Below are 72,089 nucleotides of genomic sequence, written 5' to 3'. Positions count from 1 at the left end.
AAGTTTGTGCTTGCATACATGTTACAGAAGTTTGAGCATTGTCTTCCATCGAATTCAGTTCTAACATACGATACATGCAGTAACGTATGATAGAAAGCAATAGAATACCTTTTCTTTGAGTTCATGCCTCTACATATACTCATGGGACGAGGCCTCCTCGAAGGCGTAGTGCTAACGTCGCCGCTTCGTAATCAAGGAATCCCGGGTTCGATACCCGTTGGAGGCACATGGTGATTCGGATTCCAGTTTAAATTGTCGGTTCAGTGCCGATTACCCTTACTATGCATAAAATGGACTTCACCCCTCCCGCTCTCAGACCCTTTCCAAAGAAGGAAAACTGGGTAAATATGCTCTTTTAGCCCAAATATCCAACTCTTGTGAAATATTTAGTTGTATACTAAATGAGATTGCCAACCGCTTAGAAAATATTCCCATATCCCACTCTGCCTCGCCACATTTTTTTCTGGCAGCGTCATTGATAAAAAGCCTGAAACATTTCCCCGGATGGCCTCATCCTATGATCACACCTCTGCCGTATCCCACAATATTCAGTGAGGCATCAACTTCACAAACCTCATTAACGACGGTACCAGGTGGTCCGCGTAGTAGGGGAGGGCACTCCTGTGTTTACATGTCTTCCCCTCAACATGCAAGGAAAATTCGATAAATAAAGGTTCTTTTAGCCCAACATGTATTTTTGAGTGACCCATAGTATATTAAATTTGATTGCTCTGAAATTATTTTTTTTGCCTATCCATTATTCTTTCTGGCGCCGCCACTGCTATACAGAGGGGACAAATTTTTCATGAGAGTACACTCTCACGCAAGGAAGAAAATTTGTTATTACAACAATAAAAATATTCAATTCACAACTATCAAATATTATTAGCAAAGGCTGTAAGACTAGAAAATAAACATAACAACAAACTCATCAGATATCGTTGACAACTGCCATCCACCATGGAGTGGTTAGTAAATGTGTTGTTTGGTTAGAAAAGATTTATTTCTTGGCAAGGGATGGATGTTACTTTTCCATTGCAAATTACATAAGTTAGTGTTTACGTATCACAGGACAATGTGCAGTATTATATATTGAAGATATATTGAAGTACAACTCGCATATTAAGACAGTTCAGTGAGCCATTTATAAACAAGAAGATTCTGGCCAAGAAACCTGCACAAGAGGAAACGATTTCTAGAGAGGAATGAAAAACCAAAGTGAAACAATGATTTCTTTGTAGCGTTTAGTTTCCTGGCAGGTTCATATAAAACAAGCTCCATTTCGTTTTCTCGTCACTAATTCTTTCAACGTCTAGGCAAGAAATCGAAAATGGCTTTCAAGAACGTGGTAAGTGTGAATTTTATTTATATGAATTAAAAACATTAGTTTAGATATTTTCGGTTTGCTTCAGGTACGAAAAAATCTGCTTGGGATTGTATTAGCAGATTTGTTATTTCATACTTTTAACGCCAGACTGAATCATCCAAAGACTGTAACATAGAGATGGGTTCTACATCATATTTAATGCCATATCTGAGTTCATCTAACAATACGACCAAAGATTATGAATTTTAATTATATATTGAGATTCTCATGCCAAATATGTTTCTTTTTTTGTTTCTTGTCGTTGTATTAAAATAATTCTGACGTCTCAGAAATATCACAGCTACAATTCATATACAATAGTTGAAATTTTTCGTGTAGTATAATTATTGTATGAAAATATACTGCTGGACAAAAAAAAACGGACACCTTAATATTTGACATCTGAATTGCAATTACTTATGAATTACGCTCTCAGTTAAGTATTGAACAATTGAACATTCATTATTGAACATTTTGCATAGTTTTCCATTTACTATTTATTTATTTATTTACTCGTATTTACTTATTTGGGACACCTAGTAGGCTCAAAATTAATTTCATGCAATTTTGTTTTAATTTATTGATTTTCAATTCCTGTTGATGTTATTTTGTTTAATGTCTAGAGAGGCATGAATTTTGGTTCATAGTAACCATAGTAACAGATATTATTGATATTGTCATTTCTGGTGTTTATCTTGCAAGTGTATTGTAAGTTTGCTAGCTTGAAAATGAGACGTGAAGAGGTAGTAAAAAGCAGTAGCTCTTCGTGATGATGGTCGTATATTGCTAGGGTGCTAAATATAGCACAAAGTACTATCAATGAAGCTCTCAGACGGTATGATGCAACTTGTTCCTATGGTAGAAGACCGGGTTCTGGTCGGAAACGATGCACAACAGCACGGGAAGATCGTTTCATGTGTATCATAGTCTTAACGGAACCATCGTACGTCTTCAAATATTGTGGCACAGCGTTTGAGAAATGTTCATAGAGCTGTGGTTTCTTCACGAACAGTTCGTAGAAGACTAAATGAAAGTGGTTTATCATCTCGGAGGCCGGCTACACGTTCCAGGTTGTTAGCACGTCACCGGAAGCGAAGACTGGAATTTGCTACACAACACTTACATTGGAATGTGGAGCAGTGAGAAAAGGTTTTATTCTCCGATGAGTCAAAATTCAACCTACGTTCATCAGACGGGTGTGAACAAGTGTACAGAAGACCTAGTGAGCGTTATGCACAATGTTGTTTCGTTGAAATAACACCCTTTCGAGGCGGTGGTGTAATGGTCTGGGGAGGTATTTTTTTACAAGGACGTACAGAGTTGGTTCTTGTAGAGAATGGGGCAATGACAGCTCGCAGGTATATTACAGAATGTTTTGCAGATCATGTAGTACCATATGCACCATTCATAGGCCCAGATTTTGTTTTTATGCATGACAATGCGCGTCCTCACATTGCAAATATTGTCACGGAGTACCTGGACAAAGTTGGGATTACGCGATGAGAATGGCCACCACAAAGTCTGGACCTAAATCTGATAGAGCATGTCTGGGATCAACTGAAACGACATATCAGAAACCGTGCAATAGTTCCAGGAACAATTGAAGAGCTAAGACTTGCTATTCAAGAAGAATGGGAGCAATTGGACCAAGAAGTGATTGCCAACCTTATTCGAAGTATGCCACGGAGGTTACAAGTTGTAATTGATGGCAGGGGAGGTAACACCCGCTACTAGACAGCTTATATACCCCACCAGTAGCACTTAACAATATTAAAACAAAATATTGCTAAGATTTTTTTTTCTAATTTTTTTGGTAGTTTTCTGTAACTTTCGTTTATGTTCTAATTTAACTTATTAACAATAAATTTTAATTTGCTTTCTGTTGAATATATTCAGGTTTTTTTATTTCCAATAATTTCTGCAACATTTAGTTAGCCTTCGAATCAGAATTTATGCGTTATCACAAAAAATGCGTGTCCGGTTTTTTTTGTCCAGCAGTGTATAACAAATGAGATCTTCACGACTACTTGAAAATTATTTGTGATTGTAATTCAACTAATTTCCTTCCTTTAAATCACAGTGAAAAGTAACAATATTACAAAAAAACTACTTTGAGGATTCATAGATGAAGAGAAGATGGAGAATGTCAGAATTAGTTGTAGCAACATAGTGTACAGAAATTTATATTCAACCACAGTTTGTTTGCTACATGGAAATTTGTATCAAGTATCAAGAAAACATTTATATCGATATTTTCATTCGAATTGGTAAATTAAATTTATTTCTTAGACGAAAAGAAAATATTTTCTTTCAATGAAAACATTTTAAAATCAGTTTTCCTTAACTTTGCGTGCAGTATATGCTGAAGAGAATGAAAATAGCACACTATATTTTAGTTGAATTCTAAGAAGGGGTTATTTGAATTTCAAGGAGCATAAAAGTTTTTAAAACAGAAAATAGAATTTAAGTGAATACAGTAATTGATTCTTCTTCATTAAATTATATTTAATTTAATCTATACGTACTACTGTCATTGTGCTAGTAGATTTAAATAATTGAGAATTCTGTTACCAAATCTTCTTCTATAATTTCAGATCTCCATCATCGCTGTTGCTTTGATGATGATCGTTAGATCAAGCTATGGTAAGTATCAGATTACAGTATCATCTGTATATAGAAATTTAAAATGTATGTCTTTGTAATTGGATATTGTCTTGTTAGAAAGATTTTCCTTTTAAGTTTAACATCAAGTTTGAAACTCGTAGAAGAATCGAGATTTGAAATTAGTTTTCATTGATAACGTTTTTGAAACATAAGTACCTCATTTATTTTACAGAAATAATATACGAAATTGGATTTTAACATAAACAGTGAAGACAATACATTAAATAACAACATGCTTTACAAATATATATTAAATTTATAACTAGTGGTATAAAAAATGTAAAAATTGATACAAATTAATTTTCATTTCAACCATATGTTGAGATGACCAGTCTTTGTCTATGAACTATTAAATTAAATTCTTCGTCGGTATATATTATGTCAACACGTACACAATTTATTTAATATCATTTCACTACTTCTAAAAATTGCAAATACAGCACAATATCCCTGGTTAAAATTTGACGTTTCCCTACAATTCTAGCTGTAGGAATCTCCGGAGTGAGCAGCCAGAACAACAACAAAATCGCCATCGCCACCCACCCTGTTGTTGACTACGGTCTTGGAGGCTACGGAGGACACGGTCTTGGAGGCTACGGAGGATACGGTCTTGGAGGTTACGGAGGATACGGTCTTGGAGGCTTGGGAGGATACGGTCTTGGAGGCTACGGAGGATATGGTCTTGGAGGCTACGGAGGATATGGTCTTGGAGGCTACGGAGGATATGGTCTTGGAGGTTACGGAGGCTTAGGTGGATACGGTCTTGGAGGACGGGGAGGTTACGGTGCTGGTCTTGGCTACGGTCTTGGCGGCATTGGATACGGATATTACGGTTAAATATACTTTGTGTATGTATGAACAGCTTATTCACGATCTTTAAACTAGTGAAAATTAAATGATATTACGTGTGAAATTAACTTTTGTGTATTTCTTCAATGATACATCATATTGATCATTTTACCTTGAACCTTTCTACTTCATCTGCATAAGAGCAGAAGCACATTTAATAGATTGGGGAGCCTCAACTACGTTTAACTCAAAGTGGCATCTACATCCTACTAAAATTCAAGAATTTATCATCATACTTACGTCTACTACTAGGTACGTTAAAAGTAGTTATTTGTAGAGAAGGTCAACTCACTCATTGAATGTTTGAGAAGAAAACATTGATCTCGAACTTTAGTGACGTACTGTCTTTTAATTTTTATTTAGTTTGGTTCTTGTAATCTAGCGCCACTTTTATGCCACTTTTGGCTATTCGCGACGATGATGATGAGTGATGATATGATGAAATTGATGAAGGGACATTCACAATGAACATTCATGCCGGAATTCAAACGCGGTACCACTGGCTTCGTAGACGTTATCTTGTGGTGAAGCGTTTTTATGGATATGAATTGTTACGAAAGCATAATTAAAAATATTCAAACAAAGAATTTGATTCATGGATATTTGTGAGGAGTATAGTAACACAATTACACGTAATTTATTTGTAAATGTACAGGGATGAATTGGATCCAAAAAGGGATAGTCTTGGGAGGGAGACAGGACGAGGGGACAGAATTGTCGACCGGGAGGAAAGAAGAACCGTAGAACTTAAAATACGTGAGCATTAACTAAATAGAATATAAAATTATCACTTACGTCGCCTGTAGCCCTAGGTTCTTCATTATTTTAATTTTAATTTTCCTTAATTCGCCCTGCGTTTCCTGCAGCTTAGCTTCACACTTCCCTTCGGTCTGCAAGAAGCACCAAACAACTTGTGCATCAATATCCGAAGGAGAAGAAAAGCTTCTTGGAGAAATTATTGAAGAGTGCGAAAACAGAGAGACAGGAATGAACAAGGATTCCAAGCTACAGGATCTACATTGTCTTCCAATACTCTCAGCAAATATTCAAGACAATTCCTTTAAAACAGCTTTACATATATCGGATGTGATGGTGAATGAAATTTTAGGAGAGTGTTTCACGGACAAAGCCATCATTTTGTACCGACTGCGTGAAGACACCTGAGAATTATAATACAAAAGAGAATGGATTGGAATAAAAGCAAGAATGCGAGGAATTCGCTTGGAAAATCATTGGCTGCCTTAAAAGAATTAACAGTGAATTAACTAATGACTAATGAGGTATATGAGAGAGAAGAGCTTGATGGTAAATAAGGCAACCTTTGGCAACACCAATCCGAGAAATGACAACAAAAGATGAAGGAATAGAAGACATGAGGAAGCAGACCCTCCATACCTATATAAATCGAAAGATACATGAATCAGATTAAAACAGAAGCTATTTGAATCCAGAAAGTAGATAAGATATTCGACCAAGAAGAGGAGGGAGAACGTTCAGGCCGTAACTGCCCATATACAATCATTGGCATAGTATTCCTGAAATTTAATATTAAAATTAGCACATAATTAAACTTTATACAGTGTTATCATGGAAATGGGATGTTGGGTGGGTGGGTTATGACTTGTTCTGTGTCGGCGGATGGTCTTGTTCATGGTTCCTGGAGCTGCTTCTTCTTTCGATTTCGGCCCTGTACAGTGTTGCCAATTCTTTCTCATCAACCGGGTCTTACAGATCGCCGCCCCCTACGCCTCCACGAGTGGAAGTAGGGAGGCCTTACCTGGCTGCCAAGTGGCGTCTAAGCCCCGCGACAGGTTAAGTTTGCAGCAATTTTTCACATATATAGACCCCAAATGTGCACGCAGAATATAGTTCCGCTGCAATACTGCGGATTTTCTCACTGTATGTGATTGAATTGTTAGGCGGTCGAGGTAAGACTGGCACGGAAGGTGCTGAGCGCCGTTCTCGCGTGGATCAACACATACAACTTGCTGCAAACTTAACCTGTCGCGGGGCTTAGTAAACTGAAATTTTTCATCACTCCTACTTTTTTTTCAAATCGCTGATATGTTTGCAACATCTAACACCTCGTAGATCAATGTTTTGAAGACATTTGCTTATTACATTACGTAGAGTAAAAAGCCATACCAGATAACTAGTGAGCAAAGGAATGTAAAGCCACGCAACTGGTTTGCAATACAGGCCTCATGTGCGGCCATTTGGACAGTTTTATTGTCGCCAATTTGAAGGAGCGCATCATAGACCTCTCCCACTTTATATCTCATCGAATCTGCTTCTTGTTGCACTCAGAAGTTTTAAAGTGAGACAACTGATATGTTCCTTCAAAATGGTTTGCTGGCATATATTAACTTCCAAGTTATATAATATACATATATATAATATTCAATAATTTACCTCAGTGAGTTCTGTGAATCAATACACACGATTTGCAATTTTTTTTTCCGCCTTTGGCAAGACTTTGTTCATTTGTTATTAAAACATGTATGTTCTTACATATGTTTGTCTCTCTAAATTTTCCCAATATACAGGGCATTCTCTTGGCAGAAAGCGTTTCTTCTAATTCCGTTTCGCTATTCCGTTATACGGTCGTAAACACCGGGTTGCGGGACTTGTCGGACACTCTGTAATATAATATTATAACTTTCAAATTTTCAATAGGCTTATATTTTTCTTCTCTTCAAATTTTACCGCCCTGGCGGTGGCACGGTTCGACCCCCCCCCCCCTTTTTCCGCCGGCCCTGACCTTTAGGCAATTCAAGGTTACGAACAAGATCATTTGTCTCTTATGCTGTGATTTTGTGTGGCACAGATGAAGCTTCTTCATCAACGTAAGGAATGTCATTAGATTGCAAAATCATTAGCTCATCTTCATCTTCTGATTCGCTGGAAAGTTCTGTTGGTGGTACGGGAACGGGCAGTCCTTCACCATGGGTAACTGGTCTAATAGCAGATGGTATACTAGGGTACTGAATTGTCCTTTTCATTTTCTTTGTTATTCCTCCACAAAGACGTGGAACCATTTAAAAGTAACAATCATTTACATGGTTACTTGGCTCTCTCCACACCATTGGAACAGCAAATGGCATAGAAACTTGACCCCTTTTCATCCACTTAGGAAGATTTCTAGCACACGTACTGCAGCAAACGTGGGGAGCCCAGGTCTTGTCCTGGTCTCCAATCTTGCACCCAAAATAAAGTTGGTACGCTTTCTTCACTATCGGGGTGATAGACCTTCGCTGTGTTGAAAACGTGACCTCTCCACAAATTTAACAAAAGAGATTTGATATTATTAACACATTAACACAGTTACGTGGCATCACTAGTGTATCTGCTAACTACACGGATCATAAATAAATTAATCTCTTTAACACACACACACACACACAACACACACATTAGTAGTTCAAAGTGCAGCACAAGAAATCACACCTTCACATAAAGAAATTCCGCTAAGAACTAATTCACTGACAGCAGCAGAAGATATTGAGTCTTACAGTTGAATGTTGTGCAATATCTCCTGCCGATTGTGAAATTTGATGCTTTTATTATTTAAGATTGGGAACAACAATGAACAATTGAAAGTAAGGGAATAGTGATTGTTGTTCTAATCTGTGTTTCCACCTTCACAAAATACAACAGTGTTGCCAGCTTGTGATGCCTGTGTTTACGATAGGAACGGGCTGCAAGAAACCAAATAAAGTACGCGTACCTCCTACACAAGAGCCAATCGACAATTATAATTGTCATTTTCGTGTTTTTCACCTCAAAAATAGTAAGAAATGGCTATTTTATTTTCAAAGGCAAATTGTGTGTTGGCCAGGAAACCAAGACAGCTACCAACGACAGAAGCAAATATAAATAATTGCAGGTAATTGAAACGACCGACACAGAATGCAACCCATATGTAACATCATGTCCAAAGCAGTGTGGTGAGTGATAAAAGTGAAAAAACAAATCAATCTCAATAAGCCAGGAAATGAAGATGTCTCGTTACACTTATTCACAGGACGTATATCTTGCCGAATAAAAGGAAGACTAAAAGATTTAATGGAAATTACAGAACTTTACTTCAAGTCGAAAATTGAGGTATTTCGTAATGTAAACATTTTCAACAGCGAACAGAGATTCATAATAGAATAATGATATATTCCTTTGTATAATAGGGGTGTAAATTTGCTCTGTTAAGATTAGGTCTTCGCGAATTATAGATCCATCTTTATTCAAGTACACCCACGATTCTTAGTGTGCAACGTTGTATGCAATGTTATGGTCTAGAACTACTAACAACTTTTTGTCTGTAAAATATAATCTGGAGAAGGCATAGATTAAATATAAGTGGACACTGAATCACTGAAATATGCCTCACCGAGATTCAAACTCAGAGACCCTTCATTATAAGGAAGAACAACATTAAGCACTATTCTATGATGGACACGCTCCATCAATTGAAATAAACCACTAAATTTGAGAATGATGATTAGACCTCGGATTTTAGGTTTTTAACCTATTTTCTCCTTTACAGGTATGTAAGAAATAATAACTTATGTCAGTGATTCGGTTAAAAAACGCAACAACTGATGAAGTTTTATAGTGCCTAAAAAAAAATATTTTGCTTGTTAGAACCTATTTTAGGTTTTTGATTTTGGTGTTTTAGGTTTATAGGATTTTAATGTCACACAGAGGCATTTGCTTTGTTTTGTCACGAACGAACGAACGAACGTGCATTCCATCGCCCTCAACCCCCGCTGCAGTGGCAAACGGGGGGACAGACCTTTCCTTTCTTCCAAGAAAATCGCCCCCGGCCAACGCGACCACTGCTGCCTCCCCCCGCCCTCCCTCCTCTTTCACTATCGCACATGTAAATATTCGCTCCCATTCGCTCCCTGATGAGCAAACTGGACGAAGTAAGTCACACCGTAAAGGAAATGAACGTGGACGCCCTTTTAGTCACCGAAACGTGGCTCAAAGGACACATTGATGACAACACCATAAATATCCCTGGGCTTTCAGTTTTGCGGAAAGACAGAAAACACAAAAATGCCGGCGGGCTTTTATTATATGAACGCTTTGAACTGCAAGCTGAAGAGATTTCATATATTTCGGAAGAAGAAACAAATATTGAACATATTATAGTAAAAATTCGTTTAAAGAAAGAAACCGTTGGGATCTGTGGGATTTATAGACCCGGAGATATACCCTATTCTAAGCTATCAATCCTAGAAGATATTTTATCAGATATTAACCATCAAGTCCATCATCTAGTGGTATTATAGGCGACTTTAATGTAGATTTTTTGAAACCAAACGAACCCGACACTTCCTATCTTCAATCACTTGTTAATAAGTTTAACCTCGAATAACCACCACTACTAGAACGATCATTGATCCAATATTTGTAAATAATGTAAGTGATATTATCAATTCTGGTGTTACGGTACCAGTCAGTAATTCTGATCACTCTTTAGCGTATCTCTCTTTACGTTACGGGAAACCACAAAGTAAGGGCAAAACGATCACATTCAGAGACTACAGTGCGATAGTGAAGGATGCTCTGAAGGAAGATCTAGAGAGCATCGACTGGAATCCTTTGATGCACTACGAAAACATTGACGACAAGGTGCGTTTCTTTACGGAGAAATTGATTAAAGTGTTTGGTAAACACGCTCCTCTGAAAACAGTTCGTGCAACAAAACGAAAAGTACCCTGGATTACAGATAATGTTAAATTAATTATGAGGTTACGCGACAACATACTGTTAAAATTTAAACGAACAAATAATCCTGACCATTGGAACGAATATAAGAGATTGCGTAACTTCGCTACTTCAGTCGTAAGACAAGAAAAAAAAGGCGTATTTTGAATACATCATTAATTCATCCAACGATTCGAAACACTTGGCAACACCTACGAAGCTTGGGATATGGCAGGAAAATCAAAATGGAGAGCCTTCCACCCGCACTAAATGACTCAAACGCACTGAACAACCATTTCGTTAACGTATCCTCCAAAATGGAAATTAATGAAGAGATAGTCTCGCAGCAACGTGAGAAATGTTACGCCAGCAGTTTCGACCACGGTGCAGAGCAGCGGCGTGCATTCAGGATACGCAAGGTACGCACTGCGTACCCACAACACAGTAAGAAAAAATAAACATTTTTTCGTCTTCCCCGAACATGAAAATTCAACAATTATCGCTCCGAAAGCAGTTCCACTGCAAGAAATTCCGATTTCCGCACGAACACGCTGCTGCCTTCCTGAAGGCAGTCCCGAATAATCCCGATTGAGACTTCGGCAACCACCCGATCCGCGTCCCTGCCGATTTCCGCAGAAAGACGCTGTTTCTTCTGCTTGGTACCCTACAAATTCGGAAGGTAACCCCATTGGCTCATATCAGCCCCGGCCACGTGTTTGGGTCTGCCCGCGCTTCCCTCTCTCCCACTTCTTTCCCGGTTCTAAGCTTCGAGGGTACCCAAGATTTTTACAGCGTATGCAGTGTTGACAGTAGTCAACATATTTTTTTCTGAAATACTTAGCTTACCAGCATTTAGCAGCCACGCGTAGATAGATCACTGTTGGGTTGCAATAAAAATACATTATAAAAAGTGACGCAGGAATCAGACAGGAGGGCAAGAATATGTAGTGGTGGAAGATCATATTTAATATAAGCGTAAACTATCACATATAAAATATTTATGTGAGGTTAAAGTTACGCTAGCAAGTTTTTTTTTTCGTATAGGGAGGTGAAGACCAGAATGGACTGCCACTGTGTCGAGGGGAAAATATGTGAACAATTTGCAAGTTTCGCACAATTCTCAGAGTATGAAAGTATCTGTTTATCTCCTTTCGGGATCAACATTTCCTTTGAGTTCCATAGCATGGGTGTTGATTGTTGACCCGACGATATGAATGAATGATAAAAGAAAAACATAATAAAACACAATGCTTACAATGGGATTCGAATGAGCCCCCCCTCCCTCCCGCCAGACATTGCAAAGTGATGTACGGTAGCTTAGCTTTTGAAGTGTTCTGGGATGTATGCTGACGTGTTTTCTACTTGTCCTTAATTATCTCCCTTCTACAATATACTTTGTCGACTGGCAACTCCGATTCATTCGTCCACAAGAACGCGTGGTTTTCGGGCATAGCGGGACCGGACACAACGTACCGTGCGAGGTTGACTTTTGCTTTCTTCTGTTGTGTGAAATTTGTAGCGAGTGTTTCGTTCATATTATTTACATTACAGGATCTCTATTGTTTGTCGGTGCCGTGAAGTGATAAAATAGGGGGACCGGGAGTTATTGATGACATACTGGAGAAGGGATTTTCCGAATTTACGAAAAAAGTGTAAACAATCCGAAATGGAAGGTCTGTTCCTGATTTGGAAAAATTGTTTCAGGCAGGAGTTGTGAAGGATGGTAAGCAGTATATTAGGCATTTTGATTTTTGACAAGAAGAAAAAAATATCTCTACAGAGTGATTGACAGAGTAGAGAAACAGTGAAACTTTATTATTGTGACAAAACCCGACCTGTTCCAGACTCCCTTCTCAGGATTAAACAAGGACAACAATATAATTTGCCACTGGTAGAATATCCAGTTAATCATTTTACAGAGTTGTAGTAACTCGTTTGAAAATGCCTTGTGTATGATTTCGTTTTAGTTTTTAATTCAGTTAGGATGTGTATGTTGTATTTTCTGCAAAGTTCAATGAACTACAGGCTTTCGTACTCAGCCGGTCGATCATACAACACTCGCAAAATTCGCTTTCTTGTCCTGCCGCTGCGTGCCTTGGAACTTTGGTCTTGGGGTTGGTGGAACAGGTGGATGTGAGCTGTTCCCTCGGAAGCTATTTCGCAGCGTTTAGCCAAGGCATTTAGCAGACGCTTAGACTGTAGAATTTTTTTTCAGTTCGTTATGAATGTCAGACGCAAGTTCTCAACGAGATTAGGAAGTTATGGACTTTCTACACTCAAAAGTATCACTTATGACGCGATTAAACTTCAGCACATAGCAAAAACTGGAAGAAAAGCTAATCCGCAATATCTCTCTGAGGGAACAGCTAGAGTTTTCAGCTTCCGTGGTGCCGTGGGTATCGTTTATCTTCGCGCGTGGTCGGAAATATTCGGCTTCAGAAAGTAGAGGCCATGATACTGAGAGACCATGGTAGAGCATGAGGTGAGAACCATGATGCGTTGGGGGTAGATGACGTCAACGAACGTCCAGCCACGGTGAAAGATTTTCTTCAGTGTTACTTTTGGAAACGTTGATTTCGGGAGAAAGAAGTGTTCTTATTATGTTAATATAAATAATTTAAATAGCCCAAAAGCGCAGTAAGTAGGAGGGAACAGTCTGTTCCCTCTGTTCCATGGAGGGATCGCCACTGTTTTGGAGCCACTTTACAGACGAGTCATTCCATGCGAAATCAACACAGCCTTTGACCTGACCATCTCCGATTTTCATGAATTTTGGGGAGTTCAAACTATACATGGAACTTAGTAACTATGAAAATTTTTAGTCACGTGCGTCTTGTAATTGTTAAATTATTCAAGGTCAAAGTTCGCAAAAATTGCCCTTTTTGAGCCCGCTTAGCTATACTAAATGTGCTGTAACTCCGCCACTATTTCGCCTAGAAAGCTCAAATAAAGCTTATTGTACAGGGAATTGAACAAGCTTTCCAATGATATATAACAAGCCCACCTTTGGATTAAAATATAATTTTGTCACGTGACCTTGACTTTTGACCTTGAATATCTCAAAACATGTCATCACCAAAAATCGTGAAAAAAATATATTTGGTCCCTCAAGCCATTCTCTAAAACATATATTAAAATTATTCTGGGACTGCAATGGGATCAGAAGACACAAAATAATATGTTTAACTATGTGACTGATAAAAGCTTCATTACATGAACTACGACGAGTCAAATGTCCCTTAACACCCCCTACAAAATGTAAAACAGATATCCTGGTCATGAAAGAAATATGTTAGGCACAGGGAGATCTCTAGCTGTGTGTTTCAAGCGCAGGTCCGGCATATTGTTGACCGCCATATTGAATTCAACGCAAAAATTTCAAAGGAAAGTGGGTGATGTGAAATATCAAATCAGGCTAGAATTTCACGAGAAATGAAGCAGCGAAGGTTTTTCCAACTTATTTTTAGGCAGCAAAACGTTATAGGCATATCTTTCACTTACGATATATACACATTATAGTGTTTTCAATATTCCTATGAGCACACTTGTTGACGTCTCTCACACTCACATAGAACATTTGGCAATGTAGCAGGTGCAACATCATCGCAAGCAGCAACTATGCCTTCTCTCAGATGGTCAATATCAGGGACTTTTAGTGCATGCACCATTCTCTTAAATTTTTCTGAAGGTAAAAGTCCTCCTAAGATGTTAGATCTGGGGAATGTGCAGGCCTTTTAATAGATCCCCATCTGCCCATCAATCTACCTAGAAATTTACCATGAAGACATTTCCAAAATGTTCACATAGTGTGGTCACACACACACTATCCTGTTTCAAAACTCTGGAAAAGTGCCATACCCCGTAAGCAAGGATGAAAAACCTGTTCACTTAACATAACAGATGCAAGAAGCCCTCACCATTTCAGGTTCCGTTGTTGAATATGACCAACCATTCCCGTTCTCTATACACTATAGCACATCATTAGCTTACCAGCAACAACCATTCGGCTGGGATCTGTCTACTGTAGATTATCAAATCACAGGTATTGCGTATAATTTTTATTAACTTTACCGGGAACATAAAAATTAGCATCGTCACTGAAGAATTTTTTATTCCAAAGGAAGTGTCACGTAATTGTTTGAGATACTTTTCTCAATATTCTCCACTATTCAAGTATTTGGTGAATGTTGCTGATTAAAATCATATGCAATGGTGCGTATACTTATTTCTGTCCCAAGATGTCAGTGTGATCTCGACGAGTTCCTAACCGTTAGGAGCATTCATAATACTTTGTTTTTAACACCTCGAAAAGGGGAAAATGATTACAATTATGCAGTATTTTTTTTCTGGTTAAATATACTTTGGAAAAACCTTCGCCGCTTCATTTTTCGTGAAATTCTAGCCTGATTTGATATTTCACATCACCCACTTTCCTTTGAAATGTTTGCGTTGAATTCAAAATGGCGGTCAACAATATGCCGGACCTGCGCTTGACACACACAGCTAGAGATCTCCCTGTGCCTAACATATTTCTTTCATGACCAGGATATCTGTTTTACATTTTGTAGGGGGTGTTAAGAGACTTTTGACTCGTCATAGTTCATGTAATGAGGCTTTTATCAGTCACGTAGTTAAACATATTATTTTGTATCTTCTGATCCCATTGCAGTCCCAGAATAATTTTTTGATATGTTTTAGAGTATGGCATGAGGGACCAAATATATTTTTTTCACGATTTTTGGTGATGACATGTTTTGAGATATTCAAGGTCAAAAGTCAAGGTCACGTGACAAAATTATATTTTAATCGAAAGGTGAGCTTTTTATATATCACTGGAAAGCTTGTTCAATTCCCTGTACAATAAGCTTTATTTGAGCTTTCTAGGCGAAATAGTGGCGGAGTTACAGCATATTTAGTATAGCTAAGCGGGCCCAAAAAGGGCAATTTCTGCTAACTTTGACCTTGAATAATTTAACAATTACAAGACGCACGAGACTAAAAATTTTCATAGTTACTAAGTTTCATGCATAGTTTCAACTCCCCAAATTTCATGAAAATCGGAGATGGTCAGGTTAAAAATTGCACATATCTGTGTTGATTTGGCATGGAATGACTCAGACATGAAATTACTTCTCTCTATGACAGCGACACATCTCGTGTTGTCATCCACCAGGACAAGGCCTCCAGTCATATGGCAAATTCCACGCATGCATACATGGATCGGATGGCACGTGAAACGGGCATTCATGCAATCCCCTTTACGGACATCCCTGTGAAATCCCCCGATGCCTCTTCCATGGATTTTTGTGGGTTTCCGTTGTTGAAACGAGCCTTGGGATGCAGACGGCTCCGTACAATTGAGGGTCTTTGGAAAGCTTGTCAGGAGGACTATGATCTTTTGGACCAATGTGTTCTTCGACGCAGTCTCCTCCAATGGAAACTCCGCTGCAGGGCCATTGCTGCAAGACAGGCGTATCACGTGGAGCACCACCGCTCGTGGCGTCATGGATTTTCTTAAGGTCATGTGGGTTCTAACTTTGTTACCATGGACATGAAACGACCTTCTGTAGAACAAAAAAGTGTGAACATATTCTCCCTGTGCTTAATGAGCACGGAATCCTTTCCATGGCACGACGGAGAAAACTGCACTTGTTTTGTACACTGCACAACATAATTAACAGCAAGAGCCCAAACTACCTCTTTTCGAAATTAAACTTCAAAAGCAAAATTCATTCGAACTCAACCAGAAACGCTACCAGTTTCAGCTTACCTAGTTGCAGAACTTCAGCTTATCAGGCGTCTTTCAGTTACGCAGCACCCAAAGCCTGGAATGCACTACCAAATCTAACCAAAAATCAAAACTTCAGACGTTTTCGCGATATGCTCCGTGAATCACTGATCAACGATCAGAAGCAGGGTAATGAATAATGATAAATACTGTGAGTTGCCAGAATTTATTTTTTTCTTACTATCAACTTTCGCGACTTCAGTTACTTTATTATCTAATTCACTGCCAATATTGTTCCAATGTATATGATTTTATTCCTATTGTATTTTATTGTACTTTCTTGATCAATTTCTTTGTAATCTGAATTTCATTTTAATTTTTAGTTTTTATCTGTTCTATTGTATGAGATTTTATTCCATTTGTATTTTATTGTACTTTCTTGTTCATTTTCTTTGTAATCTTGAATTTTCTTTTATTTTAATTTTAATCTGTACTTTTTGGGGTTAGGTGGTAGACCAGCAACAGCTGAACCTCGCCCAGCAATAAAGTCAATTCAATTCAATTCAATTCAATTCAATTAAAAAAATCAATTACGAACGTGTTTTAAATGTACTCTCCGGCGAGTTCACTTCCTCCAAGTCCATGGTGATTTTTCAAAGCTCTAGACAAAGAAAAACGACTGGTGCCACTGTTACCTGTACAGTCCAACGTGCAAACTTCTGATCTGTGTGGTCTTGTTTACTTTCACGTCACTTAGGTGCCTTGTGGCATTCACTCCTTGCAAACTAACATTGCAGCATTGAAGTTTGCACCACTGACTATGTTTTTGTTGAAAGATTATTTTCAGCATATAAGATGATCCTCACAGACAAAATTGCGGAGTTTGACTGTGGATAACATGAAAAAAAGATTTTTGCCTAACTATACGGCGAAGAGTGAATTCTAATAGCAAATTTGTAATGCCGTAGAGTTAGGAAATACACATAACGTTATGCAAGATAGTGCGTATTTCAGGATATAGGTGTACCATTTTCAATGCCGGTGACTATACATAATCAATATTATTCAGGAATTTTGAACCTATATCAGGATTTTTCGAGCCTAACTTAAGATTTTTAGGACCTATTTTAGGATTTCTAGAACCTATTTTAGGTTTTTTAACCTATTTTAGGATTTTTAGAACCTATTTTAGTTTTTTTACCTATTTTTAGGATTTTTAGAGCCTATTTTAGTTTTTTACCTATTTTAGGATTTTTAGAGCCTATTTTAGTTTTTTACCTATTTTAGGATTTTTAGAGCCTATTTTAGGATTTTTAGAGCCTATTTTAGTTTTTTTTATCTATTTTAGGATTTTTAGAGCCTATTTTAGGAACCTAAAAGCACACTCCTTAGAACCTAAAAGTCCGATGTCTAATGATGATAGTCTTTTGATGTATTTGAACTTTGAAATTAACACAAACAGTTAGAAGAGCAACTGAAATATCTGCAATATAAATTTAAACGCATTATTTGCAAACAAAAATACATCAAACCATTATCATCATTCTCCAACGTCATGATTTACAAGCCAAGGAATGTGATGTAACTCATTTATGTGTATTTCACTTCATGGAGAGCTTCTTTCACAGAATTATGCGTAATGTTTTTATTTTGTACTATTTTTTATTATTTGTCACATTTATTGATCTTGATGACAACAGCTCCAATGGCATATCTTAGTATTTTGCAAAGAAATATATAGCCTAGTTTTCTTCAAATGTAGACTAACTGATTGCCATTGAGGAGAAGGAGTACACACATCTCGATCATAGAACCTAGTGGAGAGGGTGCAATTAGAACCTCGCTCTGGTTGTATTTATCATTACCCTAAACTCTTTCCCTCACGCACCCATGGATTGGGCATATTGTGAAGTTGAGTGGGATCCAGATCAGGTTTATGTACTGACATTATAGAAAGAAAATCACCTGAGATCACACACCGTCAGGGGTCGAACCTGAGTCCCCAGATTGGCATTGGGAGGTAATGCAAACTCCACGTACGTAGTTCTTACTAAAAAAATGTATTGTTTAAGGTTAGTAACAAGCGCTTTCCATTCAAAGGAAATGAAATGAAATTATCTTGGTAAAAATGAGGCTAGTCTTATCAAATGCACAAGGATTTATTCCAATTATTTACTGTACCGCATTGAAGAAGTGTGATGGTTCGTTTATTCCAGGTATTCAAGGCCAAAGAGACCAGCGTGTGCATTGAGACCAATCCTCTTGACAATGGCATTGAAGCCGTTGACGTCATTAGCTCCATAGGTGACGACTCTCACGCTGCCGTCTGGTTCCACCAGGCTGCATTGTCCCTTCACAAGAGGACCATACCGGTATTCAACGTGGTTCTTGTTGTCTCCGGTGATGTGGTCGCCAACAGCATAGCCGAATTGGTATCTGGGATAGGCCATCCATGTCAACATCCATCACGGAGTGGTTAGCAAACGTATTGGGTAGAAAAGATTTGTCCCTTGGCAAGGGATGGTTGTTACTTTTTACATTGCAAATTACTGAAGTTGGTGTTTAAGTATCACACACCACAATGTGCAGTACGATATATTTGGCGAGGCGTCCGGTCATTGGGAGATGCGGCCACGACAAAGCAAAATATTAAAAATATTGCATTTTAAAACATTTAGAGAAGAACTAAAGAAAATTAAGTCAGGATATTCGCATTTTGTACGAAATAAGCCATGCATGAAACAGCTCGAAATACGCAAGACATTCGCTAAAGTTTAGCGCATCGAAATGAGGGGCCGGCACTACCCCCGCCAAGTTTCTTATTGAAGGCAATGGTTTGATTTGATTTGATTTATTTTACTTCGCCTCTTGTGCCAATTTTGGCTAATTTGCGAAGATGGGGATGAGTGATGATATGATGAAATTGATGAATGGACACTCACAAACATCCAAGCCCAGGCCAGGATTTGAACCCGAGACCACTGACGTCGTAGCGCGATGTGCTAACCACTCCGCCACGGGGAAAATGTAACGAGGGCGGAGATATATAGTATACCTACAGGCAGGAGATCCAATACGTAATCTGAGACCAGGACCCCTGGTAGCGCGATGTGCTAACCAATCCGCCATTGCTGAAGGCAATGGTGTTGGACGGCTCAGCTCATCGCAGAATGGTGCGAATCTCTCTGGTCTCTGCCGGTGCTGAGAACAGTACAGGGTGGCTCAATAAGTCACTTAACACCCTCAGTACAAGGCCACTGCGGCATGGAATTTGAAATTGGCGGTGACCAACCGTTAATTTTTCATCAACGGAACCTTAAATGCTTAGGTCTACTTGGATTTGTTAAATAAACAGTTTTTTTCATCCTTGCTTATGGAAGAAGGTACTTTTTACAGAGTTTTTTCAATAGGGAGGAACACCAGAACACTTATGGGAACGTTATGAACCAGTTTCTGTCCAAAGTTATTTTATCAGATGACAAGGGTCGCATATCCTGTTTATGAACGTCCTTATGAACATAAACATTAGCCTTGTCACTGTGAAGGATTTTTAATTCAATGGAAGTGTCACACTGTAAAATGTTCGCGACAACCATTCATAATGCACAGCTCTTCATGGATGTATCCGATTAAAATAATGTGCAATGGCATGCGAACGTCTCTCCATAGACGTCAGATTGATCTCGATGCATTACCGAAGCGCTAAACAAATTTTAAGGCATTTTTCTAACACCTCGAAAAGGAGCAAATTGGTACAAGAATTCAGTCATACCTTTTTACTGGTTAAAGATACGTCGAAAAAACCTTCACCATTGCATTTCTCGTGAAATTCTAGCCCATTTTGATATGTCGCACGACCCCCTTCCCATTTAAAATTCTGAAGTTGAATTCAAGATGGCGGACATCAAGATGGCTGCCGACCGTGTGGGTGGCGTCAATGTGGTTCCCCCTTGGCCTGATAACGATTGGTCATCACCATTTCCATGTTGCGTGCTGCAGTGGCCTTGTACTGGGGGTGTTAAGTGACTTATTGAGCCACCCTGTATAACACTTCCGAACAGGCAGATTCGTCAATATGATCTAACAATCTTTACTTCCCCCTACTCTTGAATGTCTGGGTCATAACAGGTCTTTTTCAGCCCCCATCCATATGTTTACAGCCAAATCGCAGATTTTCTCTTGAGTCATCAAGATTCTTTCGAGTGCCCAGTGGCGTGCTCCAGGTGGGGTTGGTGAGAATCATAATCCCTGCTTAGGCTCAATATAAAAACAAGATCGTTAAAGGTAGAGAAAGATGGCAAGATTACTAAGTACACGTAATCCTCCCTTTCGAAAATCCTGGGTACGTCACTGCGAATATCTGCTATTTCCACATATATTGAACGAGATAATCCTATTTAATAATTGTCATCGTATGGGATAGAATTATGCATTTTGTAGTCGTAAGATCTGTGGTATGAGCTTTTACATTGAATTGGAATGACCTTGGCGGTTATCGAAGAAAAATATTGTCCCCCCAATCCCTCCACGTTGAAAGATCGACTCTGACGTCGTTTGGCAAATCTTGCGATGACTACGTGAAGATGTCACGCTTCGCCACTCTAACACATATTGAAGTACAATTTACATATTTTAACAGTTCAGGGAGTCGTTCGTTCATATGAAGATTCGGGCCAAGAAACCTACTTGAGAGGAAACGATTTCTAGAGAGGAATGGAATGCCAAGGTGAAACAATGATTTCATTTTAGCGTTTAGTTTCCTGGCTAATTCATATAAAACAAGCTCCATTTCGTTTTCTCATCACTAATTCATTCAACGTCTACGCAAGAAATAGAAAATGGCTTTCAAGAAAGTGGTAAGTGTTCGTTTCAGTTATTTCGAATTAAGAACATTAGTTTAGATATTTTTCGTTAATTTCTGTAACGAAATAAATCTGCTTATGCACATAATAGTAGATTTCATATTTTCTACATTTAATTCCTGACTGAATTATCAATAGACTATAACACAGAGATGAATTTTATGTCATATTTAATGCGATATCTGAGTTCATCAAACAATACCACCAAAGCTCATGAATTTTAATGATGTATTCAGAGAGTCTCATACCAAGTACTCTTTTATGTATAGAAAATTAGTTCTAAAGTTTAAGAAATATTTCACACACAAAAGTTCATGTTTTTCATACATTATAACTATTCCATACTCTAAGGGAAGGTGTATTGATTTGAATCGCGATTTAAGTCAAGATTTAAATCAGCTGATTTAAAAAAAAATCACAGATTTAAATCACTTCATAGAAATTCTTTACAGAATAATGTACAAAAGGATTTTGTAGATATCAGAATCACTTTTGGTGAAAGTACAATTAATCTCGTAATTATTGAATGGTATTTATTAGGCTCTGAGAATGAAAAAGAAGGGAAACGTGTACTGGTGGGGTGAACTTCACATAAAGGAAATGTAATAGTTAAACTGTAAACACACTTAAATTTCTCTTAGTTTAAAATTCAATAATTTTTGTAGACAAAAATAGCAACCATTTTGTTTAGAAAAATATACAAAATACTACTCATGTTAAACTATAAATAATGTAATTAACATTAAACTGTAAAGAAACATGGCAGCTGATATTTTGCTAACTGTCATTAAAGAAATTGCAAAAATTCATTTACGTACAAAGCCTATAAGACATATTTAAGTTACAATTATAGAGTGCATCCAGAATGTTTTATTTCCTCTGGAAGAAAAGTTACTGAAATTATTATAGTTTCAAATTATAATAGCTTCATTAACACACTCTACAAGCATTTTCATAGTAGGTTCACATACAGAATCAGAAACAGAAATGTGTATATTTTAATCAAATTCTTTAAATATTTCAGATTGCCGTTTACTATAAAAAGCCTCTCTATGCATAATAAAACCTGTATCTATATGCTTGGTGCCAAAAACTACACAAGAAATTTTAAGTGTGTTTTTTAAATTTTAAAACTTAATATAAGTAAAAAAATAAGTTAAAAAATTATGTTTTTTAAAAATAAAAATTATGATTGTTATCCACCCTGCTCCAAGTATAACACAAGCGAATTTCGCAACAACTTCAAAATTATTTGTGAATGTACTTAAAGTCGCCCTATTTCCATTAAATCATAGCAAAAACTAAAAACATTACCGTAGATATATATAAAAAAAACTACCTTTGGAAATTTAGAGGTGAAGAGAAGGTGGAGATAAAATTTCATAATTTGGTTTTGCAGCGTAGTGTAAAGAAACTTATATTAAACCATAGTTTGCTACATGGAAATTTATATCAAGTATCAGGACGGTATTTATATATATCTTACCACATTTAATTCGAATTGATAAATTTATTTCGTTTGCTGATGAAAAGGGAAAATAAATATTTTCAAGAAGGGAAACATTTTAAAATCAGTTTTCTTTAGATCTGGAGGCAGAATATGCTTAAGAGAATGAAATTAAAATACTGAATTTTAACACTGAAAATTCTAATATGGTATTTGAAGGGATTATTTTAATTTCAGCTAGCAGAAAAGTTTTTGAGAACAGAAAAAATATTTTAAGTGAGTATGCATCAATAGATTATTTTTTTATTAAATAATTTTTAATTGAACTGTATATACTACTGACATTCTGCGAGAAGATTTAAATTATACAGTATTATGTAACCGAATTTCAGATGTCCATCCTCGCTGCTGCTTTGATGATGATCGTTGGATCAACCTATGGTAAGTATAATTTCAGATTATCATAATCTGGCAAAAAAAAATTGATTGACAGCCAAACATGAGTTAATACTTCAAAGTTATTTGCACATGTAGAAATTTATATTTTTTATTAGATATATTCTTGGTTAGATAGAATTTGTTTAAAAGTTTAACATTATTTTTGAAACACATTGAATATTCGAGATTTATAGATTAGTTCTCATTGATAACTTTTCGAAACTTAATCACTTGGTTATTTATGGATTAAGGATATACAAAATTCTTTCTTTGTATCTAAAATGAAGACAATATATTGAATAACTAAATTTAGTACAGATATACCTAATGCATAACTAGTGTTATCATAAGTGTAAAATTTGATATAAGTTCATTTTCATTTCCAATACACATTAAAATGACAATTTTTTTGTAAATGGGCTATTAAATTAAATTCATCAACTGTAGCTATATGTACACAATTATCTTCATATCATCTTACTAATTCTAAAAATTGCAAATAAATAAATACGATAGTACAATACTCCAGGTCAAAATTTGACGTTTCCCTTGAATTCTAGCTGTAGGAATCACCGGAGTGAGCAGTCAGAACAATAACAAAATCGCCATCGCCACCCACCCTGTTGTTGGTTACGGTCTTGGAGCTTACGGAGGATTTGGCCTTGGAGGTTACGGAGGATACGGTCTTGGAGGTTATGGAGGATACGGTCTTAGAGGCTGGGGCGGATACGGTCTTGGAGGATGGGGAGGTTACGGTGCTGGTCTTGGTTACGGTCTCGGCGGCATTGGATACGGATATTATGGTTAAGTATACCTTCCTCTGCTGTATGAACAACCTGTTCACGATCTTGAAACTAGTGAAAAATAAATGATATTATGTGTGAAGTTATTTTTTGTCAATTTCTTCAATGATACATGAGATTGATCATTTGCCTTTTAATAGACTCTTTCGTACTTCCTCCGCATGAAAGCAGAATAAGCATTTAATTAATCTGTAGCGGTGTAATTATAGCCTGACGAGATCATGTGGGTCATTTCACAGAAAGTGAGCCTAGATGTCGCGACCATAACAGTGGGAAAGAATACAATACAATAGCATGACAAAATGTAATGAAGCATATCATTTAGTAAGTAATAACGGTCAACAGTCTGGAACGTGTTTTTAGCAATTTCACTTTGAAGTTGTAGCCTAGAAAGCATTGTTATGGTTGGGACATCTAGGTTCACTTTTTGTGGAATGTCTGATCTACTTTCTACTAAAATTCACAAAGTTATGATACTTAATTCTGCTACTAGGTTAGCAAAAACTAGTTACTTATGGAGAATTGATTGATTGATTGATTTTTAGTTTATGCAAAAACTAGTTACTTATGGAGAATTGATTGATTGATTGATTTTTAGTTTATTTTACTTCGCGTTATGTACATCTTGGCTAATTTGCGAAGATGGGGATGAGTGATGAAATGATGAAATTAATGAATGAAAATTCACAAACAACCAAGCCCGAGCGGGATTACTTATGGAGAATGTTGTAGCATTGAATGTACGTAATAACATGAATATGAGAAATGAACACTATTCTTTAAGTTTAGTTACTATGTTGAAGTGTGTTTATTGATTTGAATTGTTGCAATAGAATAAAGAAATATATTTGAACGTAGAAATTGATTCAGGGGTGTCTGTGACGAGAACAGTGACAAAAATACACATATTTATTTGTAAATATACAGAGTCAAATTGGACAAGAAACAGGGTAGTGTGGGAGATAAATTATGTAAAAGTTGGATAGGAAGAGAGAGCAAGCTTGACTGTGAGGAAGAAAGGATCGTAGAACTTTCAATACGTGTACAGAAACTAGAAAAGAAACATATCAATGCAGCACTTACGTCGCATTTAGCCTCAGGGTCTTCATTATCATAATTTTCATCCCTCTTAATGCACCTTGCATTTCCTGCTGCCTAGCTTCACACTTCTCTTCGGTGCGCAAGAAGCACCAAACAACTTGAGCGACAGAAGCAGTTAAACGTGAGAACACTGCCGAGAGAAAAGAAAATCTGAATGGAAGAAATATAGAAGAGTGCGAAAACAGAGAGACAGGAATGAACAAGGATTCCAAGCTACAGGATCTACATTGTCTTCCAATATTCTCAACAAATACTCAAGACAATTCCTTGAAAATGTATGCATCTATGGGATGTAATGGTGAGAGAAATTTAAGGAGAGCACACGAGAGAGGATGGATTGAAATAATACCAAGACACTTGAGAAATTCATTTGGAAGATCATCGTCAGCCTTAGAAAAATTAACAGCAAATTAACTAACGAGGTATGTGAGAAAGAATGGCTTGATGCTAAATAAGACAGTGTTTGTCATAACTTCTTGCAAAATCCGGGAACTTTTCTAACGGTGAAAGCGGCCCCGGCGCCCACCCAGCGTCGAATAACATGGGTACCTGGGGGAAACCCTGGGGGGTAAAGGCGGTCAGGGGCGTGATGCTGATCACATCACCCCCACTCACGACCGGATCAAGAAAGTGTGGGGCGTTACCCCCACACCCCCTATACGCCTTCATGGCGTGGTGCTATGCACAGGGGAACACTTTACCTTTACCTTCTTGCAAACCTATCCGAGAAATAACTGCGGAAGGGGAAGAAATACAGGACAAAGGAAGCAGACATCCACACCGAAACAAATACTAGAGAAACGGAAGATTCGTAAATTAGATTAAAAATGAAAGAAAATGCCATTCGTTCATGAAAATAGAGAAGATAAGGATGGATATTCAAAACAAGAAAATACAAGTGATAAAGTAGAAAATCATCGTAGAGAATTCCGAAGATGATGCAAAATCGAAGAACATAAAGCTGGAGAGCATATCAAACAGCGAATCCGAGGACTCCTTACCTCAGAAAGAGTGGCAGAGGGAAAATCAAGAAAGGGCTACACGAAAAAATCGACGATACTTTCGAACAAAAACCGAAGAGACGAATGAAGAAATGCTTCCGAACCCGTTAAACGCTGAAAATTGCTTATTCACCCAGAGGAATTCCAATTTTCTTCTATTATTTTACTTCGCTTATGTGTCACTTTTGGCTAAATTGCGAAGATGGGGATGAGTGATGATATGATGAAGGGACACTCACAAACGTCCATGCCCATGCCGGGATTCGAACCCGAGACCACTGACGAGGGCGGAGATTTTTAGTATACCTACAGGCAGGAGATCCAATACGTAATCTGAGACCAGGACATCTTCCAAAGACATAGGCAAATAAATGTTAATTATTGCAGGTAATTGAAACGATCGGCACAGAATACGATTCACATGTAACCTCATATCCAAAGCAGTGTAGTGAGTGATAAAAGAGAGATACCACAAGTCAATCTCAACAAGCCATGGGATGAAGAGATCTGGTTACACCTCATCACAAGAAGTGTATCCTGCCTAATTATAAATGTTGTAATGTAAATTGGAGAGCTTTACTTCAAGTCACAAATTGTATGTTGCAATGTCTGGTTCCAGGTTTTACTAGGACAATCTTTCATAAAAAATACCAAACCAGGATCAATATCGCTTGAAGAAGGATGAATTTCAAAGTAAATGAGGGCGAGGGCAATTTAGTTGAGTTGTAGGAAAGAGAGAAGAAAGAAGAAACCATGGCGATAAGCGTAATGGATAGAACGCGAAGAAATGGTACATATCCTAACCGTTGGAAAAGAGCAATTACTCCAGAACGAACCTCTTGTATAGATCCTTAAGGAATTTCTGACTAATCACTTATATATTTTTGTTGTTCTTTCCTCATCACATTTATTAATTTATTGTTCATACTGAACAATGCAATTAACGCAAGCAGTTAGAAAAGCAAATTAAATATCTGCAATATAAATTAAAATGCACTATTTGCAAACAAAAATACATCGAACGATTAGCATAATTCTCAAAACTTCGTGGTTCACAAGCCAAGAAAAACATGAAAATCAGATACATTTATCTCACTTGATGGAGCGCTCCCTTCAATGTTTTTTCCTTATAATGAAGAGTCTCTGAGCTTGATTCTCAGGGAGGCATATTGCAGTGATTCAGTGGGCATTTATATTAAAACTGCACCTATTCCCGATCATATCTTACAGAAACAAAGCTATTAGTAGTTCCAGACAATAACATTGCACAATTAAAAAAACATGGTTGATTTTGAATAATTCACGAAACATAGAAAATTAAAAACGTCTATTATATTTTTAAAGGAATATAATTATCATAAGATATGACTGACATTTGCTTATGATTGTGTCCACTTTATGCACATTGTTGGCTAATTGAGACTGTCCTACAGTTCAAAGTAAGATCGAACAACTATGTGCCTTCACTGGAAATTGGAGCCGGGGCGACAGCATTTGCACGACACCGGGGAGTCCTTGATTGACATTTGTGCTACTCAATTTCCTATATGCTATTTTTCATTCGTCACATGTTTTCATCTTGATTAAAACATATTCAGTGGCTATAATTAAGTATCTAGGTACTTTCCAAATAAATATATAGCGCCGTGTACTCGTACACCTGTATGGGCACATTATTATCAATATACAGAGCATTCCCTGACATCTGCTACGAGACTCGGTGGCAAGCTGCCTGGTGTCAGGGCTTGTCTTTTCCGGTGAACGGGGTCTGCGACAGTCGCACGCTACAGTCTGTTTTCTCGCTCTCCCTGCCTTCGCTCTTTTTCCCTTTCTGTTGATGTTGCAGACTGACGCCAGTATAACCCTCCCTCGGAAGTTGTGTTGTGTCGTGTCCGTGTGTTGAAGATTGTGGCTTAATATGCACCACAAAAGTTTAAATTACAACAAAGGATTTATCTTCTCGAGTGTTACTTCGGAAAGAGAAATTGTGGAGAAGTGCGACGACGTTTTGCAACAAAATTTCCTGGTATTCCCGTTCCACATAGGACCACACTATTAAACCTTGTGAAAAGTTTAGAATAACAGGGTCAGTTCTGAATAAAAGTGGAAAGAAAAACCCACGTGTACTTACTGAGAAAAAACTCGATGAGATAGGACAAAGGTTAGAACAGTCTCCTCGGAAATCTATCCTCCACCTCTCACAAGAAACGGGTGTTTCAAAAACCACACCATTTAGAGCCGCTAAAATTCTTAAACCTAAAAATAAATAATAATAAAAAAAAATCTAAAAAATAAAGTATACAAAGACAATCCGCACACCATCCGTGAGTTAAAAGAGAGTATTGTACGAGAAATCTGGAGAAGAACTTGCACGTGTAAATGCCAATTTCCTTCGGAGATGCCAGGAAAGTGTTGCAGCAGAGTGACATCATTTTCAACACCTTCTGTAGTTAAGGTTAGTACACAATTTGAAAACTGTAATTTTAATAGCAGACTCAAGCGACTATCGCGGACCCCGTTCACCAGGAAATACAAGCGCTGACGCCGGGCCGCTTGCCGCCGAGTCTCGTAGCGAATGTCAGGGAATGCTTTGTATATACATACATACATAATTTTAATGGCGCCCACGAACCACAGATTCGTATAGAGGACATCAAAACAAACAATTTTTCTCAGTAACACTTTTCTCGTTGCTGCGTCGATTCGACGCTACAGCCGTTCAAAAAAGACCGTTTTACCGCCTGGATGCTGGCAACCACACACAACATTTGTTCGTATATGTGACGTCATTTCCTGCCGCAATACAGCGCACGGCAGTGTTGCAAGGAACACACAATTTGTGGAAAAAATGACAGACTATCAATCACATTATGATCTGTAAAACGAAGATATGATCGCGTCCAGTAGACCGATCATCTAGGGAAACAGCCTACTAGCCAGAAGACCAGCAGTCATCCCAGGGTAAGGGAGAAACCATACGAAAAAAAAAGTATTCAAAATGAAGTGGCAATATCTGATTTTGTCAGCCTACATGTCAAATATCAACAACAAATTTTATTGGACTTACAGCTTACATGTGGCTGTTAACGCCCAGCTACATGTCAAATATTTGCATATCTCGTTGCAAGTTTGATATCTACAGGTTTGTGTCCAGATCCCTTTTGGTACTTTTGTGCTTATAACGGAAGTATCCGAGGTTCACGTTGTTACATTACGGCTAAAACACGTACAACCACAGTAACAATTTAATTATGAATCAGTAGCGAATATAATACCCTGTTGACAGTTGCAAACTATTACATGTGTATCCGGTGCATAGATAAATACATGTCGGAGAGCTTATATTACTACTACTTATATCCCTGTATTTTCAACCATTTTTGTCACTTGCCTCATAATGCCCTGAATATACATTATATTATGTGTTGCTTACCTTTGCAATTTTGAGTTATTTCATTTCTATTTTGTCATCTGTTCAGTGTGTCACAATCAACAAGTATCAGAAGGACGAACTTGATAGACTAAATTGTAGATACCAACTTGGTAACTAGATTTGCAAATATTTGACATGCAAGCTGAGAAAAAAAATCGATATGACCACTTCCACTTGAATTCCATTTTCTTTCTACCATTTTTCGTATCGTTTGTTTACTTCCTGTTAGGTTACAGAACGTGTTTTCTCGTTTTGCTTTACGGTACATAATGTGGCTGATTGTAGCTATGTCCATTCTTCACAGAATATGTGTGTTCCTGCCAACCCTGGAACGCATAGCTTCACGACGGGATATGACGTCACAAATGCAATCAAATGTTGTGTGTGGTTGCCAACATTCAGGCGGCAAACGGGCTTTTTTGAACGAGTGTAGCGACGAAATGATGCACCAACGAGAAAAATGATACTGGGAAAAGTTGTTTGTTTTGATGTCCTCTATACGTTTCCGTGGTCCGTGGGCGCCATTAAACGGACCACAGAAACGTATAGAGAATAGTTTTTTTTAAATACATTTTTCGTATGATTTCTCCCTTACCCTGGGATGACTGCTGGTCTTCTGGCTAGTAGGCTGTTTCCCTAGATGATCGGTCTACTGGACGCGATTATATCCTCGTTTTACAGATCATAATGTAGTTGGTAGTCTGTCATTTTTTTCCAAAAAAAATTGTGTTCCTTGCAACACTGCCGTGCACTGTTTCGCCGCAGGAATTGACGTCACAAATGCGATCAAATGATGTGTGAGGTTGCCAGCATTCAGGCGGCAAAACGGACTTTTAAAATGACACCCTGTATATATAATGTTCTTATACATTTTTTAGTATGGAACATTCAGCACGTCTCAAAGTCCCCATCAGTTCCAGAGAAGCCAAGCCAAGGTCATTTGCCTTGCCCCCTATTGAGAGCCCACAAAAGAGGATGGCTATATTTGTTCACTTTCTCTCCCAGAAACGTAGGGGCCTCCCACATGGCGCAGTGGTAGCGTCATTGCCTTGTAATCAAGGAGTCCTGGGTTCGATACCCGGTGGAGGCACAAGTGGTTCGGATCCCACTTTAAACAGTAGGTCCAGTCCCGATTAGCCTTACTGTGCATAAAGTGGACATAAAAACATCAACTCAAACCAACTTTCTCCCAGAAACGCCTTTGTCTTCCCATCGTCCAAGATTTTCCATTCTTCCCTGCAACCAACCCCTCCTCCACGTTAGCCAATAGAAACTGGACATGTACAAAACCCAAACCGAAATCTGAATTTTGGCGGGTTAGTGAATTCAGTGTGTGTCTAGAAGTTGTACCGGAAAGTTTGTTGTTTAGAAGTTGCGTTGGAAGTCTGTGTTAAAAGGTGGCACTGAAGAGTCTGTGTTGAGAATTTGCGGTGACAAGTTTATGTCAAGGAGTTACGCTGGAAGGCTGTGTCAGGAAGTTGTGGCGAACAGTCGGTGTTGAGAAGTTGTAAAAAAATGGGTCAATGTCTGTCAATGCTCAGAGTATAGCATTTAACATTTGAGTTATGATGAACTGGATGGTTTTCGTTACGAAACAGACAGAGAACTTATACATATAAAAGTATGCATGTAAGTGGTCAGTGTCCAGGACTTTGGTGAGAAGGAAGTGTGTCTCCACGTCGTCCAAGGGCAGTGCTTTGACACCCCAATTTGCAGTAGACTGTGTCACGGGTCAGTGGAAGAAGATGTTCGTCGGTCCGAGTTCCATACCGCAGTGACCGACACCACGGACATTCAGATTCAATAACGGCCATATTTCATCAGTGGACAGTACCAGCACATTGGAGTAAGTGACCGAAACCAAAATTAAGTGGTGGACTTAACACACTCACAATAGGAAGACATATGTAGTAAATCTTAATGTAGATACATAATCACATAATTACAGCAGCTAAAGATTCAGAATCCCTATAATTTCACATACAACCCCCTCCTTTTCCATCATTTCAATAATATTTTCTATTTGTTTATGTGCACCGTGCAGGTATGGCCGGGCATCGAACCCTGGACGTCTTGGTCCCCAACAGCCTATTGTTTCGGCTTCAATCAAGTGACCCAGGAGGGAAAGAGCTAGCCTGTACGGCCACAGCCGTTTTCTTGAAAAGTACAGTAATTTATATATCATCTCACGTGTGTGAGTAGTCTCCACATCTCGATATCGGTCATAGTAGAGAAGTTGCAATCAGAACCTCGGTCTGGTGGTCTTTGACATCAACTCTTGCCATCAATCACTCATGGAATGGAAATATTATGAAGCACAGTGTACCCTAGAACACTTTTATATACTAATATTATAGAAATATTTTCACCTAAGATCACCCACCCGAGGAGTAGACCCCCCCCCCTCCCGACAGGCGGCAGTGAGACGTTATGCCAACTGTGCATAGTTATTACTACGAAATGTATAGTTGAAAGTTAGTAACAAGCGCTTTCCACTTCCCACTGATAAAGGACATATGTAATTAAAAGAGCTTGGTAAGAATTAGACTAATCTTCTCAAATGCACAATCATTTATTCAAGGTATTCATTCTACCATAGATAGGAAGAGTAAAGATTCGTTTATCCCAGGTATCCGTAACCACCGAGACCAGCGTGAGCATTGGGGCCAATCCTCTTGACGATGGCATTGAAACCGTTGACGTCATCAGCTCCGTAGGTGACGATTCTCACGCTGCCGTCTGGTTCCACCAGGCTGTATTGTCCCTTCACAAGAGGACCATCCCGGTATTCAACGTGGTTCTTGTTGTCTCCGGTGATTTTGTCGCCAACAGCATAGCCGAACTGGTATCTAGGGTAAGCCTGCAATTATAAAAAGTGTTAAACAGACTATCCAGACTGATATTACCCTTGATACACGTAATCTGTTCGGATTCCAAACCTATAATTACATTTGTCTTCCTTTGAATAAATAAGTTAGCTTTATAATATTATATTCAAATCTTTAAAAGTTGAAATTTGAACTACTTTCAACTATTCTAAAGTGACCTACATTTGTTGAAAATATTTTTAAATTAGAAAACAAATCACCAATTATTCCTTAACTGTCAATTACAGCTTTATATCAATTTTACTACTTGTAGGGCAGCTAATTTTTAAGCACTCAAATGCACTTCAAAAGTATACTGTTTCTACTTACATAGAAATCCACAATTGCCGAAGTCAATGCTACGACTGAAGCAAGAGCGAAAAGGATCTGGAATACAAAAATGTACGTGAAAATTAGTTAGTATTATGTATGCTTTTGATGTAATTTTTATTAATGATGAAATATGCACTCAATATTATATGTGCACATGTGCATATTTCGATGTGCTTGAACCGGCGGATTGGTTAGCACATCGCGCAACGACGCCAGGGGTCCCGGGTTCGTATCCCGGCTTGAGCATGGATGTTTGTTTGTGTCCATTCATCAATTTCATAATATCATCACTCATCTTCGCAAATTAGCCAAAAGTGGCACAAGAAGCGAAGCAAAATAAAGCAAATCAATCAATCAATCGATGTGCTTGATTTCGTTAAATTCAATTTTCTGCTACAATGTTTATATATACCAAAACAAAGTGATAAAACTGGATCTTTAACATATTGGTATTGCTGCTAAGAACAAGAAATCAGATGTGTCTGTAGGCAATTAATTTAAAGAGTATATTGAAAGAGTAATTACCTAATTGAATCCTAGCAGTTATATTTGTGTATGGAATAAATCTATTGGGTAAACTGAGTGGAAGGGGTCCAAATACACCCAAATGTCAACATCATTTCCATGTAATACACCTTGGACTGCATTGTTGCAAACTAACGAGGCTCTGGTGCCTGGATCTACAGCCAGTATAATCCTCTGTAGGATTTGTTGTTTGTCGTACACATTTATTTGTGATTGTTCCTTCAACCATTTCATCTTATCACCATTCATCTTCATCTTCGCAATTAGCCAAAAGTGGCAGCAACCCGAAATATAACAGATCAAATCATTCATTCAGTCTTTATTGCGTAAACTATTTGATTCGACAGCTTTTTTACGACGCATTTGGCTAATCGCAACGATGAGGATGAATGGTCACAAGATGAAATGGATAAAGGGACAATCACAAAGACAAATGCACGACGAAACTCAAATCCCACAGAGGATTATACCACAGAAAAAATCTGTGATTATACTGTCTGTGAATCCAGCCACCAGAGTCCCGTAAGTCTGCAAGGAGGGTTTGACATGACAATTAGGATGTTCATCTCTTACATTTCTGTTACTTATAAATCACATTATCCAGGTATTGCGATGTGAGAATATTTAATTGTATTTTATCTTTTGCATAAATGGATATTTCTATCTCTCTGCCTCACTATACATTACTTTTAGTTCTTACGTAACATATGCCACGTTCTCGCTTCTATCTTAACAAAAGTAAGAACAACAGCTTACCAGAAAGGTTCTCATGTTGAAGGTGTACAATGAAGCTAAACCACTGCTAAACTGATTGAGGAAAGAAACATGAAAGCTATTTATAAAGGGCCCAACTAAATTGGCAAGGAAGAGATGTTGACGAAATTCACTGGGTGAAAGTTTAGTGTCATTGGAATACATTTCGGCGTTGTTTCAAGGTTTAATTAATTTGTCGGTGAAACGTATTGTTTCTGTAGATTTCCATATTAACTAATGAATATGATGCAATAACGATTTATCGAAATGGAATTCGTGGAATTTTAATCAAGTAGATAGTTCTGATAGACTTAATTTAATCAAAAGACTTGCCTACGTTACTGATAGTGTTCTCAGCCATACAATTTATATGTGTTACATTGAAAAGAATATATATTTTTAGAGTTGTAATAACAAATAAGAACTTCAACTGAAGAATCTGTCAAATTAAATACATCAACTTGGAGATTTGTTGATAGTTGTATAATCATTACGTTACATTTTTACACATATCACTAATGTATTTCACTTATACAGTTTGATAATGATATGAACATAATTAACAATTATGTTCTACTTACGATTTGCATACAACTCAGGACAGGCCTGTACCGCAGGCGGGGGGGGGGGGGGCGGGGGGCAAAAGGGCCATGCCCACTTCCTCGAGCCATGAAATATATTAATGCAAACCTAAGAAAACCTACAAAAATAACATGGACGATTATTTAAGATTTTGCAAGAATTTCTATTTTCTTCTTTCATAAATGAATCTGTTGTGTCTGGAGAGAGACAGACTCCAGAAGTCTGCAGTCTACTATATTTAGTAATTTAATTTTGTAACTATTTATGCGAATCTACTAAATGGTCTAATTTGGTCGGGACAGTTCACCATTTTTACTCCCTGTTCTGACTTTTTCGAACTGCAGTCTTGATGAGAAAATGTCGCTTTTTTCGGTTAATTCATATTCAGACATGTTTTTCATTTGTAAGAATTATTCCATAGCGTTGGTGGTCACATTCAGGGTACGAATTCGCATGGCGATCTTATCGTATTAAAAATTTCCCCTCATCAAAATTTTCCGAGGGTAAGAGTTTGTGTTATAACACCAAAGATAAGCAATTAGTTTTGACTTCAAACATAATTTACTAAATATAATATTATAAACACATACAAGGAAGGAAGAACAAAGAATGATGTCTGACTGTGAGTGAATGTTGCATACATCTCTTGTTCTCTCTCTCTTTAGGGCTGGTAAGATCATGGGGTTAAAAGGTACTTCTTCTACAGTTCGTAGATAAGATTTTAAAATTATATCAAATTGGACTAGTAAGGAAGGGGGTTTTCACCCTAGGCCCTTGGAAGACAGAAATTAGACCGATCTGTCATTTCTCCTCCATTTCTAACCTCCTTTCGTCGCGAATAAAACATAGCACTTACATGATAATTTAATAGGAAACTAATGTATTCTTAAAGTTTCTAATTTTTTTTCCCGTCCACCTAGTTTGTTTTTTTTAAATTTGAAATCGAGTTTGCGGATTTGAATATTAATACACACTGCTTCAATGAAGATGATGTGGGATGCAGAACCGAACCAACTGCCCTTTTATTGGCCACATTTCATGAATGCTAATTTTACTTTTCGTCGGACTGAACGGAAAAAAGTAGGTTCATAAACTTTCTACAATGTCTAAGTATGCCAGCTACATCTAAGTAGTAGAAGCGCAAATTCGTTTCCGGGGATGCGAAAATCTATTGTAATCCTGGGCGGTGAAATCTTTAGCTACATCTCTGATAAGAAAATATTTCCTTTCGAGCCAATAATAGATTTACACCATTATAGAAATATAACACAATAAAAGTATGGAAATTTAATTATCATTTTTAACAAAAGCAAAATTTAAATAAAATCTAACATTTATTAAGAACATTTGGCCTATCTTCTAATTTCTTGACATTTTGAACCAGTTGTTAAAGGATTTAATTTGCTAGTTTAGAAATGTAGCAAATTAATTTGGTTATACGTATATGTTTATAAATATACATATATAAATGCATTAATTAATTAATTAATGATAATAATTAATTATCAATAATTGACATATATTTCATGACAATATATATATATATATATATATGGATAAAAGAATGGAGGGCCAAAAGGGCTAAATAAAAAGCAAAGAAGGAGAAAGGCAACACTCATCAGACAGTGAAAAAAATAGAATTTTCGCAGACTTTGTTGCTGCATCTTCAGTGTAAGAAGAAAGAAGGACGGAACCGGATATATACAGTATTTAACCACGGTTTCTGAGTTGCTCCCTCCCCCCTAAAAAAATCCTGAGTACGGGCCTGGCTCAGGAGATATATTTTGATTTCTATGGTATCTCATCACGTATTACGTACTATAAGCATGCAGTGTAGTGAAGACGGCTAAAAACAATATTTTTTACCAGATTTTGACACAGCTTGACATATTTACGTATTTACAGACTTCATTACGTACTAGCTACCGTACTTCTACTCCTTCTCAAAGAATGCAAACTATAACAAAATATATATTATTAAGAGAAATATTCACATAAATGGTACTTGTTCTACTTCTTGTTATTCTCATACATATTTTTTTAAATATTGTTAGATAACTGTAATATTTATATTTATTTTGTAGAATTGTTAATAAATTATGGGATTGGAATGAAATATTTGAATTAAGTTGACCTAATTTACAATATACTCATAAATTTGTGTAACTCTAGCTGCCAATATGTATCTAGGTAGATAAGATAATAGCTTTTTCAGTCCTTGGTTTTAATACACCAAGTTTCAAATAGTTGAGTAGGTACTTACTATGGTTGATGCATTTTCTTGTGCTTTTTGAGCCAAACTACACAGTGACCGAAGGCCTTGACTGCAGTTTTTCAGTCATACTCATAACGTATGGATTCTCTGCACTGGGAACTCAATAATGACAGTTACGTTGATTACCAAAACCACCAACATGAACACGAATTCATTTAGGCACAAACTTTGTCGCAAAATATCTGAATCCATGCTACTAACATGGACTCCACGAACTTCATTCTGATATCACAGTTATAGAACTTCCATCACCAATCGTTATTTATTCAAGGCATGATGTGATTATTGAAGCAAGGCTTTTTTAAATACTTACTTCCGAGATGTAGTTTTATCGAAGGGCAACGCTATAGCGCAACCTAGAAATTGAAGTCTATGTTTGTATACATTTTATTGAAGTTTGTATATTATGTTCCATCAAATTTAATTCAAACATAATATGGATGTACAAACACATGAAAGGATAAAATAAAATATATTTTTCAGTTCATACCCTGCATATCCGACGAAAAGCTGAATTGCTAATTTCTATTTACTAAGACCTCTTGAGTTTTGCATGTTAATTACTGACAATACACTACTGCTTAATAATCGCAGGCAGGGAGTTATATAACAATGATCTTTCCTAGCACAGATATAGAGTAAACATTATCTATCTGACAAGAAATTGAATTGATCTCAGTTCTGAGAATATTACATAAAACACTACTATAGAAAGTTCCTTGTAGCGGCTTGCTGCTTGTTGGAAATATGAATATTCAAGTTTATCCCATTTTCGTTGTTCTTGTCTTAGATTTCACACCAAAATGACAATCGACAAATGATACTCGACACGAATGTTACACTTCAAAGTAACCGGTGGCAAGGACCATCTCACATCAAACTGCACGCATTTGATTAACCACTTTCCCTCAAATCTACAACTGTACATGCGCGCCACGCAGACCGAAGCGACACGACACATGTTGTGGAAAAGTGCAGCTCGGTCCGAGTGACATGCAAGTTTAGCGACACTCAAAGGCGAAAAGTTGTGTTTACGAGCGCTGATAGAGATGTTAATATGTTTCTGTCCAAGAGATAGACATGGCAATTCTGTGCTACTCTCCGTTTGTGAGCATAATGCATCAAACGTTCAGAAATACACTTGTGTCATGACTAAACATACAGTTGGACCACAGTAGTCTTCAGCATTCTGTCACAGCGAATTGAGGCGTCTCGTAGTTGTCATGACGGAAGAGGAACATGTGATATTGCGGCAGGGATGTGTAATTGAACTTTTCCTAAAGCTTGGAATCTCAAGACAAGCATTCGGTGATGAATGATTGGTCGTGCAGCAGTATTTTGGTGGTGAAAGCACTTTCATAATGGCAACACCCCGTGGTTACAGATGTCAACTGTGGCAAGGCTAAGAGACTGTTGCAAGAAGACAGAAGGAGAACTTTAAATGAATTTTCGATTGCGATTGTAATGCATTCTGGATTCGTTATTATGACTATTAATTAAAACAGCACACTGTGGGGAAAGTTCTACTATTCTTTGAAAAAATATGGTTCTGGATAACTGAGTTCACAGGAAATTTACACAAAGTTAAATTTTACCACTATGTAGCACTCCTGAAAATCCATTTTGCATGGACCATGAAGAAGAACCCACCCGATATGCTCAAGAAACAGTGTTTCTTGCTCCATGACAATGCCCGTCCGCAAGTTTCTGCCGTTGAATTTGCAGCGCTGACTAAAATTGAGGCTGGATGTGAATACCTACCACAGAGTCCAAACTTAGTGCCATGTGCTTTCTGTGTATTCCCAACCCTGAAGAAAACAAATGCGAGGAAGAAAATTCTTCGCAGGCTGAATCTTTTTTTAAATGTGGTAAAAATATAGTTAATATGATAAAAAAAATTCAGAATCTTTGGAGTCATCCGATTCTGTCCTAGAGCGCTGCATTAAAATAGTTACTTTTCCATCTTATTTATTGAGTTTCATTTTCAATTGATGTTACATATCACTTGTTATTTAACTGTGAATCTCCGTCAGACGTTATATATAAACTAAATAACTAACTCTCTAGCCTTCTTAAACACGAAGGTTCATGGCTGCAGCAACACAGGCCTTCCATCTGTCCCTTTCTTGAGCAAGATCTATATACTCTTTTCCATCCCTACCGATTTCCTTTAGGTCCATCTCAACGTTATATATAAAAGATTAAAATATTAATTTTGCTCTAGTTCGAAATACTAATGACCTCCTGTGCTACAATTTCTGTTTCGGAAACTGATTAATTGAACTATATTTTATGTTCATGATCACGTCCATCAGATTAATCCTGCACTTTCTGAAACTGCAAAAAAATAAATTTCATTGTGAAAATATAAATATTTTACTCACTTTGCCTGGCAAATACCATTAATTTGTAATAGCAAAACCAAGTATTCTCAAGGACAATACGTTATGATCGAAATCATGTTTGTGGTGATTTCATTCATAATGAGATAAAACATGTGCAGAGTTACTCTGCCACGTAGCTTCCAACTATGCCACATGCTGATATGTAGGAAAAACAGACAGAAGGAAAAATAAAGATTTTTACTGCAAGATAAAAAGTTGATAAAGGAAAACGCAGAAATAAAGTTACAGCAGTGTGACAAGGAAAGCAGCATATGACACCGAATATAGCAGTTTAGGTAATTCATCCATTGAGAGATAAAGCTTGATAATGTTCTTTCAACGTGGATAGCTACTCTCCTTGATGTAGTGTTTAGGATAATGAGTTGTTGAAATCAGGGGTTTTGTGATCGATTCCCGTGTTAAGACTTAGATTTCTCTTTGCGATTGTTCTCTGTTCCATTTCATAAAACAATCTAAAAAGGTAGAAACATGATGTAAAATTACAGTACAGTATAGAAATTACAAAATACACTCCATTACAAGTGTTAATTTACATATTTTATGACAGTGGATACGAAATTTCACAACAAATCTCTCCTCGATAGTTCAGGTATTTTTCATGTAACAATATCCGGACGAAGTAATCCGAAAGAGAGGAAACGATTTCTGTCGAGGAATGAAAGGCCAAGGAGAAACATCAGTTTCTTTTAGCGGTCAGCTTCCTGGCTGCATTGGTATATAAGCAGCTTCAATCCATTCTCTCATCACTAACTTATTCAACCACCAAAACAAAAACAAAAATGGCCTTCAAGAACGTGGTAAGTGTTGATTTCAAATATTTACGTATTTAAATACGTATACAGGATATCTTTAATCTGCAAATGTTCAACTTTGCCTATTAGTACTACACCTGACAATAAGGCTGTACTGCGATACATTTACTTAATTGTAAATTATGCATGTGAATATCCCAAGCAATATATTTGCTGTTGAATTTTCATATTCAGTGCATACATTTCACTAGGGTGGGATTACTGTTTAAATTCGTTATTCCTTTGTATTGAAACAAAGCTTGAATGTTTCAAATTCGTTTCATGTTGTTTCGAGCCTAGTAACGCACTTTTATAGTGTGCTATTATATATTAGGATTATTTTTTAAATAAATTCCTGTTTTGAGAATTAGTTCCTATTTTGCATAAGCGTGCCTTAAAGTGCACATGTTTTTATTAGGCAATAGGTGATAGGCAGATTTTGGAATTCAACAATTCATGGTATCTGTCTGCTGAACTTTCTCGTGCTTTCGCCGACATATTCCACCCTGGCTATTACCTATTGCCCAATCGTCGTTGCCTTGTCATCAAGGGATCCGGGTTCGATTCCCGGTGGAGGCACACAATGGTTCGGATCCCACTTTCACTGCAGGTTCAGTCCCGATTAGCTTTACTGTGCATCAAGTAGACTTAAACTCAATCAAAACCAATATTAAACTCAAAATAAGAAGCCGAATTTAAAAGATCGTAAAATAATTAACATTTGAAGGAAACAATGTTAATATATTTTGAGTATGTGCTTGTGTGGTGTTTTTTCAGAAGATTTTCAAACTATTTGCATGCCACGTTTAGAAAATACATTATTGCAACAAAAATTGTAAACGTGAATATTCCCGGTCGTGCGTTCCAACCCTTAACTGTAGACACAAAAGGCGTAATAACGGAATGAACACTCAAGCTTTAACTATTAATATTGAAACAAAATTTATGGTATAGCAGATGAGCAGTCCCCATCCAACAAAGATTTTCTAGCAAATCCAGTAAATATTATATTTCTTATTAACAAAATATTCTTAAAATGCACATTTGCATCTGAACCATTATAAAAGGAAAATTTACGATTATTTCTCTAAAGTATGAGATTTGAAAAATTTGATAAGATAGATTTTTCTTCTTTTTAAAATATTTATTTCGTTTACACCATATGATTAGGAATTATAGGACTTAAGAACACCAACTTGATTATACTTCCAATTTTTCTCTTTTGTAGATGTCTATCCTCGCTGTTGCTTTGATGATGATCGTTGGATCAACCTACGGTAAGTTTAATGTCAATTCTTTTCAGAATAACATCAGAAGTTTGCACATCATACCACTTAAGTTACCGTTCATACTTTGACATGAACAAAACTGAAAATTTGTACAGGTTATAGAATACATATATATCGGTCATAACTTCGGGAATGGAAAAGAATTTCGTTCTGTGCTCATTGATAACATAATGGAAACGAATTTAATTAATTACTTTTGGATTCATTACAATAATTATATGTATTTTTTATCTTTGAATACAAAAATTGTGAATTCACTTACGTGCAGAACCAAGACACTAATTTGGATATCTTTATTTGTTGCAATTTACTTTTGTAATTTTCAAAGTCGATTCTGCAAAAGAGTAAATTGTAATCTGTTTCAGATTACTGAAAGTTTCGTTTCGTACTAATATGGAGGGTTTAGAGGACTTTATATTTGGTTTACAAAACTAGGTACGCATTCCTTTATACTTTATTTCGATATTCCTTGATGTACAATATTTCTGGTCCGATTATGATGTTTCTCTTGAATTCTAGCTGTAGGAATCACCGGAGTGAGCAGCCAGAACAACAACAAAATCGCCATCGCCACTCACCCTGTTGTTGGCTACGGTCTTGGAGGTTTGGGAGGATACGGTCTTGGAGGCTTGGGAGGATACGGTCTTGGAGGTTACGGAGGATACGGTCTTGGAGGCTACGGAGGCTTGGGTGGATACGGTCTCGGAGGATTAGCAGGTTACGGTGCCGGTCTTGGTTACGGTCTCGGCGGCATTGGATACGGTTATTACGGTTAATTTAACCTTCGATAATATTATAAACTGTTTGTCGTCCATAACCTTGAAACAATTGGAAATTAAATTGTACTAATTGTGCAATAAGCCTTGATGTATTCTTTAAATGATAGTACCCTGACCTACTTTGACCATAATGCAGTCCTTTGCATTTCCTCATTATAAGCATAGAATATATTAACCTTGTATGACGTGAGCTGAAATATGCCATACTGCAGTAAAGTGTTTCTTCTCTTTTTACTGCACTGTTCTGGGTCAACTGTTTTACTTTCCACGAGGAGAAAGTACCATACGTGATGACGCAATGATGTAAATTAAGTCTTGGAAATGTCCACTTTGGAGTAGGACATATGCACACCATAACGGATTCTACATGTAAATTCGCACGGAAAGTCAAGGAAGATCACTTAACCATCCCTTATATTTTTATTAATTAAATCTCTTGAATTTCTTTATTTATAACATCAGATTTTCACCTCATTTCCTCTCTCAGTGATTCCTTCTTCTTACATACTCCTTCCTTGATGACTGTTCTTTTCTTTTCGGGGTTTATAAACTTTACTTGCATGGAATACACACTGGGCTGATTTTAGCAAACTAACAAGGCCTGGACCTGCAGACAGAAGGAATTGTGTTGTGTCGTTTTATGTGTTTGTGATTGTTAATTCATTATAATATGAAGGGACAATCTCAAAATCATTCAAGCATTCAATCAAACATTTCTGTACATTCCTCGCCAATTTACTGTTTTGTTCTCCCTCCTTCTCTCACTATCTCTATCTCATTTATCTTTGTCTGGGTTTCTTTCTCGTAATATAAACTCAGTTTCTGCCTCTCTTAAAATGCACTTTTCATTGTGACTGGTAAACATGATATCAGAAAGTTTCTTTGCCAAAGTTTATTTTAAGTTCATCCCTTTACTCTAATGGGTTGAACTGGATTGGGAATTCAGTTCCAAGTGGAACCACGGTAAAATTGTCTTACAAAGGAATAGAACTCGGCACCCTTGATTAAAGGCGATGGTGTTAACGCTACGCCATCAGGAGGCCCTAAACGCGATGTCCGTATACATACTGCTTCAAGACAATTTTTCGATTAAGAAACAGAACACAAATTGAAATTTAATGCAGTTTGTGTACTTTGAAGGTTGTAATTGTAGGTTAAGAAACAAAAATTGAGTTCTGAATGTGTGAATTGTCTGATTCGAAAACTAAATGCCATAAGAAGGCGAATATGGAAGTTAACATCACTGTAGTCAGAACACTCAGGGTAGGAAACCGAAACTCCATTATCTTGTCAGAACACTGAGCAAAATAAAGGGTGGCGCCAAAGTCATCATTCTATTTGAACTGACCTCTATTTCGACATCTTGTTGTCTATATCAGTAGAGTTTTGTCAGTTAAATAGAAGATACTCACGAAATTTATTTTATGCGAAAATTAATAAGTATATCCCACAAGAACGTGAAAAATTTGTGACAATTTTGCGTGACATTTTCCCGGGCAGAGTAATATCCCGTTTTGGTGATTTGCCATGGCCGGCCAGTTCTCCCGATTTGCCCGCTCAAGATTGTTTCCTTAGGGAATATTTGAAGTCCTTGGTTTATGTAAATAAGCCAGAGACGTTACAGCAACTAAAGGACAATATTCAGCATGAAATTGAAAACATTTTCCCGCAGATTTTCAACCATGGAAAACGCAATAAAAAGAGCCCAAATTTGCATCAATTCGAATGGTGGTTAGTTATTGGATGTTATCTTTAAAAATTGAGGACATAAAAGTTACAAGTATCAATAAAAGTTTAACAGAAAAAAACTACTACTACCTTGTATGCACATAAGGATTACGTAAAAATATTTGTTCATTCTATTACTCAATATATATATATATATTTTATATACTTGAATTTCTCGTTTGGTGCGTAACTTCTGCAGTAAATGTAGAAAGAAGTTTTGTACCGTAATTATATTAATTATTATTATTATTAATGAAAGAAATCATACATAATAATTCATTACATGCAAATCGAACACAGTTCCCCGAGTTCCGCACATATGCTTCTATAACGTGGATAAAAAGTCCACTGATATCAAAGTTTCAAGATGTTTTATGCTTTAAATGTCAGCAGTATTGGTAAGCTCAAACATTAAATTTTGCTCTATATCCCTAAAATAAGATATACGAGGGGCGATCAGGTTGCTCTGACCCTAACATAGAAAGAGCGGCAATAGGGTTTCAATTTTTTTATTATTTTTCAACATACTCCCCTGCAACTCCAAAGCACTTTTCCCATCGGTGCTCCAACACCTGGATACCTTGCAAAAAAAATTCTTCCGACTGGTCCTCCAACCATGAGTCCACAGCCCTTATCACCTCAGAATCATCAGAAAATTTTTGCCCACAAATGTCACTCTTCAAATGTTTGAACAAATGGAAATCACTGGGGGCCAAATCTAGGGAATAGGGTGGGTGGGGCAACAATTGGAACGATGCATCTGCGATAGCGGCCCTCGCAATGCGTGAGGTGTGGACAGGTGCATTGTCCTGGTGAAGGAGCACACCACGGGTCAACATCCCACGCCTCTTTTTCTTGATGGAATCACGTAATTTCTTGATTAGGTCACTGTAGTATGTGCCAGTGATGGTTTGCCATCTTTGTAGATAGTCCACAAGTAGGACACGCTTGCAGTCCCAGAAAATTGAGGCCATCACCTTTTTTGCTGACGTTTGCACCTTGAACTTCTTCTTGGTGGAGAATGTGGGTGTTTCCACTCCATGCTTTGTGATTTTGTTTCTGGGTCGAAGTGATAGACCCATGTTTCATCCATAGTTACAAATCGGGGAAGGAAATCGTCTATATCAGCACGAAAGTTGTCAAGAAGTTCTTGACTGATGAGCACTCGGGTGAGCTTCTGATGTGGGGTGAGGTTTCGAGGGACCCATCTTGCAGCAGTTTTTTTCATTTGCAATTTCTGGGTTATTATGTCTTGCACAGTGCCATATGACAGGCCACACATCTCAGCAACATGACGGATAGTGACTCGACGATCCTTCAGCACGATATCGTGGACTTTGTTATTGTTTTCTGTCGTCATGACAGTTTTTGGTGCTCCACCTGCATGTTCATCCTCACACGACTCTCTCCCACAATTAAACTCACGACACCATCTCTTCACCATACTGTATGAAGGAGTACTGTCCCCTAGTGTATCCACCAAGTCCTCATGAATTTTGGATACCGTCCACTTCTTCTTCACAAAATATTTGATCACCGCTCTCACCTCAGTTTTCTCCATTCTGGCACATTGACACAACTTCACTCAGTTAAACCCCTGTAAAAAGAAAACTGTACGCTACTCAGACTTACAATTCAGAATGAAAGCATATAAAGGATCACTAAACAATAGCAAAATAAAAAATTAATCATAACGTCATTCCTTCTATGTTAGGGTCGGAGCAACCTGATCGCCCCTCGTACTTACATGCTTATACCAGCTGCCACAAAAATAACTGATTGGTAGAAACTCGCTGGTGTCAAAACAAACAGAAAGAAGGTCAAGGATTGATTGGTCGCATACACGGTGCTGCAACGTTCACTATGCAGTCAGTGTTCCTTAGTCTGAAAGCAAGAGGAAATATATTGTCGTCATCACATGGTCGGACAGATTGCAAAATTTGAAGATACATTTCCGCTTCCAAAATACATCGGATTGTGGGTACCAAAGCAGCAACAGTGATCAACATGTCGTAAGCTTATATCACCGTAAGGTGAACAATGCACAAGAAGTGTTTCCATTCCTTAACCACGTGCATCACAGAACGTCTGCATGTTTTTACACGCTTCACACAACAAAACTGCTCATCACCAAGTAGCTTGTTGTAATCGTTGGTAAACGACGATATACGCTCTAATTTCAAGCACGTCAATTGATATGAATTCATGATTCTTTCTCATAAATTTCACTGTTGATTCAGGGTTGTCTCTGTTATTCTATTTTTAGAAAGTGTCCTTCCTTGTCAATATTCACCCGCAAACAAAAAAACTGAAAGAGATGCATGGAAACAATGGATGGAACAAAAGACTTCCTGCATTACCAGAATGCACCAATAAAGAATTATTGAAAGCCGACCTTGGATAAGAACTATATTTAAGCTTCCAACCGATAAAGTAAGTAGTATTGGGAGTGCTCTTCGACAGTATAACAACAATGACACATAGAGTATTTGTAAGTTCACATATTTTCTGCACCATAGTCTCAAATGTCTGGAGTTCATCACTAAACTACTTGCACACCTAATTAGATAGAAAATCATGACAATTGTGTAAGTCAACTCAAACTTTTCTAATGTATTGACAGAAACCACTTTTAAAAATTACACTTGTGGATTGGGATATAGCATCGATTTCCAATAGTTTGGTGGAGGAAGGGTGCAAGATTTAAATAAACACACAGACACACACACAATTTGTGTGTATATATGTAGATGGATAGAAATTTTAGTATCCATATTTTATTCGAAAAGAAATATAATACATTCTTCAACCGATGTATCTTCCTCTTCAAGTATAACTAGATTTTCTTGTGGACTTGATCTATTAGTGTAAATGTAGATATACATTTTATGTTGAAATGCAGTTCATTTCGTTCAATGCGAAATTGTCCTTCTATAATAAGTTTTAGAATAGCTCGAACAAGTAATATTAACTTTATTATTTGTTTTACCGTGGAAATTCATTCTTCAAAGAAAATATAATTTCGATAGAAAACATCTGCAATTTATAGAAATTCTAAACACCAAACTCAGTAAAAATACTTAATGTTAATGACGATAACAAGTGCAGACTGTCACAAAAAGAGACACCAAATTTTGAAAAGATCTTCCTTAACAAACTTTCTTCTAAAAAACTGTTGATATTTTACCACCATTGTTTTTCTCCATTTGTAGATTTACGCCTTGCTTCTGTTTGCTCTTCTGGCATTATTAGTTAACAAAGGAAGTGGTAAGTAAAATTTTCTTCCAATTGTTATTGCTCACAAAATCATGCATGATTTGTACGTACATACTAACTTCTTTAAATTTTTTCTAAGATTTGTAAGAGGGGTTATTAATCAATTTCATCTAGAGTAAATTGCTGTGGACTTAAAAAATGAATTGAAGCATTAACTATTACTTCAATATGTCCACATCACATTACTGAAATTCCATTCGTATGTACAATTTATAAAGATATTTCAGATCATTAACTATTTGAATTACATTTTATGTATAGATTTATATTTTATATTTAGATAGAATGTAATTTATTTTTGTAAAATGAATGTGGAAACATTGATAAATTCTGTTCTTTGACGAAATACTTATAAAAGTTTGTTGACAAATATACAGGGTGTCATTTCAATGGCGCCCACGGACCACAAATTCGTATGGAAGACATCAAAACGAACAACGTTTCTCAGTAACATTTTTCTCGTTGGTGCGTCGATTCGACGCTACAGCCGTTCAAAAAAGACCGTTTTGCCGCTTGGATGCTGGAAACTTAACACAACATTTGATCTTATCTGTGACTTCATTTCCTGCGGCGAAACAGCGCACGGCAGGGTTGCAAGAAACACACAAATTTTGTGAAAAATGACAAACTACCAACAACATTATTAGCTGTAAAACGAAGAAACGCGTCCAGTAGACCAAACATCATAGCCTAGCAGCCAGAAGATCAGCAGTAATCTCAGGGGAAGAGGGAAGTGAACCAACGATATGAGAAATGGTAAGAAAGTTTCAAAATGAAGTGTCAATATCGGATTTTGTCTCAGCCTACATGTCAAATATCAACAATAATAAATGTTATTGGACTTACAGCTTACATGTGGCTGTTTACGACCAGCTACATCTGAAATATGTGCATATCTCGTTGCAAGGTTGATATCTACAGGGTTGTGTCCAGATGCCTTTTGGTACTTTTGTGCATATAACGGAAGTATCCGAGGTTCACGTTGTTATATTACGGCTAAAACACGTACAGTGGGATCCATAAGTATTACCAAGCAAATTGTCCATCACCACGTTAACTCCTTTGTTTTATGCAATGAGAGCTTCAAGAACTGATACAAAACAACAAACAATCTGCTTACGACCTCTGAACCAGTATACGTAAAAATACAGTCCATAAAAATACGTAGGATGAAGATGGATACCAACGAAAATAGTCATGGACAATTTGCTGAGCAATACTTATGGATCCCACTGTACAAGCACAGTAACAATCTAATTATGAATCAGTAGTGAATATACTGCCCTGTTCACAGTTGCAAACTATTACATGTGTATCCGGTGCTAAGATAAACACAGTCGTCGGAGAGCTACTACTTATATCCTTTTATTTGCAACCATTTTTGTCACTTGCCTCATAATGCCCTGAATGTACATTATATTATGTGTTACTTACCTTTGGAATTTTGAGTTCTTTCATTTCTATTATGTCATCTGTTCAGTGTGTCACAGACAACTAGTATCAGAAGGACGAAGTGAACAGACTAAATTGTAGATGACAACTTGATAACTAGATTTGCAAATAATTGACTTGTAAGCCGAGACAAAATTCGATGTGACTTCCACTTGAATTCTATTTTCTTTCTACCATTTTTCGTATCGTTTGTTTACTTCCTGTTACGTTACAGAACATGCTCTCTCGTTTTGTTTTAATGTACATAATGTGGCTGATTGTAGTTATGTCATTTTTCACAGAATATGTGTGTTCCTGGCAACCCTGGAACTCATCGCTTCACGACGGGATATGACGTCACAAATGCAATCAAATATTGTGTGTGGTTGCCAGCATTCAGGCGGCAAAACGGGCTTTTTTGAACGAGTGTAGCGCCGAAATGATACACCAACGAGAAAAAAAAATTCTGAGAAAATTTGTTTCTTTTGATGTCCTCTATACGTTTCCGTGGTCTGTGGGCGCCATTAAAATGACACACACACACACACACACACACACACACACACACACACACACACACACACACACACACACACACATATATATATATATATATATATATATATATATATATACATGCTAAAAAAGTTACATTGATATGAAACTAATTTTTAAGGGCCTCCCCGATGGCGCAGTGGTAACGTCGCCGCCTTGTAATCAAGGGCTCGATACCCGGTGAAGACACATAGTGGTTCGGATCCCACTTTGAACTGTAGGACCAGTCCCAATTAGCCTTTCTGTGCGTAAATTGGACTTAGAACACAAACTCAACTAATTTTTGAATACTTCTATATTGCTAATCATTAACTAACTTTCTTTCTTTCTGGAGCATTACATTGTATTTAACTGCTGTATATGAATAAGTTACCAAATTTACTATAAATAGAAAATAAATTGTTTTAGTATATCAGATTACTTGAAATAAATTTTCTGCCCTGTGATATAGTAAAATATGATGATTTAATTTACTGTATCACTGAATGTAGAAATGAAATTATTGCAACCTGTCGGGTGCGAGAAGAACAAAGTTATCTTACACTCGAAAGTCACGAATTCGTGTAAGCACACGATCATTCTCCTGTTGCGCGAATGCAGGAGACGATGAATGAACTGTTGATCACTAAAAAGCTGGATAAATTCATAGAACGACACTCAAAAGAAAAATCATTCAAGGGAAACAAGTTTTTCGTCTAGAACGTAATATTTTATGTGTATGTAGATATTTAGTTATTATGCTTTTCACACAGTCGAGTAATTACTTGCTTCATTTCAGCCGCTCCACATCTTGATCGACTGCAGTATCGACTGAACGGGCTTCTTAAGTATGCTTCTTACAGTGTGGGTTTCCGATTAGGATAACGCTACTGTTTAATTTGACATTAAATTAGTGTTTTCTCTCGAATGTAATTTTCAATGTGAATGTAGATATTCATATATTTTAAATATAATTTCCCGAAATAAAATTTTTGTTTGAATTATTTCATTAAAATTTCTGAACATGTGGCCTACACTTTTCTATAAAGGAACGTTGACTCTGCTCATGATCTATAATATAAAAAGAGGAATGACATTAAACTGTGAATAATATTAAAAACTTCAGTGTTATCCTACAGGAAATCACATTTCGTGGGCAATGACTTCAAAATATCAGTATGACAGATAAGCTACATAGATATATTGTTGTCTACATCGTTAAAAAGTTTCTTGCAATAATAACAATCTAATATTTCTCAATTCCATACCTTTATAACCTGTGTTCTAAATGGAGAAAAAAACATTAATTTTAATGAGTGAATAGGTCAGCAGACAGACGAAACATATTATTCAGTAGGCACTTACATCTATGATCCATCGTGTAAGCAACATTATATACATTTTGTCATGCATGTGAATAAATATACGTATACGGTAGATCATAAACATGAAAGCTTTAGTGTGATATAGGGGAAAATCTTGCATTACCGGACGTTCGACGACAGTACCGCACAACACTAATTTTTGCTTGTACGCGAGAAAGCAACAATTGCCAGGTACCAGTGAGATTTGTGCGTATCAATGCTCAATATAGTTTGGGCTCGAAAGTCTGCGTTGATTGATTGATTGATTGGTTTGGACTTTTAAGTCTACTTTATGCACAGAAAGGTTAATCAGGACTGGACCTACAGTTTTAAGGGGGCAGTTTGCAAGAAGTTGAAAATGTCATTACTTGGTTCCAACGTGTGCATTATCGCTGATGAAACGAGTGTCTATAGTTTTTCGATTTTTTTATGTCATTGGCGAAAGAAGATATTTACTGCATTCTACTCTGTACTGCAGCGCTTTTCTTCTATACCTGTCACAAGCTGCACATGTGAGAGAGCTTTATCCAAGCTTACCCAAGTTAAAACTAAATTAAGAGCAACTCGGAAGCAGGATAGATTGGAAGCCCTGCTCTTGCTATTTGTGGAACTGGAAAAAGCTTAGTTTATTGATGTAAATGAAGTTATTGATGAGTTTAAGAACATTGTACCTTTTGACAGTCGTCTCTTGTTATAAATGACGTGTATTTTGATGTATTTGTTTGTAACATTTATGAACATTTTGTGTGTGTATATAATTTCTATGCAATTTGATTTTTTTCTACTACATATATTCAGAAATTTTCAGCACTGTCATTTAGTGAATTTATATTTACAAACATCAGTGCAGTTAAAGAGTCAAGTGATTGTGTTGCAAAATATGCTATTAAAGAGGTACAAGACCTCATTTTTTTCTTTGTGCACACCCAAATATAAAGTTCTAGCTACGCCTATGATCCTGTGACATATTAAGCAAAATCAATTTTATGTTTGAGATTACGTAATCGAAAACTTCCGAACACTACAGATGAGTGGCCGCGGCGGCTCAGTCGGACAAGTTCCTCGGTGGAGGCCGTTGGTGTTGGACGTGCTGATATCGTTCTCTGGTAGTGTGTTCCCCGAGTGCAGCTAGTGAGTCACCTACGTCTGAAAAATTGGAATTTTAAAATAAGAAATAAATCAATAAACCAGTAAATACTATAGTGGCAAGTAAGAATAACGAAATTAATAGGTTAAATACGATAAAGATAAGCTTTCCAGTGAATTCTCCTAAACCGAGGGCAACGGATATACATGAATTTATTCACGGACAATTCCGTCTGCATGTTGACGAATTGATGGGAATACAACTCACGACAATTTTGTGTTGTGTGTATATTAAATTTGTGAGAGAGGCGACAATGAGAAAACTATTAGAACAACATGGGCCTGACATAGAGTTTCGTTACGCTGATGGCAATAGTGTGAAAGTGTCATTAGAAGATTCGAGAAGGGAAGTGAAATTTGTGCGTGTCTTTAATCTCCCATTGGAAATGGACGATGATAGTGTGAAAGAAAAACTGCGAGAATTTGGAACTGTCGATAGTGTAGACAAAGAACAATGGTCGGGGAACCTTCGATACCCAGTGTATAATGGAGTGCGAGTGGCTAAAATGGAAGTCACAAAACCAATACCTTCGGTTCTAGTAATACGCTCGTTTCAGTATCACGTTATCTATGATGGACAGCAACGGACGTGCCAGATTTGTCACCAGCCTGGTCACGAACGTAGGATGTGCGACCTTCGTCAACCCACTGTCCTGAGAGTTTCGCACAGGCACGGACGAAACTACAGTCAAGTGGCGCAACAACGAGAAGGATACGTAGGAACCTCGAGACCGTACCAAGAAGTTCCATCTACTGAAACACCTTCTACTAGCCTTGAGAATCAGCTGGAATCAACTGAAATACATACAGAAAGACACCCTAACCCCCAGAAGGACGGAACACCTACCAACCCCGTAGAAGACACCACGAAGGAAGCAGAAGTGGCAGTTGCGGCTTTGAAGATCCCAGAGGAAGATGGTACACCATGTTTGGTAACTAAGGAAGAAAACTCCAAACCGGAATCAGTGAGAGAAGTAGTCCTAGAGGATGGCGTGGTACACACCAATGATATTAAGGATCAGAAGACAGCAGAAAGACAGGAAGAACAACAAGACGCAATGGGAAACGATATGGATAGTGAGTTGATTACTGATGAAGATAGTGAGAGTAGTAGTGTAAATATGAAAATGGTAGTGGAAAATGTAACTGACACAAAAAAAAACGGACTAAAAGTGCGGCGAAAGCGAGCGACATGAACTTAGCGAAAAGAAGATCTAGGCGCAGGGTAGGTGATTTAAATAAATCAAAACAATAATTTAACAAATAGTTTGGCCTTGATAATTGGTGTGAAATATTGCATATATAGCCAGAATAAGATTAAGGTAAAATGAACTGGAAAAGAGTATTTCTTATAATTCTACATATATTTATATATATCTATATGTAATCCTTAATTTTTCATTATACATTCATAATATGTTTACCTATACAATAGCTACTATTAATTATAATAAGTAGTGTAGTAATATTAAGCAAGAAGCTTTACTAGACTTCCTTAAAAAAAGCATATTTGGGCCTTTTTGCAAGAAATTGGAACTCCATATTTAGAAGACGGTAACATATATGATGTGTATAATAATATTACTCCACAAAATCATGGTACAGCTCTCTATATTCGTAAGGGAATACCGATACAACAAGTACAATGTTACTACTCAGGAAAAATAATAAAAGCGATATTAAATGGGATAAAACTTTGTAATATTTACACACCTTCTGGCTCACAAAACAGAACACAGCGGAACCACTTCTTTTTAGAAGACGTGGTGGCGGAATTGAGTGGTAATATTACATCTATCATCTTAGGAGGTGATTTTAATTCAGTTCTAAGAACCATTGATCAGAAACCAGGTTACAACTACTCCCCAACTTTAAAATCATTAATAGATGGATTAGAATTAGTTGATACATGGGAATATGTTAAAGGAAATGAAGAAGGTTATACGTACATCAAACCAAATGATGCCTCGCGCATTGGTAGAATTTATGTATCTAATAATATTAAGCAACACGTTGCAAATTTTCCCAATTTGCTTTACAGACTATTTTGCATATATCGTTAGGATCAAAATAGATTCAGATAATATTTGTAGAGGACTAGGCTTCTGGCATTTAAGTAATGCATTGATTCAAGACAAGGAATTCATAGTACGTTTTCAAGAAAAATGGAAGAGGTGCTCAACAAAGACTTATAAGACAAATCTTGTGGACTGGTGGGATAGTTGCTTTAAAGTAGAATTCCAAAAACTTTATAAGAATTATGGAAAACAAAAATATCAAGACAGAAATAGTATGTACAATTTTTACTATAGTGTTTTGCATGAATTAAAATATCAAGTATTGCAAGGTAAGTCAGTACAAGATAAAATTAATCATGTTTAGGCGATATTATTAGGATTCCACAGAAATAAAATAAAAGGTATTCAAGTAAGAAGTAAGGTACAGCCCTTTGATTAAGGAGAAACAACCACATTATATCATATAAAACAAGAACGAAATAGAGGTCAGAGAAAAATTATAAACAAAATTAAAAACAAACATGAGATAGAAATTATAATGCAATCTGAAATTCAACAAGTAATAAAGGAACATTTTCAACAAAAATTTGAAACAGAAACGATCGACATAATAGATGACAACATAATAATAAATAATATACCCACAATACTTCAGGATGAAGATAGAAATATATTAGAAAAGGAGTTTACTCAGGATGAAAAAACTAAAGCGGTTTTAAGTTTACGTGGAAATGTATCACCAGGTATCGATGGTATTACTTGGTGCGTACTGAAAGTCGTGATCAACTTTTTATTTCAGACGTAAATGTTCACGTAGAGCGATGCGCTGTATAAGACAGTTAGAACCATCTATTGTGACAACATACACTTGAAAGTAGGGTGATCGGCGCAGTACGTATGCGCATTAGCGAGTAGCGAGTAATGGATCCGTTTGACACGTCGTTTCGCCAGCGTGCAGTAATTGAATTTCTGTTGAAGGAAGGTGCATCGGCATCAGATATCCACCGCCGATTGCAGGAAGTGTATGGTGATCAGTGTATGGCTGCCAGTAGCATCAGGCGATGGATAAAACATTTTAGAGGTGGAAACACAGACATCAGTAATCTCCCTCGCACAGGCCGCCCGAGAACTGCCTCGAAGAACAGGAACGTGGCTCGCGTCCAGGAAATCATCCAGGGGAACAGGCGTGTTTCGGTTAGGGAACTTTGAGAAAACTTCGTCGTGCTATTCGTGAAAAACGTCCTGGCAGGGATAGTGTTATCCTCCAACACGACAATGCCAAGCCGCACACAGCACAGCTAACGAGGGATGAAGTTGCCAGATTTGGGTGGGAACTCCTTCGACATCCTCCCTACAGTCCAGATCTGGCTCCTTCTGACTTTCACTTGTTTTCTTTTCTGAAAGAACACATGCGGGAAAACACATATGACACCAACAAGGAAGTGGAACTTTCCGTTAGGAGAATACTCAGACGTGCGCGAACGGAGTTCTACAACAGAGGAATTTTCAAACTTCCAGAACGTTGGCAAAAATGTGTCGATTTAGATGGTGATTATGTTGAAGACTAATAAAGGTATGTACTTTAACAGGCATATATTAGATTCTGTTTTGTACAGTTTACTTCCTTCTTGTAACATGTTGATCACGACTTTCAGTACGCACGATACAAGTGAAGGTTATAAAAAGATATGGCCTACTATAGGATCCACAGTAACTAAGTGGGTTCAATAGGTATTTCACAAAATTGAGATAAGAAAAATTGTAGTACTGGAGTGACTGTTTTAATACCTAAGGTAAAGAAACCGATAACAATTAATGACTACAGACCAATTAATCTAATGCATGTTGAGTATAAAATCTTAACGAAAATAATATCAAATAGGTTAAAACCATATATGTAATTGTTAGTAGGTAACACACAATATGGAATGTCAAGTGTTGGCACCATACACCAAGCATTAATGATAACTAGAGATATAATAGCAACATATGAAGAGAAGAATGACACTGACGCAGCTATTTTCACGCTTGACTTTGCATCTGGATATGATTATGTTAGCTATAAATACTTAAAATTAGTTTTACACAAACTTGGGTCTGGTGACAAATTTATTAGTTGGATAGAACTAACTATTAACTAGAAATATATATATTAAGGTACTTGTTAATGGGTTCCTAACATCGACAATACAGGTGAAAAGAGGAGTCTTACAAGGATCCCCGTTAAGTTCATATCTGTTCATGTTATCGTTATCACCTTTTCTGAACATAATTCAAACAAAATTGTCATCTCTGAGATATTGTGAAAATAACTTACATGTATGTGGGTATATGGACGATGCAACAGCCTTCATTAACTCGAAGACTGATTATGAGGAAGTTATAGTCTGTCCAAATGAATACATGCAAATATCAGGTGCAAAAATTAATTATAAAAAATCGTGTTTGTTACCACTGGGAAAGCAAACAAACTTAACATATGCATGTGAAATTGTAAATAAAGATAAAGTAAGAATATTGGGGATAGTTTATCAGAATAAATTACAATCGACTATAAATATAAATTTTGAAACAATAATAAATAACATACAAGGTTTGATTGAAACCAATGTGTTAAGAAATTTATCGCTTATATCACGAGTGCTTTATTTAAACAGATACATATTCGCAAAAGTTTGGTTTGTTGCAGAACTCTTTCATTTGTCAAGAATCTTTGCAACACGTTTACGATCGCTAGCTACGTATTTCGTGTGGCAAGGTCAGGTTTTCAGAGTGGCTAATAACACTGCAGTGCAACAGCGAACAGCAGGTGGATTGGGACTAATGTACGTGGAATGGATGCAGCGGGATTGTTCAACACGCTTAATCTACATATGCTCATACAATAACCAGATAGCTAGACAGCGATGGTGCTACGATCGATCCTCAATAAAATTCCCTTGACCTTGACAATGCACACAGTAGCTATCCCGAGAAACTTTGTTTATCTTTTACCATCTTTTGCAGAATGTGTGTACAGACTGGGAGCAGGAAGTACGATTGACTTGTATCTCCAGGAAAGCATGTGATGCTGATCACATCACCCCCACTCATGAAGGAGTGGTGCTAAACACAGGGGAACACTTTACCTTTTATTTCTTTCTACACTACAGATGAAGATGGGTTTCCCTACAATAATAACCTTCCTTGTATCAAAATTATCATGACTCTTGTCTTCAGACTAGTGTATTTTTATTAAACTTAAAACCGGGATAATTGAGTCTCTCGAAAATATCTCTCAAGAAAAGAACTTCTATGGGAAAACCGAGATGTCTGGTCAATACCTAACCTAAAACCAATCTTGTGTTATAAAAGTTTAGAAGACGGCGAATGTTAACATAATACAATGAATAAAATAAAATAAATGCACAATAATAATTGACCGTGGAAAACCTATAAAAATATACAACTGACATAAACATTGAAAATGAAAAGGGGGTGTAAGGGGTGACCCTTACTGAAGACCCACAAGTGTCTCTTCTACGTAGTACACTCTGGACAGGGAAGCTCTGGTCAATGGCGGATCCAGAAGTTACAGTTAAGGAGGGCCGAATTTTTCAATCTGGTACCTCACCTCACCGAGAATCAATTGTAACCTACACTGTTTTATATGAACATTAGGACTGTAAACAGGAACCCAGCTGACTTCCATGTTCTAGAGAATTTATTGTTTTGCAAAAATATAGTCCAGGGCTGGATTAGATGGTATTATTGTATGTCTTTATCAGTAGCGACGATTGGGTGCCAAAACTGGGGAACAAGGGCAGTTTATTTATTTTTGATAGACAAGGCTTAGCGTTAAGAGGCCAGGGTGCGGTTGCAAAGTGGGCGGCCACTGGTCTTTATCGTAATTCCTCCCATTGCAACTGTAAATTGAACGACCAGATATAAGGAGTAAAGTGAATATTCAAAGAAAACAAACTATTCTCTTAAGGGGTCTCGGGTTCAATGCCTTTTGAGGCATATTGCAAATGCAATATGTAGTCTAAATGCAAACTGTAGGTCCAGTTCCGTTAAGGATCTTGAGCATAAGTGGACTTAAATATGTATGAGCCTGTTAAGCTTTGTGAAAAAAGATAGAACATTTGGGTCTTCAAAAATATTAAGCATAATTATACCGCGTGAGGCACCTAAAAGTACCACCTGAAATAGCGAAGAAACCAGAAACAGTAGCGATGTGAGGTTTGCGGGAAACAATAATATCAAATGGGGCTCGTAGATCGGAGGTATGGGGTGGGTCGAAAAATATCGACAAATGGGGCATCTGGAGCAAAGTCATATTTTTTTAAAATGGAACGATATACAATAACATGCATAATATAAAACAGCACACGCAGAGAAACACAACGCCGTTGGTCTCATGCATCTACTGCACATAGGAACGAAGATATGGCCATGTGGAAATATGTAAACAAACTAACAAGTGGCCCACTTAACCGTCAGTACCACGGCATGTAAGACTTCTCAGGTGCCTTACAGAACTGCCTTTACGCAGAGCAAGTTTTGATAGCAGGTCCACGAGATCGTGTTAGTTCATAGCAAGCAGTCGTAGTGGTAAGAGCGAAGATTATGGTGTTCACAAACATAGAAAAAGCGGACATGATCCTGATTTATGGGGAATGCCGAAAGAATGCCTCAGAAGCCTACCGTGTGTACGCAGAGAGATATCCGGACAGACGACAGCCATCTCGACGTCTGTTTGGTAAGTTATTTATTAAATTAAGAGACACCGGAAGTGTAACACCACGAGCACGTGTGCGGAACAAGCCAACTACAGGTGAGGCAGGTGCAACAAATGTTCTCGCCGCTGTTGCTGTGAATCTGCACGTTAGCTCCCGTGAAATTGCCAGGGATGCTGGGATCAGTCAGCGAAGTGTATTGCGCATTCTGCACGACACACCCGATTTGTCACGTATCCTCTTCACTGACGAGGCAACTTTTACCAATCATGGAAATGTCAACCTAAGGAACATGCACTATTGGTCGGTGACAAATCCACATTGGCTTCGCCAAGTGCAGCGCCCATGGAGTGTGAACGTGTGGTGTGGTATAGTGGGTGAACATCTCATTGGCCCATTTTTATACAAGGGACACTGAATGCTGACCGATACATACAGTTTTTACAACATGAACTGCCTGTACTATTGGAGGACATACCACTTCAGACAAGGAGGGAAATGTGGTACCAACATGACGGGTGCCCAGCTCACAGTGCAAGACGCGCTACAGCATGTGTGGAAAATACATTTCCAAATCGTTGGATTGGACGTGGAGCGCCTGTCAAATGGCCGGCTCGTTCCCCAGATTTGACACCGTTAGACTTTTTCCTGTTGGGAAAGCTGAAGGACATTGTCTACCGGGATGTGCCAACAACTCCAGAGGATATGCAACACCGCATTACTGCGGCCTGTAGGGACATTCCCTACGAGATGCTACATTCTGTGCAACGATCTTTGCGTGGGCGCCTCGTTGCCTGTATCGCAGCTGACGGCCACCACTTTGAACACACACTTTGACAGGTTTTCGCTTCTTACGCAGTGGTTCTTCGACATACTGTCATGGTCATTTTCATTGTGCTGTAACACTGTCAAATACATGGTGCTGACGATGTCTACTGTATTTTTTCTTCCTTTAACACGTTCTGTCTTCATCTTGTCCAATGGCTTCCGACATCTCATACTTGTACATGCCGTGGTACTGACGGTCAAGTGGGCCACTTGTTAGTTTGTTTACATATTTTCACATGGCCATATCTTCGTTCCTATGTGCAGTAGATGCATGAGACCAAAGGCGTTGTGTTTCTCTGCGTGTGCTGTTTTATATTATGCATGTTATTGTATATCGTTCCATTTAAAAAATATGACTTTGCTCCAGATGCCCCATTTGTCGATATTTTTCGACCCACCCCAATACCTCCGATTTACGAGCCCCATTTGATATTATTGTTTCCCGCAAACCTCACATCGCTACTGTTTCTGGTTTCTTCGCTATTTCAGGTGGTACTTTGAGGTGCCTCACGCGGTATATCCAAAAACCTGGCAGCGATGTCCACCCTATCCATTCTGTGGATCCGCGCTGGCTCTGGTGTCTGGATACAAGTACACGGACAATACGATCCCCCGTGGGACTCGTGTTTTGTTGTTCCTGTGTGTTTGTGATTGTCCTTTCTCCCTTTCATCTTGTCATCCATCATCATTAACCAAAAGCGAAGTAAAATAAATAAATTCAATGAATCGATTGAAAATTTAAAAGAATATGTTTAAAATAATCACATTTAATAATTGTCAGTTTAGTACTTTATAGGGATACTGATCTGTCTTTCTGGTTAACTGTAATGATCTCAAAAACTGATGTAATAGGGAAGCATGGCACATTAATGCCCTACCCATGATTCGAAATTAGGTCTCTTGATTCGTACTCGGTCTACTAACAACTATGCAAAGGAGACAGAGACAAAGAAAACGACGCCCTTATTATTTCAACATAAAAATGTGTTGTTAGTTCTGACAAAGAAAACACATGATAAAATAGGTATGTTAGTGAGATGAGGAAAACGGAATATGGCACGGAAAAGCGGCAGTTAAGAAAGCTGATACATTGCAAGATATGGTGTTCTAATCCATTTTCTCATGAAGGTGAAAAGTTGCTCCGTGATGTAGTGGTTAGGACATTGAATTACTAAGTCTACTTTCCTATTGTTGATGTCCATGGTATAATATTCATTGCTCTCTCGCTCATTTCACAAAAAATATTTTTAATAAATCAATGTAAAATACTTATCACTACAAGTTTAATTGATTTTATTATGCTGTGGCTGCAAAATGTCGCAACAAATCTCTCCTCTGCAGTTCAGGAATTTTTGTAGCTAAACATTATCCGGACGAAGGGATCCGCAAAAAGAGAATCGATTTCTAGGGAAGAATGAAACGTCAAAGGGAAACAGTAGTTTCTTTTAGTGGTCAGCTTCCTGGCTGCATTGGTATAAACGGAGCCTCCATCCACTCACTGATCACTAACCAATTGAACTACCAAAGAAAAAAATGGCCTTCAAGAACGTGGTAAGAGATAATTTCAAACATGTATTTTAATATATAATATTCTAAGTTGGAATATTCTTAACCTGTAAGTGTGAACATAAATAAATATACGTATTCGTAAGTAATGTATGTGTGCATTTTACACATATATGGATTAACTAACTAACTAACTCCCTAGCCTTCTTAAACCCGAAGGTTCATGGCTGCAGCAACACAGGCCTTCCATCTTTCCCTATCTTGAGCAAGATCTATATACTTTTTTCCATCTCTACCGATTTCCCTTAGGTCCATCTCAACGTTGTCCCTCCATCTTCGTCTTGGCCTTCCTACAGGTCTCTTACCATCAGGTTTCCCAACAAGAATCCTGTAAGCTCCTCTTTCCTCTCCCATTCGTGCCACATGGCCTGCCCACCTAAGTCTTCTTGATTTAATTATTCTAATAATATCTGGACATGAATACAAATTATGTAGTTCTAAATTATGTAACCTTCTCCACTCACCTGTTTCCTCATCCCTTTTAGGTCCAAATATTTTCCTAAGGATCTTATTTCCAAATACTCTCAATTTATGTTCCTCTTTCAATATAAGGGACCAAGTTTCACATCCATATAATACTACAGGCAAAATTACTGTTTTGTATATTTTATCTTTTAGTTTCTTAGATATTAAACGAGAAGACAAAAGTTTATGAAGAGAGAAGTAACATGCATTTCCTGAATTAAGCCTACTCTTTATTTCCTCTTTAATATAATTTTCATTTGTTAATATTACTCCTAAGTATTTGAATTTGGAAACTGGTTCAAACGAGTTGTTATCAATAATTAGATTTTGATTATTACCTAACACTTGGTTTCGGCCTGTAAGCATATATTTAGTTTTCTCTTTGTTAACTTCCAAACCTATCTCTTTAGCAGTTTTGAAAAATATTTTAGCATTATTCTTAATTCTAATCACATCATCCCCTAGTAAGTCTACATCATCTGCATATGCTAACAACTGAGTCACACCATTTAATTTTAGTTCTTCTTTAGTTTCTTTTACCTCCTAACAGCATATTCTAAGGCAAAATTAAAGAGCAATGGAGATAATGCATCTCCTTGTTTTAACCCATCATGAATTGTAAATTTGTCAGACATATTAATACCTACACGAATTTTACTTTCTGTTTCACTGGTGCATATTTTTATCATACTAACAAGGTATTCCAAACTCTACTAATATATTATATAATTTATCTCTTTTGACCGAATCATATGCTTTTTTGAAATCAATGAATAGCTGATGGACATTTTGATTATATTCCCACTTTTTTCAAGTGTCTGTCTGATGTGAAAAATTTGATCTGTAGTTGATCTGTTACGTTTAAATCCACATTGATAATCACCTATAATTTCATTAGCATATGGGGTTAGTCTTGTTAAAAGAATGTTAGACAATATTTTGTATGTTGTTGAGAGTAGAGAAATTCCACGGTAATTATTGCAGTTCATTTTATCACCTTTTTTAAACACAGGAACAATTATGGATTCTTTCCACTGATGAGGGATTTCTTCTTTATTCCATATTAAACAAATTAATTTATGAATTTGACATATTAATGAATTTCCACCATATTTAATTAACTCAGCTGGTATTAAATCAATGCCAGGTGCTTTGTTATTCTTTAGCCTTTTAATAGCATCTTTAACTTCAGTCAAGTTAGGTTCTGGAACTAAAGGTTCTGCTGTGTGTACTTCATTTACTTCTGATTTATCTCCTACATGGACATTTAAAAGGTCATTAAAGTAGTTCTTCCATCTATTTAGAATATCGCTTGGGTCAGCTAGAAAATCACCGTCTTTATCTTTTATCAAGTTTACTTTAGGTTGCCACCCCTTTCTAAAGTCATTTACACCTTTATATAGATCTCTGATATTTTTATTTTAGCTGTTTGTTTCAATTTCGATAATTTTGGTTTTCAAGTAATCTCTTTTTTTACTTCTAAACGTGCGGTTAACTTCTCGCTTTATTCTATTATAATTGTTTAGATTTGTATCATCAGAGTTATTTAACCACCTAACTCTAGCCTGATTTCTTATTTCTATTAGATTATGACATTCATTATCAAACCATGGCTTACTTTTTCTTGGTTTATGGTATCCTATACTTTCTTTAGCTGCTGATTCTATTGCATTACGTATGTGCTCCCAACCCCATTTTGATTAATACAATCACGGACCTCTATATTCGTGAATATTTATTATTATTTTGTCATTTATTTCCATTAAATTTTCTAATTATTTTTTGTTCTCCAATATTTCATTGAATTTAAATTATTTAAGTAGTTTAAGTCCATTAAACAAGCGTCATTGGGCAGGTTATACTTCATATAAAATCATGAAAAGATGTTTTTGATAAACAGGCGAGAATAAACGTTGCCTACTTCCTCTAATGAATTAAATAAATAGGTCCGTGATTGTATTAATCAAAATGGGGTTGGGATTATTAATAATCAGAATGTTCGTTCCTATTCTGCTGGAATATTAACTGCTCTGTCCAACCGAATTGATGATAATAGTACATAGGAAAGTCATGTGGATTTTAAGAATGTTGATATTGTTAGGCATGCGGTAATAGTCTACCTAATAACATCATTATTTAATAATAAATTAACAAACCGAATACTTTTAGAAGGACAGGTGTTAGAAACAATATGAACAATTAGGGGCTTAATTGTATCAATTTATATTTAGTTGCATAATAATTAGAATGCGAAGACTTCTAGAATATTTACATTCTATATTATGTTTTCACTTAAATCAATATTTGAAGTCTGAATTCTAAGCAATATATTTATTTCCTGCTGAGTTTTTTACATTTAATATTTAAAATATGTATATCACTAGAGTTGGGATACTTAACCATATCATAATGTTTTAAATTCGTTTAATGTTGTTTCGAGCATAATAACTCATTCATATAGTGGAACCACAAGCAAAAAATCCTGCGCAGAACCACATCGCGCCAGCGGGTGTGGGAATGGGCAGGGTGAAGGAACATTCAGAGCAGCCCACGCTAGTGTTGCCAAGGCTATTGATTTCTAGGGAGAATTCCTTAATGAACTATTGCTATGGAACCTCCAACAGCCTGCTCAAAAACACGATTCTTGCTCATCTTACTTGAACATGGAGGTGAGATGTAGAGTTGAAAATTATGATTGTTTTTGTAAAATATAACGTTTGGAGTATTAGACAAGAATCGGTCTTTCTCTTGTTTAAACTATACATAAATTTTGCTTACACATATAATATTAACAGTAATAATATAGAAGTTCAGGACACCAACAACAACCCTTCTTCTCATTTATAGATGTCCATCCTCGCTATTGCCTTGATGATGATCGTTGGATCAACCTACGGTTAGTACAACCTTAATATTATAAGTTGATTTTTTTAAGTGATTACTTTCCTTACGATTTATACGCATTTATCGACACAATTGAAAATGTGTCGATATTAGATGGTTATTCTCAAGTTTTGAAGAATCTATGTACGTGTTAAAGGTTTCATGCTTGTAGAACAATTAACGAGTTTCATTATGTGCTCATTCATAACATATTTTGGAAGCGAATAAATAGATTCCTATCAATACATTACAGTAATGATATATTCCACACATTTTTCTCTTAAAATATGTACAATTTGGAATTCATTTCTGTGTGTTAAAATACGTTGTATGTAGAATATTACTACATTTGTAACTGCATTAGTATTTTCTAAACATAGCTTCGCAACCACAACAAATTTAATTAAGTTGTAGATTAATAAAGTTATAACTTCATGTGAACAAACATGAATGAGAAAATTCTATATTTCATACAATTGTATTATTTATTTTATATGCAATCTGATATTTCTTCATGTATGTTATTTCTGGTCCGATTTTAATGTTTCTCTTGAATTCTAGCTGTAGGAATCACCGGAGTGAGCAGCCAGAACAACAACAAAATCGCCATCGCCACTCACCCTGTTGTTAGTTACGGTCTTTTAGGTTACGGATGATACGGTCTTGGAGGCTTGGGAGGATACGGTCTTGGAGATTACAGAGGATACGGTCTTGGAGCTTACGGAGGATACGGTCTTGGAGGATGGGGAGGTTATGGTGCTGGTCTTGGCTACGGTCTCGGCGGCATTGGATACGGATATTACGGTTAATTTAACATTCGACAACATTGTGAACTGCTTGTCGCCTATAGCCTTTAAACAATTGAAAATAAACTGATACGAATTGTTCAATAAGCCTTCATGTGTTCCGTAAATTATACAACCATAATAAAATTTGATTACAATGCAGTCTTTTACATTTTCTCATTATAAGGATAGAATATAACCTTGCATGATATCCGCAGAAAAATGTCAAACTTGAGTAAAAGGTTTCCAAAAGTTTAGGAATGTGCCAGTATACAGAGATGTGTTGAAAATGTCTGCAATTGCGAGTGAGATGTGGGAAGCGATACATTTTAACATGTTTATAGAAATTTCATCTACTCCGGTTGCATTGGATTTGATTTTAATTATTGTAGTTTGAACCTTAGCATGAGTTATAAAAGAGAAATCAAAACTATTTTTGTTGTTGCTTTTGTGAACATTTATGGAGTCGATCGTACGTTTCTTAATTTTAGGATTTATGTCTGATGAGTTCTGAAAATGACCATTTAGTTCTTCAGTGGAAATGCCAATTATTTCATTTCTATCATGTTTTTTCCCAAGATTTAAGTTTGTTCCAAAGCGATTTCCGTTACGATCTATAGTTTAAGAGTTGTCCGGCAAAGGAAAACTTTCTCTTTCGTATTCCGAAGATTCCGAAAAATGCGGTATTCTTCAAAATGATCACGCACTGACTGCAGGTTTGATTTGAGTGCGGACTTATATTGCCTGTATGCTGCATCCCTGCGGGACATCAACTGCAGGATCTCGGGGGTGATTCACGGGCTGGGAGGTCTCGCAACTCTCTTTCTTTTCACGGGTGCGTGCTTGTTGTATATATGTAGGATGAGGTAGTTTAGGAAGTTCACTTTCTCATCCATCGTTTGAAAAGAGGCGACAAGGTGACATGGCATATTTGCTGCTTCGATATTCAGAGCTTGAATGTCGAGTCGTTTAAAATATCTGAAGGAGATTACTTTTGGTTTGTATTTATATGTTTTAAGAGAATAGGACATAAAAATAAGATCGTATTCGATCTTATGCCTGGGACTGGGAATTGTCCGAAATGTACAATTTTTTAGTGATTTAGTTGTTAATATGTGGCCAATAAGAGTTTCGCTTCGTTGGGAACGATGTGTGGCTTTTAATGGGCAGGCTGACAGGTTGAGAGACGATATGGTGTCTTTGTAATTCAGTACTACCGGTTCGGAGCTCAGGAGGTCGAAGTTTAGGTCGCCTAATATAACACAATGTTCGTATAATGGTAAACACTTGGATATTTCCTTTTCAAAATTTTCAAATTCTGTTTTTGGGGTCTATACACACCGCTGAGGAGGATTTTTTTGGTTGTTTACATTTAGCTCAATTATCAAATATTCCGAACTACTCGAGTATTCTCCTTGACAACAAGAGATAATTTTTACGGGAAGGTTTTCTTTTAAATATATTGTTTATCCTGTCGCAGCGATAAAGCCTGTATCCCTGCATGTCGACCAGGTGATCTTAGATCGCTGGAACAAGCCAGCTCTCAGATAAAAGAATAACATCGAAGTAAAGAGGCGCAAATATTGTTCGGAATTCGTCGTAGTGGGATAAATGACCCTGCGAGTTGACGTGCGCTGCATAGAATGCCCTTGGCCCAAGGCAGGCACATATCCAGGAAATCCAGGGGGGGGCGCTGAACACCATTTTTAAGGTGTTTTTCACAATTGTATGTTTAAGGTCAGTGGTTGCAATTTGGTTCTAAATCGGGGGGGGGGGGGTATTCAAGGAAAGTTTACTTTTTCTTGGTAGACAAGGCTTAGCATTAAGAGGGCATAGTGTGAAGGCAAAAAATGGGAAGCCTCTATCACCTAAATCGTCGCCACTGTTTAATGCTGTCATTTTAACCAGAACGTGAAATCGGAACATTTTTTACCACTCGACTCCTCTGTTTCCATGCATTAATTTTGTGTGCCGGAACCATCGCAGTGTGTGTTTGTCCATTTCTTCTCATTAGGCATCAAAACATTTTTGTACCAGAAGTGGTTTTACGATTGCAGAGGATGGACAATACACTCGACATCGCGAGATTCAAACTGTGGGCTGCGAAGTGGACGCAGAAAGTTCTCGAATATTTCTCTCTGATTCAAGCCTGAACATCACTGATGTGTGTTGTCCTCCCATGTTTGCAGTTCTTATAAAAACCGAAACCCACCAAATTGTTCATATTCAGGCCTAAGCAGTCGCAAGTGTTCAAAATTGTCTGTCACAGCTTCCACAGTCTTGTCAAATATCGGCACGAAACGAAGGAAGTCTTCTAGATCGCGAAAGTTTAATGCACAGTGAAAACCCTTCTGTTCCCAACCAGAGATGGCCATTTGGTCGGCCTCCGGTCTCACACGGCCTCAACATCCGATCTCCAACTCGGCCTTCGGTCTCACAAAGCCTCAGCCACCGAACTCCCACTCGACCTCACACGGCCTCAGCCTCTGACCTCCAACTCGGCCTCACACGGCCTCAGACTCCAAGCTCGAGGACGACCTCCGGCCTCACATGGCCTCAGCCTCCGACCTCCATCTCAGCCTCCGGCCTCACACAGCCTCAGTCTAAGAACTCCAACTCGGCCGGGGCCTAACACGGCCACAGCCTCGAAAAATACCTGGAGGCCGAGGCTGAGGCTGAGGCCAGGCCTCATGGACATCTCTGGTCTGAACTGGCAAAAAGTTGTCAAATTTCTTCAACAGTTCATGGGAAATCCTGTGTGTCTTAATAGAAGGGGCTAATGACACATAATATTAATAATCATGTTAGATTTAACATAGAATTTTACGAGGTATGGAAAGTGTATATATTTTCACTTTTTTTTAGAACATAAGTACCTCAAGCATAGTCTGCTGTCTTTGCGTTTCCTATCAGAGGTGGTGAACAGGAGCATACTTTTCTTTTCAGGGGGCACGCGACAACAACTGCACAATTTCTGGATGCGATTTCTAGATAGTCCAGAAGTTACGGACTTTCTTTCTAGATTACACTCGACATAACATCTGACAAAAGTAAAACAGAGAAATAGGAACAGACTGCACCCTACCCAACAGAGAGCCAAGCAAGATGCCGAATAAAGGAATGCAATCTATCCTCGAGGCCAGAAATCACCTCTGGGATGGCTCATATCAACAACTGGTAGAAGGCGGGCATCCTTTCTGAAGCACAAAGACAGTTTCACAAAGTCCGAACTTCATAATAATTCCCGTAGTATTATAATCCATTGGAAGCGAGATGCAGATCGGATTCTGCTATCGTGTATGGAGAGCTGTTCATATTTGTCCCAACACATCTAATGTTTCGTCTCCCTATAAATGCTTACTCATTTATCTCCAGTGACGTGCCCAAGGGAGGGTTGGTAGGGTCATAACTCCATTTGGTCCTGTATTCCTTAAAGAAAGCACGCCAAAGACAGGAGAAGATTGCAAAACGAGGACTGACCACCAAAAATAGTATGCGTAACCCCTCTCCCTTCCGAAAATCTTGGGATCGCAGCTCTTCATCTCGGACACATTTTTAAAATTCAACTCACCAGGAGTTTTTATCATTTTGTATTGGAGACTGAAGTTAAGCGCCTTGTACACGATCAAATAAATCATGAACAAGTACTTGAATTCAACGCTTAAAAGGAAATAACGTCAGAGACAACGCCATTTTTCTCATTGGATTTAAAGTTCGGTCGAAGAATTTCTATTTAGGAATGGTTCTAATTAACGCGTATTTATGTCCTCATTATATTCTAGAACGTTCCGCAGATAAATGATTCATAAATATTGCCAGTATCGCCTTCCAGAGATTAAAAATTACAACGAATTGGCGCTTATCTTTGTTGTGCAGCTTCCAAATGCTGACAAGTGCCCAAGTTCGCTGCGACAACACTAAAAACTCAAGAAAAGTTTACGTGCGATATTATCAACAACAGAATTAAACTGTATGTGTCTCCGACGTTACCTGTAAATGTGATATTGGGAGTAAATTTCATATCAGAACGAAGATGGTGTTTCGTATGGACAAACCTTGTTAGAATTTGAAACCCTGCCTCAAAAATTTCCTATTATGTGGAACTGTGACAGCATTTTTAATACTGGACGTGTTTTTCAGGAAAATCCCCCCTCTACTTCTACAGTGAAATCCCGTTTCAATGATCGTACTACTAACAAGTTTTCTTCAAATGCATCAAGAAGAGGACCAGGACGACAACTAGGCAAGAAGACTGCTGTACCCAGTGAGAGATCCAGAGATGGAGAATGGAAGAATCCACCCACTCGGGAGACGGTTCCTGATGTGACATTGCAAGATGAGAACTATTTTGCACATCAACTTGGTGAGTGTAAGAATCAATTTCTTGATGTCATTTGTGATAAGATTGGGGTTATAAAAGATTTTGTGTACCGTATTCACATGAAAGATAATGTGCCAGTTAGATCAGCCCCTTATTTATTGAATGCCGAGAAGGAGAAAGAACTAGAAGCTATAATATCGGACTTGTTAGCCCAAAATGTAATTGAACCTTCTAACAGCCCGTATGCTAGTCCTTGTTTCCTGATTGACTCTAAAAACAACACCAAACGTCTTGTCGTAAATTATTCAGAGGTTAACCGTCATATTATGTTTGACGCTTATCCTCCATGTGTTTTGGAAGAAAGTTTGTCTAAAATAAGTCAGGGCACAGTTTTTTCTGTTCTTGATTTTAAACGGACATTCAATCAAATCCCAATTAATGAAGAAAGTAAGAAAGTAACAGCCTTCGTCTCACAGTCGGGACAATGGCAGTATCGTACCTTACCATTTGGTTTAAGCGTAGGTCCAAGTGCACTAGCGAGAGTTATGCAAATTATGTTTGGTCATCTTAAAGGAGAATTTTTATTTTGGTATTGTGATGATTTGATAATCTTTAGCCCAGATAAAGCCAGTCATTTGAAACATCTCAAAATTGTACTAGAGATATTACGTAAATATGGTGTCACAATTTCACCTTCTAAAAGTCAATTCATGCAGGATGAAATATTTTTCCTAGGTTTTAAAATTTCTCAGGGAAAAAAGGAATCGCCTTTATTCACGTAAGTTTTCTAGAGTTCCCTTTGTAATAGGCGATCTTATCTTGATAAAATCTCAACTTGTTTCTTCTGGCCCCGAACAGACTACAAGGTCACTGCAACTAAAATACTCGGGACCTTATCGCATAATACAATTCCTCACTCCTGCCAGTGTGCTGGCAGTGGAGGTCAACAACCCTTCTAAGCACAAACGTAGCCATGTAACTTCGTTGAAGAGATATTTACCCAGGCGCCTCCCGACCATTCATTCTTTATTTGACTAATCCCTTTCTTTGTATTGATTATTTTTAATGTTTTGTGATACTAAAGATAATGTTACGTGTTTGATAATTGTGAGAGTGTATATGTAAAAATTCAACATATTGAAAATCATTGTAAAATAGTATATACCTAAAATAATTTGTATGTCATAGAATTTCCAGTTTCTGGTTCAGACTTTATTTTTAACTGCGGAACCTGTGTCGACAACCCTTCAACTTAAAATGAAATTCGTAGATATGATTCCTGAAATTCTGGACAAACCAGAGCAACGTCTATCAAAATATGATGAATGTAATTTGGTAAATGTAATTGATTTGTAAGTTGTTGAAGATGTTTGTGTTCAGAGGTTAAGGTTTGTTATACACTAGGGGGAAGGGATGTTATAACCCTCTGCCCACAAAGTGAGTTGGTATCATTGTATGACGTCTTGCCTCATTTTGATTGGCTAGCATGCTCAGAGCCATGAGGAAGAATCAAGCCTGCTCAGTCGGGAAGCATCCGTGAAGGGGGAAAGAGTGGAGTGACTCTTACTGTACACGTGAATGGTGAGTGTGGCTATCCGATGGGGGATGTAAGTAGATTGGGGTTCCTTCTAATTCTTTAGTTAGATATTTATTTATTTGTTCAATATTAGGTTTGTTATTTTCAATGGAAAATTAGATTATTATTAGTTTCAGTATTCAGGAACCTAATCTATAATTCTCGGTCGCATGGCCGCGGGCACTACTCACGTATTGTCCCCCAATTATTAATCAAATAAGTTGTAGGATATAAATTTATTTGAATTTGATATAAAAGGAAAGGGAAATATTAAATAGTTGTCTATTAGATTTCTATTTTCTGGCATTGTTAAAAATAAAATTGGAAAGATCTAAGTTCTGGTTTGAATTCGTAAAAATAATTTCCTAGAAGAATGGACTGGGGCAACAGCTTACTTTCACTGGTACTCTGTATACAGTAGATCCTGCTTTATGCAGTTGAGTTTGAGCGTGACTACAATGAGATGGGTCTCTTTTTACAGCTTAGTTGCAACATTCTCCGTCTTGCCTTGATAAGTATTTCTATCCTTAAATTATCGTCACATTATTCAAGAAGACAAAAATCTACTTTTATGTAGTGTAAACAGAAAAAAAATCCCGAAGGAGGGCTCTAGCCCCCTGATCCCCAACTTGGAAACGTCCTATTAACAATAACAGGGTTATAGAAGATTATCAGTCTTACTTTGGTCAGTATATCTATTCTTAAATTATAGTCACATTATTGAAGGAGACAAAAAAAATTATGTAGTGTAAACTGAAAAATTTCATGATCCCCACTTTTGATACGCGCTATTAACAATAACAGGGTAACAGAATATTCTCTGGGTTACCTCGATAATGATTTCTCTCCTTACATTATCGTCACATTATTCATGAAGACAAAAACCTAATTTTATCTAGTGCAAACTGAAAAATTTTCTGGGTGGAGCCTCAAGCCACCTGATCCTCACCTTGGATACGCGCTAGTAACAATAACAGCGTTATAGAACGTTCTCAGTCTTTTCTAGATAATTATTTATCTCAAATTATCATCATATTATTCAAGAAGCCAAAATCCTAATTTTATCTAGTGTAAACATAAATATTTCATGAAGAGGGATCTCGCTATTAACAATAACAGGGTTATAGAACATTGTCCGTCTTGCCTCGATAATTACGTATTTATCTTTTTTAATTATTGTCACATTATTCGAGAAGCCAAAAGCCTAATTTTCTCTAATGTAAATTGAAAAAGTTCCTGGAAGGGGGGGGGGAGGTGAAGCCCCTTCAATCCCACCTTGGATGCGTTCTATTACCAATAACAGGGTTATAGAACATTCTCCGTCTTGCCTCGTTAATTATTTCTCTCCTTAAATTATCGTCACATTATCTTATTTCATACCACAAGAAACCAAAAACCTCTTTCTATCTAGCGTAAACCGAAAACTTAAGGCTCGGCTGGACCTTTGGCA

The 72,089-nt window shown here is 37.2% G+C and overlaps 4 protein-coding genes and 1 long non-coding RNA gene across 5 annotated transcripts; 4 read left to right on the top strand and 1 right to left on the bottom strand.

Moving 5' to 3' along the window:
* Positions 1-1,316: 1,316 nt before the first annotated feature.
* On the top strand, positions 1,317-4,919 carry LOC145991888 (uncharacterized). The gene is made up of 3 exons (XM_083127924.1): positions 1,317-1,348; positions 3,961-4,009; positions 4,515-4,919. Exons 1-3 carry the CDS (start codon positions 1,331-1,333, stop codon positions 4,865-4,867), a joined length of 420 nt encoding a protein of 139 aa, XP_082984050.1. The 5' UTR covers positions 1,317-1,330; the 3' UTR covers positions 4,868-4,919.
* Positions 4,920-21,128: 16,209 nt separating this feature from the next.
* LOC145991883 (uncharacterized) lies at positions 21,129-23,950 on the top strand. The gene is made up of 3 exons (XM_083127921.1): positions 21,129-21,172; positions 23,018-23,066; positions 23,624-23,950. The coding sequence occupies exons 1-3, from the start codon at positions 21,155-21,157 to the stop codon at positions 23,869-23,871; spliced, it is 315 nt and encodes a 104-aa protein (XP_082984047.1). The 5' UTR covers positions 21,129-21,154; the 3' UTR covers positions 23,872-23,950.
* An 8,012-nt stretch (positions 23,951-31,962) lies between these two features.
* Positions 31,963-33,928, bottom strand: LOC145991875 (cuticle protein 19-like). The gene is made up of 3 exons (XM_083127912.1): positions 33,883-33,928; positions 32,599-32,655; positions 31,963-32,261 (listed from the first exon to the last, which is right to left on the bottom strand). Exons 1-3 carry the CDS (start codon positions 33,895-33,897, stop codon positions 32,022-32,024), a joined length of 312 nt encoding a protein of 103 aa, XP_082984038.1. The 5' UTR covers positions 33,898-33,928; the 3' UTR covers positions 31,963-32,021.
* Positions 33,929-39,891: 5,963 nt separating this feature from the next.
* Positions 39,892-42,081, top strand: LOC145991868 (uncharacterized). The gene is made up of 3 exons (XM_083127908.1): positions 39,892-39,938; positions 41,161-41,209; positions 41,741-42,081. The coding sequence occupies exons 1-3, from the start codon at positions 39,921-39,923 to the stop codon at positions 41,995-41,997; spliced, it is 324 nt and encodes a 107-aa protein (XP_082984034.1). The 5' UTR covers positions 39,892-39,920; the 3' UTR covers positions 41,998-42,081.
* An 18,473-nt stretch (positions 42,082-60,554) lies between these two features.
* LOC145991863 (uncharacterized) lies at positions 60,555-64,603 on the top strand. Its single transcript, XR_014442102.1, has 3 exons — positions 60,555-60,594; positions 63,922-63,970; positions 64,519-64,603. It is a non-coding gene; the product is annotated as an uncharacterized LOC145991863 (long non-coding RNA).
* Positions 64,604-72,089: the final 7,486 nt, after the last annotated feature.

Source organism: Lepisma saccharinum, chromosome 1 (assembly GCF_977018435.1).
Source record: "Lepisma saccharinum chromosome 1, izLepSacc3.1, whole genome shotgun sequence".
NCBI lineage: Eukaryota > Metazoa > Arthropoda > Insecta > Zygentoma > Lepismatidae > Lepisma > Lepisma saccharinum.
The sequence above is the reverse complement of the archived record's forward strand: the minus strand, read 5'-3'. Positions and strand labels throughout refer to the sequence as shown.

What these genes read in the sequence shown, in the direction of transcription:
- LOC145991868 (XM_083127908.1), top strand. An exon ending in GATCGTTGGATCAACCTACG is followed by an intron (nt 41,210 to 41,740) that starts GTAAGTTTAATG and finishes CTTGAATTCTAG; the next exon opens with CTGTAGGAATCACCGGAGTG.
- LOC145991883 (XM_083127921.1), top strand. An exon ending in GATCGTTGGATCAACCTATG is followed by an intron (nt 23,067 to 23,623) that starts GTAAGTATAATT and finishes CTTGAATTCTAG; the next exon opens with CTGTAGGAATCACCGGAGTG.
- LOC145991875 (XM_083127912.1), bottom strand. An exon ending in CGGCAATTGTGGATTTCTAT is followed by an intron (nt 32,262 to 32,598) that starts GTAAGTAGAAAC and finishes TTATAATTGCAG; the next exon opens with GCTTACCCTAGATACCAGTT.
- LOC145991888 (XM_083127924.1), top strand. An exon ending in GATCGTTAGATCAAGCTATG is followed by an intron (nt 4,010 to 4,514) that starts GTAAGTATCAGA and finishes CTACAATTCTAG; the next exon opens with CTGTAGGAATCTCCGGAGTG.